General features: G+C 38.7%; 3 protein-coding genes across 3 annotated transcripts in view; 2 read left to right on the forward strand and 1 right to left on the reverse strand.

Moving 5' to 3' along the window:
• Positions 1-18,485: 18,485 nt before the first annotated feature.
• LOC114025943 (alpha-1,3/1,6-mannosyltransferase ALG2-like) lies at positions 18,486-22,818 on the reverse strand. Its single transcript, XM_027839479.1, has 2 exons — positions 22,458-22,818; positions 18,486-19,485 (listed from the first exon to the last, which is right to left on the reverse strand). Exons 1-2 carry the CDS (start codon positions 22,797-22,799, stop codon positions 18,583-18,585), a joined length of 1,245 nt encoding a protein of 414 aa, XP_027695280.1. The 5' UTR covers positions 22,800-22,818; the 3' UTR covers positions 18,486-18,582.
• Positions 22,819-23,278: 460 nt separating this feature from the next.
• LOC114025809 (protein transport protein Sec61 subunit beta) lies at positions 23,279-34,015 on the forward strand. The gene is made up of 4 exons (XM_027839339.1): positions 23,279-23,398; positions 23,574-23,671; positions 30,288-30,389; positions 33,653-34,015. The coding sequence occupies exons 1-4, from the start codon at positions 23,396-23,398 to the stop codon at positions 33,738-33,740; spliced, it is 291 nt and encodes a 96-aa protein (XP_027695140.1). The 5' UTR covers positions 23,279-23,395; the 3' UTR covers positions 33,741-34,015.
• A 17,356-nt stretch (positions 34,016-51,371) lies between these two features.
• The window catches only part of LOC114025889, an 89,118-nt gene continuing 68,400 nt past the window's right edge, over positions 51,372-72,089 (forward strand). The window contains exons 1-3 of the mRNA XM_027839399.1: positions 51,372-51,441; positions 51,649-51,930; positions 53,859-54,168. Coding sequence (XP_027695200.1) covers positions 51,421-51,441; positions 51,649-51,930; positions 53,859-54,168 — 613 coding nt within the window. The 5' untranslated portion in view covers positions 51,372-51,420. The remainder of the gene's footprint in view (positions 51,442-51,648; positions 51,931-53,858; positions 54,169-72,089) is intronic.

Raw genomic sequence — 72,089 nt, forward strand, 5'->3', positions numbered from 1 at the left:
TGGCTAACATTTATATAGCACCTACTATGTGCCATGCACTGTGATAAGTATTTCATAGATATCATTTTAATTTTATCCTTACAAGAACCCTGGAAGGTAGGTGCCATTATTATTTCCATTTTGCTGATAAGGAAATAGACAAATAGAGGTCAAGTGACTTGCCCAGTGTCATCTAGTTGAAAAGTTTCTGAGGCTGGATTTGAACTCAGGGGCCCATTATCATTATTATTATTATGGAGAAGTCTTGTCCCTCACAGCCTCACCCTGCAACAGGTAAGAATACCCAGCATTGCACAGAGGATTGCAGGCACTCAATGTTCCAGGTTCACAAAGATACTGTTTCTCTTAGTCTACCACAGAGGTGCCAAATACAGCAGGTAACCTTCCCAAGGGCTGCCCAAACCAGATGAAAATATTTAATATTCAATGTTTAACAAAATAATTTAATATTTAATAAGATAAATAAAATACAATAGAACATAGTAATGTTAACATGTGATTTTTTTAAGTCAAAATGTGCCCATGAGAAGCCATATGTACAGTTTAGTGGCCCTTGTTTCCAATTGAGTTTGGCACCACTGGTTTATCACACCTACAGAGCTTCACCAGGCAGACCCTGTCATCCCCACCTGTCCTCCATGAAAGCAAAATACAATGTCTAGTCTAGCATCTGCCAAGGTGCTCAGGTAGCATCACTATAAATAGCAGACAGGTAAATACTCTGATCTTTTGGAATACAATTCTTTAAGTCTCCAAGTACCATATTAACAGGTGCCAACTCCTACCACTCCACCTGTGAGTGTAAAACCCAGTCTTGCTCCCCGTCTAGGGAAGGGGGTTCTAGTTAGCTCACTGGAAGAATTCCCCGGGGAATTTCTCTCCTAAACCCAGGCTAATGTATAACTGAGTCTGAGAGACTTCTGTTGTTACCCTACCCAGGGAGGCGAAACAACTGATCCACAGGGTGGTGAGGAAGCAGTTGTTCTCAGTAGCCCTGGTGAGGGCTCCATTCTGAGAGTCTACAGTCAGTATGGAAAAGGAAGGAGAACTGAAACCTTTGGGGTGGTTGGTGTTAGACTCCTAGTTACAACCTAGTTAGACTCCTGTTACACGGAGCTGGCTGAGCTAGATCTTTTGAAAGGAGAAACCACTAAATGAGACTTCTCTGTAAGAAAGCAGTGCAGCTCGTATTGCCTGAGTGACTTCCCCTGTGTATTGGTGTTTTTGCTCCTCTGAGTTATTTGCCTATTAGAAAACATCTTGGATGTTGGTTGGGTTGTGCTTTGAGCTGCTTGAAGCTTTAGTCAAAGATTATACCAGAAGGTTTGGAGGGGAGTGTTGATTTTGAGTCACAATACCGACGATGGCTGTGATTTTTCAAACCCTTCTCAATTTCCATAGGTATGCCTAGGTCAGAAGGCAGAAGACCCTTTCAGTTAGTGGTCAGAGTGGATCTAAGCAACAGTGTCCTTCGTGTTCAGGCTGCTGAAGAGGCACGCTTGGCAATGGGTCATGTACTACTTGCTGACTGACCAGAGCTCCCTGTTAGTTCATAGAATGAGAGTTGGAAGAGAACCTCTAGGTCCTACCTGAGCAGGAATCCCCTCGATGTTATTGTCATTGTTCAGTCATTTCAGTCAGTTGTGACCTATTTGCGGTTTTTTTGACAAAGATTCTGGAGTGGTTTTCCATTTTCTTCTCCAGCTCATTTTACAGATAAGAAAACTGAAGCAAACAGGGTTAAGTGACTTGCCCAGGGTCACAGAGCCTCCATCTGAGGCTAAATTTTAACTCAAGTCAGCCAGAGTCCAGGCCCAGCACTCTATCCATGGCCCATAATCCCCTCTTTGGCATCTTTGATTAAAGGTGGCACCATCTACTTGATCATTTCCAGTAACAGGAAATATATTTCCTTCTTTGACAAACCTTTGAGCGAACCTTAAGAGAAAGAAGACACCAATGAAAACTTTACATTTGAGCCTTGAGCATGTTTCCTGTTTTATCTTAACCTGCCTCTGATGCCCCTGAGTCTTAGAAGCCTACACTTATCTCCTTTGAATCATTGAAACCCAGCCTAACCCTGTACCCAGAAATGCGAAAATTCACTTTTGTCCTTCCTGAGACCTTAACATCTTCTAATAGTCCTTAATCCCCGAGAGCTTCACTTTTTTTTTTTTTTTTTAGGCAGTTGGGGTTAATGACTGGCCCAGGGTCACACAGCTAGTAAGCGTCATGTGTTTGAGGCTGGATTTGAACTCAGGTCCTCCTGACTTCAGAGCCAGTGCTCTATCCATTGCGCCACCTAGCTGCCCCTGAGAACTTCACTTTTGATGATTTCTTTATGCTATAGCAACAAACTCCAATTAACCCAAACTCTAGAACCATTTAGCTGGGCCAAGACCTTTCTATCTGGAGTTATTTTAACACAGAGGGGCAGACTCATTTCATTTTATTTTAACCGATATCTTTTGTTTCACCTTTATTTCTAAATATACACTTCTCCCTTCTGCTACTCAGAGAGCTAACCCTTAAAACAAAGAATTAAAAAGAAAGGGGGAAAAAAAAACCTGGTTCAGTAAAACTGATCAATTAGATCTGACAATCACATGCAGCGTTCAATGAGCATAGCCTCCCAGCTCTGCAAAGAAGAAAGTAAGATGCATTTTCTCATCTCTTTTTTAGGGACAAGGTAATCATTAGGATAAGGGTTAGGTTACACAGTTTTTGTTGTTATTCTTTCCATTGACATTGTTGTGTACATAGTTCTTCCTATTTGTCATTTCTTTTAGTATATTCATTGCATTTAGGCACCACAATTTGTTTAGCCATTCACAAAGCTAGAGTTGTCTACTTTGCCCCCAGTTATTTTCTGCTGCAAAAAGTATAGGCATTCATTTATAGGTAAGCCCAGGCTCGAGGCCCATTGAAGTGGGGGAAAGGGGAAGAAAAGAGGCAAGAGATGTCTATTCTGCTTCCCTTTGGGTGACACAATGACATTCTACAGGTAGAGAGACAGCCCTTGTGACATGTGGAGTCTTGTTATATATAAAAAATTAGTTAGGATGAGAGTCATTGTGGCCTCAGAGTCAAAAAGACCTTGGTTCACACTTCCAACATTTACTGTCTTTATGACCCTAGGCAAGATATGTTGTTTTGTTTGTTTGTCTGTTTGTTTATTCTGAGTCTCCCTATCTCATCCAGGCTAGATGTTCAGTAGCCATTCGTGGCCCAGTCCCACTGATGATCTACATGAGACATAAATGATCTACATAAAGACATTAGTAAAATAGTCCCATTCCTCAAGGATCTTAACTTCCATGAATGGAAAGCATCTTCAATCCAACCCACACATTTAACAGATAGACAAACTGAGGCCCAGAGAGAATAATGAATTTCTTAAGATATGAACACATAACAAAACTGGGTTTTGAGGCTGTCTTCTGACTCCATAGCCACTGTTCTTTCCCCCTGCGCTAAAGGAGAATACTCTAAAAATGTATTATGGCATATATAAAAAATAGTTTGAGACTCAATTTCTTCACCATATAAAGTGAAGGCAGTTTGATACAAAAGAAAAAGCATTGGCTCTGGGGTCAAGGGACCTGGGTTCCTATTCCATTTTCAATATTTATTATCTGTTGGACATTGGGCAAGTCAATGTCCCTATACCTCAATTTCTCCATCTGTAAAATGAAGGGTAGTAGACAAAAAGCCTCTGAAAGCCCTTCCAGCTCTAGAATTCTGATGCTATAACTAGAAGACTTGTAAACTCTTTTCTAGTTCTAAATCTATGATCCTATGAAATGATCCAAGAATTATTATTTTAAAACAATCCTTTAGCTAGGCTGATTGAATTTGTTTGGCTTTGATTCACAGTTCCAACATAGCTTGAGTGTCATTCATTCTTGGTCTCAATTCTTGGTGCAGGACTAGTAAAAACCGATTGCAAAATTAGTTCAGTTTTAAATTATATCTTTTTTTTGATATAAAAGGGAAGTGCTTTTGACCGTTCTCTTACGCCTCAAAAAAGAAAAAACAAAAACAAAAACATGGTCTTTTCCATATTGGTAGAGTGGGACAAAAGTCCTGGTAAGATTTTCCTCTGCTTCTAAAAATAATGACATTATTAGAATTTTCCTCCTAGTTTTTTTTTTTTTAAATGCAGCAACTAATTAAACAGGGTAGCATACGACTTGATTATTTCACACCACCACCTCCTCCCAAGGGGGCTGTGAGTCCCTTGTATGTTTAGGTAGATTGTTGTGACTTTGGGGTGTGTGTTTTTGAGATTCTGATTGATGTACCACTTTAATGTATGTTTCTCATAATGTTGATTGACAGCTGATCAAAGATATTAATCTCTTCAAATTCAACAAATATTTATTAAGTACCTAATGGGCTCAGAGCCTTTGATAATCCTCTTTCTCATTTTAGTAACATCTTTCAACAAAGTAACTTTTTTCATAGACTTTCCCCTTGGTTTGAAAGGAAATTATTCAAACAGCTTTTAAACAATTCATCTTTCAGAGGATTTAATTGGAGAATGTAAACCTGTGGAGAATCTAACCGAACTAAGGATCTCAAGCATCCAAGATTATCTATGTGTCACCCTATGACCCATTTCCTTCACACCACCTTTTAATTTTTGTTGCAATTATGGTGTATATGGATAATACCGATTAGCATATTTATGGTCATTGCTTGATATTTATTGTCTGCACAACTCATTAATCTTCATCTAGTGTGTGTGGCTGACAGCTCAATCTATTTTGCAATCTCTGGGTAGCAGCCACATCCCAAAAAGCTTTTGTTTTCCTGTAAATAAACTGTGTTTAGGACCGGAGGACAATGGTACATCATACTGTGATTGACACAAGCCATGGCTACTAATCAAAAGCGGATTTTATTACCAGCTGAGTCAAGTGCATTATGGGGCCATTGTTCTAATGCTATCAGGGCAAGAGCATACATAGGCAGTCACCTTCTCAAGATGGGTTGATTGTTCTCCAAGATTAGACAGAGTTGCCTTATTATCCAACCCAGACAACAAGGCATCTCACCCAAACAGACGCTTTTGCAGGAGCTGCCTGTACACTGACTCTATTTGAATTGCTAATTTATAATCTGTCCGGCACAGATGTGCAATGAATATTTGGATGTTGTTTTGCATGTCAGTGGAAGAGGCTGAATGATGAGGTGATGATTATTCAGTGATGGCTATTGGACAATCGCCAATGATTGAGCTTGAACATTTTCCCTGACAGTAATCAGATCAGCTCCCAAGGCTGATTTTCTTTAATTCTGCGACAATTTATGTTAGAAGATAATGCATTCCCCTTCCTAGTTAACTAAACTGGCAGAAAGTTGCCTTTTATTTTATTGCAATTAGATTTAAAAAAAAAAAAACTTTCTCAGAGTTTAGACAGGTAGAAAAACTCCAACCAATTGAGATGACCTGGTTGCCTGCACCATTTAGGATAATGAAAAAAAAAATTATCAGAGGTACAAAGCACCATATTTTCATTCTCTTTCCAGAAAAGTTAGTGATGGTCATCTAAACAGCCTATGGATCTGGTTTCTGATACATGATACTGGCAAATAATGGCTATCAAAGCTCTGGCAGTGTCTTCCCTTAGGCGAGTCTTTTTAATCTTCCTTCCTCCCTTCCTTCCATCCTTCCTTTTTTTCTTCTTTCTTTCTTTCCTTCTTTTCTTTTTTCTTTCATTCTTTCCTCCCATCTTTCTTTTTTCTTTTCTTTTTTCTTTTCTCCTTCTCTTTCTTTCTTTCTTTCTTCCCTTACTTCCTTCCTTCCTTTCTTCTTTTCATTTTATGGTGATGACATGACACTTGGCTACAAATGGAACTTAGCAATCCACACTCTTTGAGCCAGAGACAGTTATTTTGCAAGAGTGTGAACTCAAATTTGTGCATTTCAAAATCTCCTATTTTGCTCTTGTAGGGGTAATGTAGATGAGGACACAATACTGGGAGCCAAAAGACCTAGTTTCAAGTCCTGTCTTTGCCACTTTTTAGTAATGTGATTTCAAGCAAATCACTTTGACTCTCTGGGACTCCTAGGACCAAAGGATCATAGACCTGGGGCTGGAAGCAATCTCAGGGTTCATGCAGGCCAACTCCACCCCCTGTCCCCATTTTACAGATAAGGAAACAGAAACCCAAAGAGGCTATGTGATTTGCCCAATGTTGGCACAGGTTGTAATCAGCAGAATGGGAATTTGAATCCAGGTCTTCTGACTGTAAAATCTAATATTCTTTCCACTGTACCATGCTGCCTTATAAAATGGTGATAATACTTTTGTTACCTATCTCAATGGAGAAAGTAATTTCTCTTCTCTGAGCCTCAGTTTTTGTTGCCTGTTTGTTTGTATGGACCAGAAATGGGATTTCATCAATACTAAGAACTTCCACTCCAGAAACTCCCTCTATCAGTGTAGATCAGTTCTATTATATGTAAAATGTGGATGATAGTGTAAGAGGAGGTAGGTGAGAAATTTGTCCCCCCAAGCTCCCTGCTAAGTTTATGTAGTCAATGAATATAATTACAGATGATGAGGTGTTATGGTATTGATATAAAAAGGGAAGAAGAAAATTTGGTTCCACTTGCCTTTCCCTATCTGCTCACTCCCTAACTTAGTTGATGTAGTCACAGGATGTAATTACAGATGAGAAGGTATTAATGTGTTAGCAAGATATTAACACCAGATGATCCCTTTATGAACTGTGAACACTTTTCTGTGATGAAATTAAAGGAAGTCTGAAGATTAAAAGAGTAAAAAAAAGTGGTTATCCTCTTCAAGTCATTTAAATAGTTTAGCCCAGAATCAGTCAATGAACTTGACAGTTCAGCAGTCCAGGCTTGGAACATCTGTACAGTGTTACCCCTTAAGGCAGGGAGTTGGGGGAAGGCATGAAAGGGAGGGGCAGTAGATACCCTCCTCTTCCCTATCATTGACTATGGCATCTAGAAGTTGAGCTACTCACTCAGAAGACACTCTATCTAGTAGTTAGCTCTGGAGAGTTCAAAGCATAGTTGGGGAAACAGGAGACACATTCTCCAGAAAGGTAGTCACTGGAGACCAGAAGCGACTTCAAAGATGATTACCCCTGGCAGCATAGAAGAGAGCTGACTATGAACTCAAGACAGAGATAGCTCCGACATTCAAGAGTTTAGCTGCACAGAGGTCTCCACAAAAGGAGAAAGGACATTAGGCTCTGTAATTCTGGAATTGTGAATCGATTCAGGCACATGTTCCTTATAGGCATAATCTCATTACTTTGGTATGCAAAAGTTGTATTCACTCTTCCTGAATATGCTGCGTGTGAGTAAGTGTGCTTGGCATGTTTTGTGGCCACTGTTCTTGCTATGTCTTTTTAACAAATACCTTTGCTAAGAGCCAGTCTTTGGGAGAGAGAGGCTTCTAAGCTAGTTTTAGGAGAGAATATCTGCAGGGTGTCTAAGAATCTGTGAGTATTACAGGCTTCCTAGGCCTTAATTCACAGGTGCAAGTGTAAATTGGAGAGTGACCTACTTTAAAAAGTAGGTTTAAAACTACTTAAAAAAGTAGTTTTACACAAAACTAAGTTTGTTGTATAGAAAGCAACTTTTTTGACCTTGACTCAAGTGACTCAGCGTTACCTTAGAGGGAGGTCTATTGGGGGTAGCTAGGTGGCACAGTGGATAGAGCCCTGGGCCTGGAATCAGGAAGACCTAAATTCAAATCTGGCCTCAGATATTTACTATGTGACCCTAAGTAAGTCACTTAATTTCTGTCTGCCTCAGTTTACTCAAATGTAAAATGGGACTAATAGCAGCTACCTCCCAGGGTTGCTGTAAGGATCAAATGAGATAGTATTTGTAAAGTCCCTGGTAAATAGTTTAATAAACACGTGTCCCTCTCCTATGTCCCCTTCTATTGTGAATCATCTCAGGGTTCTGTGTACGGCTCTGTGTTCTTCAATATTTTTATCAGTGACTTGGATCAAAGCTTAGATAGTATACATATCAAATCTGCAGATGACTCAAAGCCAGGTGGGATAAGTAATATACTATATGACAATATCTTAACCTGAGAAGACTTCAACATTCTAGAATGATGGATCAAATCAATTAAGAGGAGATTCAATAGAAACAAATGTAAAGTTCCAACATGAGTTAAAACATTAACTTTACAAGTAATAGATAGGAGAGAAGTGACTAGACAGTTGTTGCTGCAGAAACAATCTGGGCATGATAGAAGCTCAAAATGAGTCAACAGTGTTATGGGACATCCAAAAGAGCCATTGTGATCTTGGACTGTCTGTACTAAGAGAGGCATCTGTAAAATGAAGGAGTTGGGCTAGATGACTTTTAAGGTCTTTTAAATCCTATATCTATGATCTATGACCCTAGAGGTATGAATGTAGAAACCTCTGTCCAAGCAGCTCTTTGCATGACTTAAGTATAAGCTCTAACAAACCCAACCTGATCTCAGAATATTCCTTCTATATACCAGACTTTGTCCTGTTTATTGAGTGCAATCCCAGATCAGTATTTACATGTGTTCCTGCTAATTACTTGGACCTGTGACTTAATCTCTGCTTATCCACTTCTTTTTGGAAAATGACCTAGGACTTATCTGTGGACCTTGATAGTGGCTTCTCTGAATGGTCAGGGGTTGTAACGAGTAATTCCAGGACTGGTTTCTGGGAGTGTTTGACTCTGCCCTCCAACAGCTGGATGCAGCAGCAATAATGGCTGTTAGGGCTTCTATGTGGGGTTGCTATGCTGATCCTGGGCTCTGGTGGTATAGAGGCCATCAGGGCTTGTGTTATCACTATGGCACACTTCATCACATAATCTGAGTGTCTTCCTCAGGATCATGAAAGGGAAAGACCAGGCAAATGCCTGGAACTCATCCTCAGCACGATGAGGGGTTGCCTTGGTCAAAGGTTTTAATCCTTGCAAGAAAGAAGTCCAAACGACATTTAAAGGATGCCATAGATGGGAGCAGCCCTCATTGCTATTGGGTATTTTCAAGAGTTGTACCCACTCAATGATCATTGGATTGTCAAGAAACTTCTAATTAAGTAGAGAATTCCACTTTAGAAGATGGATGTTGCAGATACATAAGTGGATAGAAAACTACTGTAGGGGATCTGACTGACAGGAAGCCATGCTGCTTATATATCAAGCAGGGGGTACATAGGGAAATAGTACTAGGAGCAGTAGAAATGGGAGTAACAGAAGTGATGGCATGTGTTAGAAGGTCTGTGGTAAGAGAGATGAGGGCATTCAGCTGGGATTCATGCGAGCCAAATTCTCCCATGGCTCTTCCACTATCTTGCTATGTGACAGTAGGCAAGTCACTTAGCCTCTCTAGGCCTCACTTTCCTTATACATAAAATAAGGAGATTAAACTAGAATTGGATTTTTAACATAGGTTTCATGAAAAGATTTCAGTTGGTCTTTGAACTCGATGGGGAAAAGATTTCACTTTTATTTTCATAAGCCTCTAACTGAAATTTAGCATTTCCTTCAATTATGAATTAAAAAACAAAACATTACTTTAAGGAGGGGTCTGCGTACTTTACTGGACTGCTCAAAGGATTTATGACACAGCAAAAGGTTAAGAAACCTTGAACTAGATGATGTCAATGGTCTATAGAACTCTAGGTCTATACAACTCTAATAAGCTATTCTAGATTGAATAACTGGAACCTCAGTCTTCCCAGAAATAGTCCTGAAGGCTTAGCTCTGAACCCCAATTTAATGTGCCTTCAGAATATCTGGATCTATGGGACATCTTTTATAAAAGTCATTTAGTGACTTACTCTCCATCAGAACACCTCCGTATGTACCTCCAAAGAAAAAAAATGATAGTTGACATTTACAGGTAATACTTAAGGTTTTCAAAATGCTTAATGTGTCCTCTCTTGATAAAACCAGTTGCTATTGCAGGAATAGCTATAGGAAAATCTATACATAGTTTTCATCCCCCTCTCCAAATAATCCACTAGGGAGCCATTATTGTATGTGTGTGTACTGACTTTCTGGATTTCAAAACTAGCCCTCCACTGCAGTCTCACCCTAAAACCTCCCTCAGTGCCTGGAGCATTCTCAGCCTCTGTCCCTACCTTCTCACCTTGGAACATCCCTCCACCATGCTAGTCTTCCTCCATTTCGGAGTTCCTCCCAGGGCTTCCATTTTGGCGAGGGATCCAGGCTGTCTTTCATTCCCCTTCCTTCTTTCTTTTATTTTTAGGCAATTGGGGTTAAGTGACTTGCCCAGGGTCACACAGCTAGTAAGTGTCAAGTGTTTGGTCTGAGGCTGGATTTGAACTCAGGTCCTCCTGACTTCAGGGCCGGTGCTCTATCCACTGCACCACCTAGCTGCCCCATTTCATTCCCCTTCCAATAGTGGTTCTGACTTTCAATACCACTCCCCTGTTTTGGTACCTCTCCCTGCCCTGCCCTCCCCCTTTTTCAGATCTTTCCAGTGTGTCTTCCCCCACTAGAATGTAAACTTGTTGAGGGCAGGTACTGTCTTTCAATTTACTTGTATTTGTATCCCAAGGTGCCATCTCCAATCATCCGGATCTATATCTTGCCAGATGACTCCAGAGGACTCAGTGCAGATCCAGATGACTCCAGAGGAGACAGTGAGGCTGGTGACTACACAGCCCCCTCTCACTTAAATCCAATTCACTTGCAAGTCATGACATTGGCTTCCTGATGTCATGGTCCTCTTTGAGAACAAAGGACAAGCAACAATTTGTATCCCCAGCACTTACCACGGTACCTACCAGACGAATAATAAACACCTGGTTGAAGTGAATGGTTTTATGACTATATATTGGTTTGTATCTCTACATATCATCTCTTTTGAGTTGACTTGTGTAGAATTTTAGGCCTTGAGTTTCTACCCATTTGCTGCCTAAATCTGAAATTTATTTCCGCAAAGTTTTGGATAAAAGTTTAAGTATGTCCTTCTCTATCACAAATTCTTTTTTTTTAATCAGCTTTTTTTAAAAAATACATGAGTATTTATTAATTCACTACAAGACTGACTCATGGCTTGAATTTGTATAGCCTCTCTCCTTTTTTAAAAAAAAATTAATTTATTTTGATTTATCAACAATCACTTCCATATGCTTTTGAGTTTAAAGTTTTTCTCCCCCTCCCTCCCCACCATCCTCCCCAAGATGGCACACAATCTGATAAAGGCTATACATATACATTCCTATTAAACATATTTTCACGTTATCTATCACAAATTCTAAGAAAGCTTGGCCAATTCCACCCAATGTTCCTATCACTTCTATTATATCAAGCCCGTTCCTTATTTGTTAGAATCAGTTCCAGAACAGCAGATCCCTTGGTCAGTTTGTTCACCTTCTGAAGGATAAAATTATTGGAAATTTAATACTTTTTTAGGTGCTTTAGTTTAGGAGACATACAGTGGGTATAGATGGTTGAAATTTCCCATTCCTAACAAGTCTTACCTCTGTACCAGCTTTTTTATATGCTTTCAGAACTGATTATCCAATTCCTCCTCCTCACCAGTTGGTCTGTAATATATTGCCATGAAAATATTGCCTTTATTCAGCCTCACACAAAGGCCTTCACCATACCCTGTACCAGGCATTTTGCTAGGCATTGAGGATAAAAACAAAAAAATAAGAATGTCATAGACCTGCCCTCAAGTGAATCACTTTCTACTTGGAGAGGCTGGAATTGGGCAAGAAAACAACTGATAACAAAGTACAAAAAAAATGCCAAGTAAACTCAAAGACAGGGGTGAGAGTGGTGGTTGGGGTGCACTAAGAAGTGGGGAAATCAGGAAAGGCCTCTAGTGAGACATTGGAGATATAAGGTGCAGAGGTGAATGTTACAGGCATGGAGATAGCCTCTGCAAAGACACAAAAATGTGAGATGGATAGATGAGGGACAGCAAATAGGCCAGTCTGACTGAAACATAGAGTGTGTGAGTGGGACTAGTGTATAAAGAACCTAGAAAGATAGGCTGGAGTCTGAGTGTAAAAAGCTTTAAGTGCCAAGCAGAGGAGTTTTGAATTTTTATTAGGGGCAATAGGGAGCCACCAAAATTTATTAAGCAGGAGAGTAAAGGTGAGATCAGTGCTTTAGGAATACCAGTTTGGCAGCTGTGTGAAGGACTAATTGGAGAGGGAGAGGAGATTATTGAGGCTCTGCTCCAAGTCCTCTTCTCTTTCTCCCTCTCCTCAGAGACTCAGCATAATACAGTAGAAAGAGCACTGGTCTTCTGAGTCAGAAGAGAAGGGTTCAAATCCTGCCTAAGAAACTTACTAATTATGGGACCTTGGGCAAACCACTTTCTGTGCCTCGATTGCCTCATCTGTGAAATGAAGGAGGCTGAACCAGATGACTTCTAAGGGTCCTTCCAGTTCTGAATCTTTGATCTCAAAACCACTTGGTATCTGCCTTTCCAATCACACCCCCAGCCTGCACCCATTCTCTCTCATTTCCCCCGATCTCTGATAATGAGGTGGCCCTTCTCTTTGCCAAAGCCAACTCATCTACACATCCTTGATTCTACCCCCTCAGGTATTCTCCAACAGTTTGCCACTATAGTCCACCCTTCTCTCTTCCTCATCTTCAACCTCTCCATTTCTACTGGCTCTTTCCCTACTGCCTCCAAACATGCTCATCCTTGAAATGGGGGGAACCCCCCCAAACCCTTTACTAGACCCTACCATTTTTTCATGTTGATCTCCTCGAGAGCAGGGACTGTCTTTTGCTTTTCTTTGTATCCCCAGTGCTTAGCACAGACAGTGCAGGGAACTTGGTAGATGTTTGTTGACTGTCACTCTACCTTTTCAGAGCCAAACTCCTAGAAAAAAAAAAGCTATTGCCTCTCCTTCTCTTGTCACTCACTCCTCACTTTGCAATACAGCTCCTGACCTTGTCACTCAACTGAAACTGCTCTTTCAAAAGTTACCACTCATCTCTGAGTTGCCAGGTCTTTTGATCTTTCCTTATTCCTCATTCTTCTTGGCCTTTTGGCTGCATTTGACACTGCTGACCATCCCCTCCTTGACACTCTATTCCAGGGGTGGGGAACCTTCGGCTTTAAGGCCACACGTAGCCTTCTAGGTGTGGCCTGTTGACTGAGTCCAAGTTCTACAGAACAAATCCTTTTATTAAGGGGATTTTGTCGCGGCCGCTGCAGTGGAGAGCATGAGACCAGCTCAATGCTCAGTGACCCGGAGATGCATGGATGAGGCGGGAGACAGCAAGATGGCAGAAGCTCCTGTTTACTGTAAGCTGGGTGTGACCTTTATAGCCCTCAAGGCACCTTGGGATCGCGTGATCAGAGCCCTACAGCCAGTCCTAGCTATCCCACTACGCATGAAAGCCTCACGTCCGGGGTGTGTCCAGGGCATCCAGGGAGGCACTCAACCAGTCAGAGGAGAGCTGAGCCAGTCATGATTGCTGCATGTCCACAAAGGAGAGGTCAGTTAAGACTTCCTTGCTTTCACGCAACAGACTGTGACCCTCAACTCCCCACAGGGAGGAACCCTAAGGTGGCAGAGCACCATTCCCAAATGAATCCCATGACAGGATTTATTCTGTGAAGTTTAGATTTAAGTAGTATACAAATAGAATAGTATTTCTTGGGGTTTTCATACCACTCACTCCTATCTGACTCTTCATCATATATATCATGCCCCATAACTGTGGGTGTTCCCTAAGGCTCTGTCCAGGGTCCCTTTTGCCTCTCTCTCCTTTTTATCTTGTGACCTCACGAACTCTCATTGGTTTGATTATCATTTCTATAAAGATGACTCATTTATGTATCTACCTATCCCTGGTTTCCCTGTTGAGTTTGATGTATTTCTATACCAAAATATTTGTGTGTGCTTGTGTTCAACCCTCTTTTGTTCATTTCAAATAAGAGGTTCATTGGATGCCCACTCAGCCCTCCCCTTCGTCCAGTTTGTAATTTTCTCTCACACTCCAATTGTGAGAAACAGCAAATTCTACCTTTCTTCCTCCTTTCTACATTATTACATTCCTTTTATCCTCCCTTCCCCTCTTCAAACTGTCAGAAGAGAATAAGATCTCTTATTTTTTTTTTAACTCTTTCATTACCTTCTGAAGACAATAAAGGATTCTAAATCTTTTTTTTTTTGGTCAGGGACTCCTTTGCTTAGGAGTGCCTATGGTGAAGACTATGGACATGTTCTCCAAATAATATTTCAAATACATAAATAAAATATATAGTATTTCAATTATACTGAAATAGTTATCAAATTTTTTTTAAATAAGTTCATATGCCCAAAGAGCTATAAAAATGTGCATATCCTTTGACTCAACAATGCCACTTCTAGGGCTGTGTCCCAGAGATCATAAAAATGGGAAAAGGATCGACATGTACAAAAATGTTTATAGCAGCTCTTTCTATGGTGGCAAAGAATTGGAAATTGAGGAAATGCTCATCAATTGGGGAACAGCTAAACAAGTTGTGGTATATGAACATAATGGAATACTATGCTCTAAGAAATGATGAGCATGCAGACTTCAGAAAAACCTGGAAAGGCTTGTATGGACTGATGCTGAGTGAAGTGAGCAGAACCAGGAGAATGTTGTGCACAGTAACAGGCACCTTGTGCGATGACTAACTTTGATAGACTTAGCTCTTCTCAGCAATGCAACGATCTAAGACATCTCCAAAAGTTTCATGATGGAAAATGCTATCCACATCCAGAGAAAGAGCTATGGAGTTTGAACGAAGATCGAAGCATACTATTTGCTATTTTTTTTCTTCTGTTTTGTTTTGTTTCTTCTTTCTTGTGGTTCCTCCTATTGGTTCTAATTCTTCTTTACAACATGACTAATGTGAAAATACATTTAATAGGAATGTATATGTAGTGCCTATATCAGATTGCATGCCATCTTGGAGAGGGAGGGGGAGAAAATTTAAAACTCAAAAGCTTAAGGAAGTGATTGTTGAAAACTAAAAATAAACTAATTTTAAAAAAGAAATAAAAAGAAAAAATAAGTTCAGAGATGCCAGATCAAAACTCTCTGCTTTAAAAGGATACTTGTTTCTTCTCCCTTAGTAGATAGAATGTTAGTACTACATCATCATACAGCAACTTCAAATTGCCCAAATAAATTTACCTTTCTAGGTGTCTCTGGACTTGTGTTTATGTTTCAAATATCCTGTTCAGATCTTGTCTTTTTTTTTTTTTTTTAATCAGAAATTCTTGAAAGTTCTCTACTCCACTGAAGGTCAAGGTTTTATGTGATCCTCATATGTCCTTGATATTTCAACTGTTTCTTTCTGGATAATTGCAGTAGTTTCTCTTTGGTATGGGAGCTCTGGATTTTGGCTGACATTCCTTTAACTCCTTCCTTTTAGGAGGCAATCTGTGGATTTTTTCTATCTTATTCCTCTAGTTCTAATTGATCTGTTTAGTATTCAGTTGTTATTTCTTAGAATATTATGGCCAGGATTCTTTTTTTTTTTTGATGATTGTTTCCATAGTTCAGTGATTCTTAAATGATCTTTCCTTGACCCATTACCTAAGTCAGTTATTTTTTATGATAAATATTTTATATTTTCTATTTTTTCAATACTTTGATCTTGTTCTAATATTTCTTTTTGCCTCCTGGAGTCTATTCTATTTTTCTAGAGGTCCTTTCTTAGGTAAAATTTATAATTTTCTCTTCTAAGTTATTCTCCTTCCAATTATTTTGTCCAGAAATTTTTTTTAAAATTCTTGTTTCATTGATGCTAGGTATTCATGTCATCCATATGGAAAATCCAATTCTTCCTTTGAGTCCAGAGCTCAATATTTGCAATAATTGTTGATACTGGTCAGTGTTTTGATTTCATCTCTGTGCTAGAAATGGGCTCTGTCCAGGGTCCCTTTTGCCTCTCTCTCCTTTTTATCTTGTGATCTCATGAACTCTCATTGGTTTGATTATCATTTCTATAAAGATGACTCATTTATGTATCTACCTATCCCTGGCAGGAAGGTCAACCTTGCTTGGTCTCCTCTTGGGTCTTCTAGATTCTTACACTAGCCTCCACCTCCTCAGATTAAACCTTCTTGGATCTTTGAGGTCTAGAGCAATGGATCTTCAGGGCCCTCTTTGACATTTCAGATTATTAAAGACCTCAGATCCCCTGAACGTGGGTTATCCTAGTTTGAACACTTCCAGATGTTGGTCTGTCAGCTGTTTCTGATCATTCTTGGACCTTCTCAGAACCCTCTGTTCTTACTGTCTCCAGACATAGAGCCTACCTCTAACTCTGGTTGTACTAGCTTCCAATGCTGGCTGATTGTTAGAGGAACCCCCTTTTCCATTACCCATGGGCTTCTGTGCAGTCTTGAAGTTAAAGAAGTTACTGTATTTTCTCATTGGATTTATTGATCATTATTCCTGCTGTGAACTTCAGCGTTCTACTTGTGTAATTACATAGGAGTAGGGTTATCTGCCTCCCATTAAGGCAACCTTCTTGGCTGCAAGTCCTCCATCTTGGGAGAGCAAGACTCCAGTTTAACAGATTTCCTCAAATAAGGTGTTTATCATGTGTTAAGATCATATGCTATTCCATGGACATTCTAGGTAAAAGTCCATTCAAGGGAGATCACCCAGTCACTTCCACTGGGAAACCAAAGTGAATAAAGAATATTGCCTAGATTATAACATGAATATGAATGGACAACTTGGTGTCACAGATTTACAGGTAGAAAAGACCTCAAAGCTCAGAGTCCAATCCCCTCATTTTATAGATGAGAAAACTGAGGCCCAGAGATGTTAAGAGACTTATTGAGATGTTACTGAGATTTACTGAGGATCACAAAGCAGTGATTTGAACTCAGATTTTCTTGATTCGAAATCTAGTGAACTAACCACCATACCATACAGCCCCTTTGTATTAGTTTATCAGTATCTAGGAAAATAAACTGAACAGATTATCAGAACATATCTCATTTGGGAAAACGCAGAGCAGTTTTTCAGCACTGTTTTTCCTCTCAGTGAAATTACCTAGTTGTGAATCATGTGATACCTGTATCACAGAAGAGTAACAGGATAATCGATGGCAAGTGAAAACAGGTTACAATGAGTGAGAACACACATCTGATAAATGGCATAAAGGACATCACACGAAGGATGCGCAGGACTAGAAAAGGAGGTTAGAGGATCATGTCATAAGACTGAAAAAAAGATAGACAACCCAAGTGTTGCAGTGGTATTGAAAATGAACCAGATCCTCAATTTACAGAAAGACATAGATAAGAATCTCCCAGTATGAGTGGCTAGGGCTGGGTTGTAATCTAGAGACTAGAGGAAGTGCTCACCAAGGATGAGATCAGGGATCCACTTAAGTATTTCCTCCCACACCCACAAAATGCTTCACACATAGTAGGTACAAAATGTTTGCTGAACTTTTTTTTAACCAAAAACTAATTTTTCTTCTTAATTTTCCTTTTCTATCTCATTGTACTTGTAGAAAACATCATATACTTATTTTCATCTTTTAATATGTTTTGTTACAGTTATTAAAAAAATGTGAAACAGATTGCAGGCTATATACTGCAAGTACCTCCTTTATGATTTTTAAACTGTGTGATTTCAAGCTTTGGTACTAAGATGGGTCCCCTACTGGCAATACTGAAAAATACAGCCTCAAATTTAAAAAAATAAAAATGCTTCCAAAATACCATTTTATTTGTTTTTTCACACATATTGGCTTCCATCTTTTGGAAAGCAAAACAGGATACAAAAATATCATTGTTTATAATGTGATAATCTTTTCCAAAAAAACATACATTTTCCCACAAGTATGGCAGACCATGTAAAACTGACCAAGTATTTTTAGTGTAGAAATACTATTAGTGCCGATATTTTATGACTTAAAATTTAATCTTACGTACTGGTTTAATGACAGTTAAGGATAATTAAAACTACAAATTCTCTAGTCAAACCATAATACACATGTGACATGACTGTGTAGTTTAAATGCATACAAACTCTAATACTTGTCTAAATAGAATATAATTAAAATGTTATGGATTTTTTTCAGGTTTTATGTCTTAATATTTTAAAGACAATAATAATATGACAAGGTCTATGTTTTTTTTTCTTTCAAAAATGTTTATAGGATGAGGAGGATTAGACCTAAGTTTGTTATTTTCAATATATGATGAATCCACTCTGCACCAGATAAATTTTGGAGTGATTTTTCTTTTTGGAAGTACAACTGAGTCTAGAAACTGAGTCAATTAATTTAGTTAATCTAACAGTAATCTAATAATGACCATTTATATGATATTTTAAGGTTTGCAAAGTGTTTTACATGTGTTATTTCATTTGTTCCTTAAGAACCCTGTGAGGTAGATGCTATTATTATCCCTATTTTACAAATGAGGAAACTGAGGGTAAGAGGTTACATGAGTTGTTCAGGATCACACAACTAGTAATTGGATAAGGCAGGATTCAAACTCAGGTCTGGCTGACTTCAAATCCAGCCCTTAAAACCTCCGTACCACCTAGCTGCCTCTAGAAAAGGTTTTAAAACCATATAATTATTCTGTCAGTTTACTTATGTACTGGTATAACTGATCTGTGAAAGCTTCTAATGAAAATTTTTCCTTCACTCTGACTCTTCCTGCCGACCCCATTGTAGCTTTTAAGGAAGGATCTCTGATAAACTTTTCCATTGCTTTAGAAAACTGTGTCGGATCAGGTTCACATAAAAACCCTGTTACGTTATCTACAATAGATTCCAAAGGTCCACCTGAATTCACTGCAATGACAGGACACTGCATGTACATGGCTTCCACAGGAACTATGCCAAAATGCTCATTGCTCGGTGTATAAAGCACACAAGTACAATTATGGAGAAGAGAGATCTTTTGTGTATCTGAAAAAGACTTCAGGAATGTAACATGGTGGCTAAGGTCAAACTGGTTGACTGTATTCTTCAGTTCTTTATAATACTCTACATTTTCCAGAACTCGTTCATCATAACCGCCAGCCATTATTAGATGAATTTTTTCCCAATCTTGAAGATCTAATCTCCCTCGTAGCTCAAGTAATGCTTCTAAAGCTAGAGTTAGATTTTTCTTCCTTTCATATCTGTTGATTGAAAGAAAAACAAACTTCTTTCCTTTGGGAATTAAGTTATCGAGATCTGAAGGTACCACATTGTCAAAGCTGCTGACATTCAAAGAAGGGTAGAGGACATCTGGGTTTATGTGTGTTAGGGACTTGAAGGTGTTCTTAAAAACATTTGCCGTGAAGGAGCTATTGACCACAATGCAGTCTGCCATGCCAGTAGTATACTCTTCCACCCAATCAATGGGGGCTCGGTAGAGTCGTTTAAGAAAAGAATTTCTCTGAGTGAGAAGTAAATCAGGAAAATGACAGTAAAACAGTATCTTCTTCCGATGTCTGGCCAGTCTAAACACTGGGATACAAGCAGATACCTAATTAAAGCAGAAATGAAAACTGGTTAAGAAAATGACTTTTATTCATTATTTCAACAAAACTGCCTACTTTGTGTTGTGTATACTTAAAACCACAAATTCGATGGGGCTTCCTCTAGATTTTCCTTCCTACAGAAAAATTAAATATGCAGAATCATAAATTTGGAGGTAGCCTGGACCTTAAAAGTCATCTTGTCCAAGTTTCTCATTTTTATAGAGTAGGAAAGTAAAGCAAAGAGAGGATAAGTGAATTGTCCAGGGTCACTGGTAGTTAATAGCAGAGGCAAGAATGCAAGGTTGTAAAGAATGGCACCAAGATTTGGTCACCAATTTCTAAACTTACCGCAAAATTCACAAAAACAAACCTTAAGAATATCATAGTATTCCTTACTTAATTTCCGATAGCACCAGAAATGTACTGCAAACATCTAACTAATGTTGGGTTTAATTTTTCTACTAAAAATCCTTAAGCCTCTGCATAATCGAATTGATCCTACTCACCCTTAAACAATGCTGTTTCTTATGACTAGACAGAAGAAGGATGAGCTTATATCTGTGGTAAATACACTCAACTCCTCTGATACAGAAACTCTGGGAAAACCAAACAAAAATGTTTGAAAAGGAGGAAGAAAATGTGAGAATATAAGTTGACACTGCATAAAAATCACCTGATAAGTGCAATGTAATCCTTAGCACAGTGCTTGGCACATAGCAGATGCTTAACAAATGCTTATTGTCTGACTATTTTTGTCCTCTGGGCCTGCTGTACTGCTTTCATTTTATATTTTAAAAAACTTCACCTTTTACAGGAACCCTTTCTAGAAAAAAATCACAGTATTTTAAAGATAAAAAAATCATAGATATCACTTAGTTCAATCTCACTTATCATTTCAGAGATAAAAAACAAGCCTGGAGAGGTTAAAAACCCAGTTCCACAAAATGATCCATTGAAGGAACCCTCTATGTTCAGCTTAAAGGAAACAAGGGGACCAGATCTATCTTCAAATATTTGGATAGTACTGGGAAGGTATCATTTTAAACTGAGAGGAGGAGACCATCTAGTCCAATCTCACTTTTCAGATGAGGAAACTGAATATGACCAAGGTTATGACTTGTCTAACCTCATACAATACTTTGGAGATTCAAACTTGAATCTCTGAATGAAAATTTGGTATTCATTTGTAACATAGAGAAGATCTGCTTCGCCCCAGAGGGAAAAATCAGGCACACAACAGGTGCAAAACATTCAGCTCAATACAAAGGAAGGACATCTGAAACCATCAGAGCTGTCCAAGTACAGAATGAGCTGCCCCAGTGGACAATAAAGTAACTGACACTGGAAGTCTTTAAGCAAAACCTTACAGAAGGAATTCTTGTTCAGTTAAAAATCTTTGAGGAAGGCAGCATGCCATTATTACTTGCAATTCATTTATTTTCAGAAAATACTTTTATTTTACTATGAAAACTGTAGCAGGGAGTGGAGGAACACTTTTGATGTCTTGTAGCTGTTTCTACTTTGGGTAATTTAGCCTTACTTTTTAAAAAAAAAAGGCATACTGAAGTTCTCTTAGCAAGAGTATCATTAACCTCCTTTGGCTTCAATTTCCGCATGTGCAAATAGAAGGGGTTGAATTACATGATTCAGGTTGAATGCAAAAACATGGTAATAAAAGTATATGCAAGGCATACTTCAAAGGCAGAATGAGAGCCAATCGGCTTTAATTTTAATGAATAACATTTATCGTTCACTGTTTCCGACTTTATCAGTTACTTATTGCAGGGCAAATCATAGAATCATGTCAGAGCTAGGAGTCTTAGAAACCACCTAGCCCAGTTTCCTCTTTTTACAGTTGAGGAAACTGAATAGAAGGGAAATGACTTTTGCTCCAAGTCATCCATAATGATTAAATTAAATGGCAAAGTTGGGGCCTGGAATTCTGGTTTCATTTCTAGTCCAGGTATTCTTGAAAACATGTAGCCCACCCTGACCCACCTGACCTCACTGAGGCTCCTTCCTCATCCATAACATCTGTATAATACACTTGTATAGCAAAGGGAATAGGACTCTGGGTTCAAGTTCAGTCTCCAATACTCCCTATCAGCGTGGCCTAGCGCTTTGCAAAGCAGTCAGTCAATAAACATTAAGAGTCAACAATTTATTGGATGCTTATTTCACGTCGGGCACTGTCCTGTGCTAGAAAGAGTCCCTGCCCTCAAAGAGTTCACTCGAATTCCAATGCGAGAGGCAACATGCAAACAACTATGTACATATACGATATACACCGAGATGGAAAGTAATCTCAGAAAGAAGGCACTGGGGGGCATGATTTGGAGGTGGTGCCAGGCCCTGTGCTAATAGCTAGGAATATGGATTAGTCCCTGCTCTCAAGGAGCTCGTAGTCTAATGGGGAGACAACATGCAAACAACCACTTACAAAAGGGTCACACAAAGGATAAAGCAAAGATAATTAAAAGTGAGAGGGCACTCTAATTATGGAAGTAAATCAGCATTTATTAAGTTCCCTCTACGTCCAAGTCACCATGGTAATTGCTGTATAAATATTAACTTATTTGATCCCCAGTGCTTAGCGTAAATGTTTACTGAATGAATGAAACCCACTATAACTCTGGGAGGGAACTGTTATTAGCCTCATTTCACTGGGGGCGGACCGAAGCACAGAGAGCACAGAGGTCGCACAGCTGTTAAGTGTCTGGGGCGAATTAGAACTCAGGTCTTGCTGCCTTCAGGCTCAGCGTCTAGCCACTGCACCACCAAGGGGAACCAAGAAGGGTGGACTTTTGGGCGGGGCTTTAAAAAGTCAAGGCAAATGCTTAATAAATGATCTGACTTGATTTTGAATGACTCACTTCCTTTCTCTAGGCCTCAGTTTCTGCAAAATGAGCTGGGCTGGGCTGCACTGTCCCTGGGGTCCCTGCAGCCCTCGGGGGACGGGCGTCGACTGCCCCCTCACCTGGTCGCACACGATCACGTCCATCTCCTCGCCGCTCAGCAGCAGGATGTAGAGCGCCAGGTAGACCATGCGCACGTAGGAGCACAGCGCGGCGCCGCGCCCGCCCCAGCCCAGGCTGCGGGGCAGCCAGTCGCCGGCGCAGTGCACCTGCAGCTCGCGGCTCTCCGAGAAGCAGTGGCCCGGGTCATAATGAGCCGTCCACACCTGGACGCGGCAGCCGCGAGACTGCAGGGCCAACGCCGCGTCCAGCACCAGCCGCTCCGCGCCGCCCACGCCGAAGTCCGGGTGCACGAACAGCACTGACGGGCCGCGCGCGCGGCCCTCCAGACCCCGAGGCTGCATGGCCTCCTAGACCCTGGAATTGCCGTGGGCTCGCGCTTGCGCAGACCCCTCGGAGAAACCCAAGAGGCGTCGAGGTCCCAGTGGCCGCCGTGGCGCAGACTCGAGGACAAGCCCCGCCCTTTCTTCTCCCCCCCCCCCCCCCCCCCCCCCCGCCGCAGCCGAGCTGGTGCTGGCGTGGCATTGGACCGATTTCTCGGACCCAGCTTCTTCGTGCGAATGGCTCCGCCCCCTTAGGACTTGAGTGAATTTGGACACGTTAGCTAAAAGTTGAGGGTGTCTCTCATATTGCCGGAAATCCTCGTGCGTGTTTTTTTATGTGTCTGCTTTTTTCAGCTGGCAAAACCAATTTTCATATACTTTTTTATTGTTCATTGTGGAGCTGAGATACCAGAACGTCACGCTTTTTTGGCTTTCTGTTGAGATTCTCCTTATTTCCAATCAGGCATTTATGAAAGCACCACAGGAAGCGGTTATCTCTCCGCCTTCCCCCTTCCCCCGACTGAGGAGCCAAGCGGAGGCAGACTTTTCTGGTCACGGTAACTGGTACAGCTGCCGGAACATCTGCAACCGAGGCTGCTACCTCCTCAACTGCAGTGATGGTATAACTGGGTTCCTAGTCTAGTTGGCCTGGGTGTCGTCGTCGGCACCTGGGGGGGTCCAGGGGCCCGGCAGGCTTCTGGGGAGACTCCGGGCGGAATCGTCGGGGGCGGGCTGTGGGGCCGGGTGGGGGCTTCTGTAGGTGATGCAAGATGGTCTTTTTATTTCTGTCCACAGCCGGGCCCTACTCCCAGTGGTACAAACGTGGGCGCCTCGGGCCGGTCTCCCAGCAAAGCTGTGGCCGCCAGGGCCGCGGGATCCACAGTCAGGCAAAGGTAAGGAGCAAGGCCGGGAGACAGGCCTGGGCCTGTGGGTGTTGAAACAGACTTTCGCAGGGGTCAGTGCTTAATTGTTAGCTGAGTGAGGTCAAGGCTATGTCCTAAATTGATAGAGAAAACCTTTATTAAGCTCTGCTGTGTACCAGGCACTGTGCTACTACGCATGTTTTCTATAATTCAACTAGTCATTATTTATTAAGCATCTGCTATGTGCCAGCACTGTGTTAGGCGCTGGGAGTACATATTAAGCGATCACCACTTATTGTTGTACGTAATTGGTGAAGTACGGAATTTGGGTATATGAATGAAAGAAGAAGTGGCATGAGCTTGTCAGTCAATAAACATTTATTAAGCCTCTACTACATACCAGGTACCCTGTGTTTGCCAATCGAGGGAGACACAAAGAAAGGCAAAAGGCAATCCCTGCTCTCCAAGAGGTCATAGTCGAATGAGAAGACAGCAAGCAAACAACTATGTAGAGACAAGACGTAGGGTATATTGGAAATAATCAGTAGAGTGAAGGCACTGGAATTGTGCTTCCGTGGAGAAAGGAACCAGAGGAAACCTGATTTGGCCCTGTTCAGTTCATCAAATATTTAATAAGTGTACCTTATTTTCCAGGTACTGTATTAGACATGAGGGAAAACAGGTATAAAGGAAACCATTTCTACCCATAAGGAGCTTATGTTTTGCTTGGAGCTGGGAGGGAGTCAAAACAACATATACAAAGATTAATAAATACAAAGTAATTTGAAGAAGGAGAGAGCACTAATCAGGAATGAGGAATAGTAGGGAAGGCTTCACAGAGGAGAGTGGTTACCTGATGGAGAGACAGAAAGGAGGAGAGAGGACATTCCAAGTGTGTGGGGAGGGCTTTTACTAAGTAAGGCTTGTAGGTGGAAGATGGAATGTCAAGTTAGGGATACTAGACCTGTTCTGCTATAATGTAATAATTTGTATGAGGGGAAGTCATGAAATAAGACCGGAAAGGTAAGATGGAGCCAGTATCTAAAAGTTCTTAAATATCAGACTTAGGAATTTGTTGTTTATCATTCTAGTGTCAGTGGGAAGCTCATTAGCTGAGGAGTGACATGATCAAACTTAGGTTTTAGGAAGATTTTCTCTGGTAGTTGTGTGGTACCTGGATTGGGAAGGTGAGATTATCCAGGAGGAGAGTAGTTATAGTTGACTATCAAAAGCTGTAGAGAAGTCAAGAAGGATGAGTATTAAGAAAAGGTCTTTGGATTTAGAAGTTAAAAGATTGCTGGTAACCTTGGATTCAGCAGTTTTCCTTAGTGTGGTGAGGTCAGAAGCCACATTGTAAGAAGTTGAGAAGTAAATACATGGTAAGGAAATGGAAGTAGATAATGTAGAAAACTTTTCTAGGTGTTTGGCAGTGGAAAGGAAAAAAGATACAGAATATCAGTACCAAATAAAGGTTTGTTGTTTTTTGTTTTTGTTTATAAAGGTAGGGAGAACTGAGGGAGGAGGGAATGATTAAAAGTCATCACTCTAAGAAAGAGGGGATGTGATTGAGGGCACAAGTAGAATGGTAGGAGAAGACAAAAAGAATGGGTACCAAGGATAGGTGAAGGTTTTGAGGTAATGCTTACAATGGATGGTGTTGATTTTCTGAGTAAAGTAGGAAGTGAGGTCATCTCCTGAATAGAGTTGGGAGAGGGGAAGGTATTAAGACTTAATGAAAGAGGAGAGAGTTTGGAACAGCTGTTGCTGGGACAAGATGGTTAATCTGGGAAGAATAAAAGTTTGTTACATAGTATTGAGGGCCCAGTTTAAAATTAACATTAATGGATTCAGTCAATGTTATTTTGTGCCCTTCAACAGCTTTTCAGTTAGTGAAGAAGACAGGTTGTGGAGATGATTCTGGGTTGGGAATAGTCAGGGAAGGAACAATGGAAGAAGATGGGGGAGAAGAATTCAAGAGTGGAGGACAGTGAGTAATTGAACTGGTTAACTGAAGGGCCAAAATTGTGAAAGGAGGAAAATTAGGCTGATGGCCTGGGAGAAAAAGGAGGTGTGGGGGGAATGGAGGTTGCAGGGAAGATAAAATAGGATTGAAATGAGAGGGGTAAAGAGAGAGATGAAATGGCAGATCATCATCAGAGGGGAATTTCAGAATTTGAAGTTAGGGAAGGAGACAGTTTGGGCATGGTAGTCTTGGTAGTCTTAGGTATAATTTGTTCTGTTCGCTTGTCTCTTTCATTAGATTGTGGGCTCTTTCAAAGAAGGGACTTTTTTAGCCTTTCTTTGTATCCCCTGCACTTATCACAGTGCTTGGCACAGAAACTTGATTTGATAATATCTTATCTAGAGAAGTAATGGAGGGAAGAGTGAATAGGCAATCATGCCTCATTTTTGAAGATCACCATTGAGTTTTCAAAAGTATTGTCATTTAAGAACCTTAAATTCTAGTTGCCCTATTTTTTTTTTAAATCAAATACCTATTCTGGACTTATCACTGTTTTAGGTGTTGTGGAAGATACAGGGGTATGAATCCAAAGTAATGACTAGTGTTTTTTTGTGACTTTTTCATCCAGATTTCTTATTTATAGTTAGGTTTTGTGTAATATAGCCACTTTTCTCTAGAAGTTAGTCTTGCTGAATATATCTGCAAGGCCTACATATGTAAAAATAATTATAAGATTATTTGAATTTTGTGTTAGAAGCTGCAAGTAGTCATAGTAATCAACAGAAGGTAGAGAGAGGAATTCGAGTTCTAGTAATAGTTGAGGACTTGACCTCCACAGTATATCTCACTTTGTCCCCTTTCCCCTAACCACAGAGCCACCATTCTAGTTCAGGCCTTAATCACCTCTCACCTAAGACTATTGCATTCATTCTAATTGACTTCCCAAAACAAATTATTACATTGGCCATGTTCAAAAATGATAGCACATCATGAGACATTAATGCACTGTTAGTGGTGTTGTGAACTGATTCAACCATTCTGTAGAGCAATTTGCAACTATGCCCAAAGGGCTATAAAACCATGCATACCCTTTGACCTAGCAATACCACTACTAGGTCTATATCCATAAAGGGACAAAAAACGAAAAGGAAAAGGACCTATATTTACAAACGTTTTTTATAACAGCTCTTTTCTGGGGGCAAAGAATTGGAAATTGAGAGGATGCCCATCAATTGGGGAATGGCTGAACATACTGTGGTTTGTGACTGTGGTAGAATACTATTGTGATGTAAGAAATGATGAGCGGGATGCTCTCAGAAGAACCTGCAAAGACTTACATGAGCTGATACAAAGTGAAATGTACTGTATGCAAAGTAATATCAATGTTGTAAGATGATCAGCTGTGAATGACTTAGCTATTCTCAGCAGTACAATGATCCAAGACAACTCTTAAAGACTTATAATGAAAAATGTTATCCATCCCCAGAGAAAGAACTAATGGTGTCTGAATACAGATTGAACCATACTTTTTTTACTTTATTTATTTTTCTTGAGGATTTATTTTCTTTTGGTCTGTGTTTTCTTTCACATTACTAATATAGAAATATGTTTTGCAAGACTACACATGTTTAACCTGTATCGAATTGTTTGCTTATCAGTGACAGGGGTGGAGAGGAAGGGAGAGAATTTGAAACTCAAAATTTTAAAAATGAATGTTAAAAAACTTTTTACATGTAATCAGAGAAAAATAAAACACTAAATGAATAAAAGAATTATTTAAAAAAGAAAGAAATGACAGAAACACTGATGCACTATTGGTGGAGGTGTGAACTGGTCTAGCCATTCTGGAAAGCAATGTGGAACTTTGCCCTCTGGAATATCATATTCCAAGCCCTCCGAACCTTTAATGTAGAAGCTGCTAGATCTTGTGTTATCCTGAATGTGGCTGAATGATACTTGAATTGTTTCATTTTGGCTGCTTGCAATATTTTCTCCTTGACCTGGGAGCTCTGGAATTTGACTGTAATATTCCTGGGAGTTTTCATTTTGGGATCTCTTGCTGGAGGTGATTGGTGGATTCTTTCCATGTCTATTTTACCCTCTGGTTCTAGAATATCAGGGCAGTTTTCCTTGATAATTTCTTGAAGGATGATGTCTAGGCTGTTTTTTCAGTCATGACTTTTAGGTAGTCCAGTAATTTTTAAATTATCCCTCCTGGATCTTTTCCAGGTCAGTTTTTTCCAGTAAGATATTTTGCATTGTCTTCCCTTTTTTTCATTCTTTTGGTTTTGTTTTATTGGTTTTTGATTTCTCATGAAGTCATTAGCTTATATTTGCTCAATTCTAATTTTTAAGGAGTTATTTCCTTCAGTGAGCTTTTGTACCTCCTTTTCCATTTGGTTAATTCTACTTTTTAAGGAGTATCTTCAGTAAATTTTTGGGCCTCTTTTTCCGTTTGGCTTATTTTGTTTTTCAAGGTATTATTTTCTTCAATATTTTTTGAAGCTATTGACTTGTTTTTCATGATTTTCTAGCATCACTCTCATTTCTCTTTCTGAATTTTCTTCTACCTCTCTCATTTGATCGTCAGAATCCTTTTTGAGCTCTTCCATGAGACCAATTCATGTTTTTCTTAGAGGCTTTGTATGTAGGAGCTTTGACTTTGTTATCTTCTTGTGAGTGTATATTTTGATCTTCCTTGTCAACATAGTCACTTTCTATGGTCAGAATGTTTTTTCTGTTGTTGGCTTATTTTCCCAGTCTGTTTCTTGACTTTTAACTGTTTGTTAAACACGGGCTCTGCTTCCAGATTGCAGGCGCACTGGTCCCAAGCTTCAGGGGCTTTGTGCAGCTGTTTTCAGGGACACTTCTAGGGACCTGTAAGTTTTCAGTTCTTCCAAGGTGGTATGATCTAAGGAGAGGTGCGTTTACTACTCTCCTGGCCTGTGCTCTAGTCTGTGAGTGACCACAAGCTCTCTTTTTTGCCCTTAAACTGTGAGCCAGGTCACTGCTTCACTGTGGCTGCAAGCTCTGGTGTGCTAGTCCTCCTCCTCGCCCTGGGACTGCCACCCAGGACTGCAGCTCAAATCTGAGTATGAGCAAAGCAACAGAGTCCTGCCCCCAGTAACAGCGAAGAGACCCCTGTCATCTCCTGATGAGTTGTTCGACCCACCTTACCATCTGTGGGCTGAGAACTCCAGATGCCCCTGCTGCCACTGCTGATTTAGTGGCTCCCAAGGCCTGATCCTGGTTTGCTTGGGCCTGGTCTGTGCTAGCATGGCCTGCGCTGGACTGTGCTCCACTCTCATCCACCCCTCACTCAGACCTTTCTTGCCAACCTTGTAAGTTTTCTTTGGCTGGGAAATTGTTTCACATCTTTTTGTGGGTTCTGACGCTCCAGAAATTGTTTTATGGCATTACTTAAAGATGTCCAGAGGAGTTTTGGGGAGAGCTTGGGTGAGTTGCTGCCTTTTTTCTGCCATTTTGGCTCCACCTTCCTGTTCTTGTTTTTTCTTTACCCCTCCAACATTGGTCATTTACCATGTTTTTGCATTTTTGCCAATCTGTTAAATTTGAAGCAAAGTGATTTTCCTAAAATGCAGTTTGACCACATCTTTTCTCTTCTCTGCCTCCACTGGGGGGCAGCTAGGTGGTGCAGTGCATAGAGCTCTGGTCTTGGAGTCAGGAGGACCAGAATTCAAATCCAGCCTCAAATACTTGATTCTTACTAGCTGTATGACCCTGGGCAAGTCACTCAATCCCCAATTACCTCATCAAAAAAAGCAAAAATGTATATATATATAGGGGCAGCTAGGTGGCGCAGTGGATAGAGCACCGGCCCTGAAGTCAGGAGGACCTGAGTTCAAATCTGGCCTCAGACCAGACACTTGACACTGACTAGCTGTGTGACCCTGGGCAAGTCACTTAACCCCAATTGCCTAGAAAAGAAAAAAAAATGTAAAAAAAAAAGTGAACTCCACTGACTCACTATTACCTCTAGGATCAAATATAAATTCTTTTTGACATTTAAAGCCCTTTACAACCTTGTCTCAAACTGCTTTTTCAGCCCTATTACATATTACTCTCCTCCACATACTTTATAGTTCAGTCTTCTTACTGTTCCTCATACATGGTATCATTCTTGCTCTTTTGCACTGACATACAGCTGGAAGGCATTCCCTATTTACTTTAAGTTCCTAGGATCTCTGTTTTCCTTCAAGACTACTTTGGGCCCTTCTGTGAATGAATGAATGAATGAATGGATCAATGGACTTGGGGAAGGAAGAGGAGAAAGGAAGAAAGAAAATCAGAGGAAGGGCAGAAAGAAGGAACAAAGGATGAATGAATGAACTTGGCCTAGCCTACTCCCAACATATGCATAAGGAGTTCAGTGAGAATTAGACATCAAGAATAAATTCTTTTCTTCCTTGTTCAGCTTTAGAATTAAATTTGATTAGCTTTAAGGATTGCAGCTTAGGCTTTCCTTCTTTAGAATTGGGGTTACTTTAATTGGTAATATGCAAATTTATTTGATAGAAATGTTTTCATTTTGTGATGTAATTGCCCTAATACATTATTGTTTGAATTGATTCTTTAAAAATAAAATGGAACCTATATTACTAAAGTGTTGTAAGTTTCTTGGGGATTAAATATAACTAAATCTTAATTTTTTTTTTTTTGTAGGAAAAATGCTAGCTGTGGGACAAGGAGTGCAGGCCGTACTACTTCAGCAGGTACAGGGGGGATGTGGAGGTTCTATACTGAAGATTCCCCTGGGCTCAAAGTGTAAGTCAAAGAAACATAACAATAGTAAATATAAACTAAATTCCATTATGTTTACTGCTTAGTGCTTTTGATAGCTTTCCGCTTGATAGTGTGGCAAATACATAAGATGTAGTTTGTGTGAAGTGGACCAGTTTTACTTTGATCATATAAGGTAATGAAACAGACCCTAGAATGACTAGGGATCAATTCTTGAACTCAGTGGCATTGCTCACAGTTTCCTGTGCCTACTTTAGTTGAATTTTCCTGTGTATTCTTTTTTTTTTTTTTTTTTTTGAGGCAATTGGGGTTAAGTGACTTGCCCAGGATCACACAGCTAGTAAGTATCAAGTGTCTGAGGCTGGATTTGAACTCAGGTCCTCCTCACTCCAAGGCTGGAGCTCTATCCACTGCGCCACCTAGCTGCCCCAATCTGTGTATTCTTTAAAGCCAAACTCAAATGTCATTTCGTCTAGGAAGCATTCTCTGATTAGTGACAACTTTCTTTCACATAGCATTTTGTTTTATAATTTCCTAATGGCCTTACTTGTCCTGATGTTCATTATGGTCATGTAATATTATTGTATGGTAGCCATCTATGCTGCTTTCTAATTCCTCTAGTAGATTCTAAAGCTCTTTGAGGACAGGAACTGTCTTATTTAAATTTTTTATCTCCTCCTTTGCCTAGCACAGTGCTTTCCATACAGGAGGCACTTAATAAAGGTTTATTGAATTTGTGTATTGAATATAACTATGTCTAACTATTTTGAGGTAATTTATGGGATAGAAGAAAATTGGAGGAATACTTTTTTTTAATTTTCAGTTTCTTTTCACTTGTTCTAGTGCCAAAAACTGCCTTTAATTGAGAAATGGAAGTAGTAAGTCATTAATTAGGTAATTGGCAGAGGTTTATAACAATTATAGGTAGATGTGAGCATGTTTCAACTTTAAAGTACAATATTGAATGTCAGAGTTTGAAATTTCTCCAGTAATCTTGATGCTAAAATTCCACTGCTTATGCTTTTCTTCCATGTATAGGAAATAAATTTAGGTAAAAAAGTAGATTTCACTGAGAATAAGAAAATGAGGAAGTTTAGTTGCACATTAGAAACTTTACTACCTAGTAAATTAGACCTTTTGCTGACATTCATGCTGTATCTGTAGAATGAAGCTGGTAAGTTCTGTTCTCATTCCCAGTGTGAAACCAAAATGTCTTTGTATCAGGGAGTCCTGATCAGGTATTACAAGAGATGACAGGTTAGGAATTAGTGATCTCTGGCTTACCCTCCAAGATGGTTGATAGTTAGCGGTTGAGACATAGCAGTCAGTTACTGCTTTTGTTCAGTGTTTTTATTAGTAATTTGGAAGAACACATAGATGGCTAACTTAGCAGATATACAGGTGACACAATGCAGGACAATGAGGGGAAGTCAATATGCCGGTTGATAGAAAAGAACTTGATGGGCCAGATGTAATAAGATGAAACTTAGCAAAAAATACATAGTCTTGTACTTTGGTTCAGAACATCAACTACATAAAAATGGGAGATGCTAGAACAGAAGTTCTGTGAAAAAACATGTGATCTGAGGCTCAGTTTGAGGCAATCCAGTTGGAGCAGCCATAAAAATCTAATATTATCTTTAAGCTTCATTAACAGGAGCATAGTGTCAGAAGAAGGGAAGTAATTGTCCAACTGCATTCTGTTCTAGGCAGATCATGTCTAGAATCTTAGGTCCAGTTGAAGTGCCATATTTTAGGGAAAATGCTGACAAGTTAATGCATGGGTTTACAGAGCAGGGTGACCAAGATAGTTAAGGGATTGGAGTTCATGCCGTAGTTTGAATGGTTGAGGGAACTGGAAATATTTAGGCAAGGGAAGAGGCAACTTGGGGATGATGAGTAAAACATTACTGTCTTCAAATATTGGCAGCCATTTTGGTTTGTTTGGTCTCCAGTTCTAGGGACTAATGGGTAAAAACTTCAGGAAACCAGATTTTGGCTCAGTATAAAGAAAAACAACATAGTAGTCGGAGCTATCCAAAAGTGCAGTGGGCTGCTTTGAAAGGAAATGAGTCCGGGTCATTAAAGGTCTTCAAGCAGAGTCTGAATTTCTGTCTGTTAGTGTTGTACAGAAGATTGATGCTTTTAGGGAGCACAGGGACTAGACAATTTCTAAAGGCCTATCCAGCCTAGATCTTCAGTGTTGTGCATGAAACAGTGAAAAGAATGCTGGATTTGTAATCAGAGAACCTAAGTTTGAATAACATTCCTCTACCATTTGGTACCTGTGTGGCCTTATACAAGTCACTTCAGTTTTCTGGGCCTTAAGTTTCCTCATCTAAAAATGAGAGAACTGAAATAGATGACCCCAGTTGTCACTTGTAGCTCTTTAATCTAACATCCTTGGTAAACAGCCTTGGTAAATGGCAAAGATTTGAAAAACAAATTTAGAATTGAACTGATTCAGATGAAAGAATTCATACATAGTCTCTTGAGTTTGAATTGTGAGATGTTCTGAATAATCCAGTTTTGGCTTCTAAGATTTTATTTTTTGAGGTCTGATTATACCTGTATGAAAAGGTAATAATTTGTGTCTATGAGGGTGGGGTTAGGGTTAAATAATTTAACACTTTAACAAACATGGTGATAGAACTGTAACCATGTTTGTATGTATAATAAAATGTACCTCATTAGGCAGTGTGTCATGTGAATCCTCCAACCTGCCATCTCCTTAGATCATATTTCACCTCTTCCTAATCTGTTGGTTGTAATGTATTTGAACCTCACATCCCATGTTGTAAATTTCGTTTTAGTTCATTGTTATCCTGTGTACTTTGCCTCTGTTAATTATTCTGCCTTGATAATACATATTCTTTATTTTTATATTAAAAATTCTCTGTGTATCTGTGTTTGGTGAAATAAAAAAAATTGTGCATCTAAAATATGATTTTTTTAGCATTTTATTAGCTATATGCATCAGTCATATTTTATACTAACAGTTGCCTTTAAAGAAAATGCAATGGTGATACTATTTTTGAATCTAAAATATGATTTGGGTATGAAATATTTATTGAATGATTTTATAAATTAGATATTGATGCTGTCACCTCAAAAATAGCATTTTAGTTTGGCAATTTTTAAAAATTGCATTTACTTAGAGTTTTGGTTGTTGTTTTCCTCCAAGATGTACATAATATTCTTAGTTTTTAAATGTTTTTTTGTGGGTGACTGATAATTTTTTTTATACTACTAAAGGTAATGATTACTTTTTTCTTTTTTATTTTCAGTGGTCCTGTTCCAGTATTGGTAATGAGTCTTCTGTTCATTGCTTCAGTATTTATGTTGCATATTTGGGGCAAGTACACACGTTCATAGACTTAGCTGCATCCATCTTTCTGTCAGCAATTGTATTCTGGACCAAAAGCATGGTGGACTTTATGTTCATGGAGAGAGTGTTTTTTGAAAGCTTACTGTTTTATAAGAAACTTAGAAAAGACAGGTTGATTTTCGAGACCTTTTTTTAATTCCTCTGTAATGAACTTTAAAAATTCCTTTGTATCAAGTCTGTTTTCTGAAGCCGATCTGTCACAAGTTTCATCTGCCTAAAGATTTGCAGGTTAGGCATAATAAAATGGCAAGTACAAATGGAAGTGTTATGCTGTCTCATGATTTCTCTCCCCCAGTAGAGCACTGATTCATTTATTGGACATCACTTCACATGTTGTAAATTATTTAAAAATACATACATTTGTGTATCTCAGCCACAGCAGTGTCTTTATTAGAGAGTTGTATCAGGAAAAATTTTATAGATTGAACTGAGACTTTCTGTGGTACATTGAAAATTTCCTATTTGTCTCATAAATTCACTTGAATATACTTGACCTAGTTGATTGTGCTAACCTTTTCATATGCTTTTTCAAAGCAGAGATAATATAGTTCAGAGATCGTTAATCTCATATCAATATGTTTTTACTTGGTTATTGTTGCTAAGAAGACTAGTACTGTGTTGAAGTCTGTTCCATAGCCTGGGCTTCTAACTTTTCTCCTCCATATTTCTGCTTGGATAATGGGGACATTTTGGGGTATTCATTAAATAGCGAGAAGATGTAGGATCTGCTCTGAAACCAGTGTGGTTTTTTTCCCATGTTTTTCTCTGCTTTGTCACAGGCTTAATGATATTAAAATGTTGTTGGTGTCTGACTTAATTTGTGTTTACATAATGCAAATCATTGTTAAAAAATTAAGTGCATACTAGTCTCTTAAAAAAATTTATTCTGCCCCTAAAACTGTAGGAAATACTTGAATTACTATTCATGCTTAAGCAAATCACTGAAAATTTAATGTTGTTTATCATGTATACTGTAACCTTTTTAAGAGTATCAGACTCCAACACAATCTTTTATTGATAAAGGTATAGTGTTCTGGGCTAGTCTCACTAAGTCCAGTCCAGTGGTTAAAGTTTGGGATTGAAATGAGATGAGATGCTTGTAGACAGACCATCTAATACTTACCAATAGCATGAAAAGGATGTTCTGAAATGATATAGCAATGATGTAGTTGATATGCATTTGTGGAGGTAGCAGAGAAGCAGGTATTGACCCTGAGGAACCCCTGATTCTTTTGGTGCTGGATATTAGTACTTATACAACCAGGAAGACACATTAGTGCTTCAAGCTTTAGTTCCCTGGACCAGTTAAGTCTGGAATGTAATTTTGTTGACTATTGCCAATAGAATCATAAACTCTTTTGGCATTTAAATCCTTTCAGAACCTTGTCCCTTCCTACCTTTCCAGCCTTTACACATCATTCTTCTCTCCACACTTGGCCATTCAGGTGTCAAGGCCTTCTTACTCACTATTCCCGAGCACATGACACTTCATCTCCTTTATCCGTGTCTTACCATTGGCAGTCCCTCATGCTTGGAATCTACGTTTTCCTCACCTTTCCTCTTGGAATCCCCATTTTTCTTTCAAAACCCAGCTGAAGTGCTGCTTTATACATGAAGCCCTTCCTGATCATCTCGCTGCTAGTCTTGTCTTCATTTTGTATGTGTTTTTAGATAGCATGTCTCTGCTGTTAGAGTGTAAGCCTCTGTGGGGCAGGGTTGTTTCACTTTTGTCTTTGTATTCCCAGCATTTAGCATAGTGCTTTCCAGATAGTAAGTGCTTTATAAATACTTGTTGAATGACAGATTTTTTTTTTTAAGAGAAAAACTATCCTAGCCTATATGTGGCAAGTACCTGAGTAGGTGTCACTCCTACAGTTACTATCTTTATGATATTTTTCAGAACATCCTTTTTCCCAGCTAATTTGAGTTATTTATTCGATTAAGTTGTCTTTCAAAACTCCTCACATTACCCAACTTCAGAAATAATGCCTTTAGAAAAGTGTAAAAGGTACAAAACTTAAGAGGTTTAAAGTTAGTTTTTAAAATCCAAGTGCATTACTCTTGAATTCCTCTGTATTGGAGAGAAAAAAAGTACATTTAGGTTTAGATTTTGTTGCAAAAAGCTGTTGAAGAAAGTTATTCAAAAGCTGTGTTAGAAAGTCTTCAGTGCACCTTGAATGTACTTCCTCATTACTCCCAAATCAGCAGTCCCAAACCTGACCTCCTAAGTCACTATTATGTATCTAACTGACTACTGGAGTTGTAGTACAAGTACTTTTTAATGTTTTTATGTTAACTCAAAGGCTATCTTCTTTACCACTTGGTTCCTGGCTGTAATCTGGATTTTTAAAACAAGCAAGCTATGCATAGATTATGCTATTGCAAAGATATCAGCAAGCCTTGGTGAGATGGGATTTATAATGGCAATAGGAAAATATGCTTTGAATGAATGAAACATCTGAAAAGAGGATCATGTGTCAGTAATGCATTTTCTGCATCAGGAAAGCATGTACCTTACAGTGCAAACACAGAAAGTGTCTGGGTAAAAGAAAAGAGAGCCCAAAGTAATAATTGTTTTGAGATTTCCCACCCAGATGGAAGATAGGAATAACATTTGCCTAATGTAGATTGTGAAACAGACCATTTAGGTACTTCCAACAGGATAAAAATTCTGGAGTACTACTATATTAACATCTGTAGGCCAGTTCTGTTCACTTAATCTGGTAACGCTTCACCCTCAGAAGGCAGAGGAAGCAGTGAAGAAAACGTTTGTTTTGTCAAGGAAGAAAGAAATAGCAATTGATAATGGAAGTGGTAGGAACCTTAAAGTGATGAGATTACATTGGACTTCATAGTAGGGATGCTGGATACACTAGCTTTTGGGAAGTTTTGTAAAGTTTAGAAAAAATAGACAATATGACTCATGAGGAATTAGAGGGCCCATGAATTCTGAATTTGTGACAAATTTTGTGAATGATCTTAGTAAAAGAATATGGGTAAACAACTAAAAATCAGATGAGTTCAAATTTTTAGAAGAGATATACAAAAGATGGAAGGAAGGGCCAGTTACGTAAACAAAAGCTAACATAAGTTTGTAACTACGGGCTAAGGCACAGCGTGAGCTTTGTCTTGGGGGAAAATGCTTCATTACTACTAGGAATCCGGGTATTCCATTGATATGTATTGAAGTCTATGTATATCTTTTCATTCTCTAATAATAATTCTAGTCCATATCCTTCCATAAGATGTTCACATATATAGTACTTAATCGTACTTTTTATCCAACCCATGTTTCTCCATCTTTTAAAGGATATTGATAGAAATTTTGTCATTATGCACATAATGTATTTCCCTGTTGCTGGCTGTAGATGACCTGAGACTATGGGGTAGTCTGAAGTCAACTTTTATTAATGGCCTCATCCCTTGCTAGCTCCAGATCCATTTGCAAATTACTTCATGCTACATACACACAAGGGAATTCTGTTCTCTCAGTGACTGGTGCTGACTCAGAAGGTACTTCGGATTTTCGTAGTACAGGTGAAAGAAAGCATGGCCACCAGTCCCTATGGAGGTAGAATTCTTCAAGAGTTCTCAAGTACTAAATGATGCAAGAAACTCCCAGTCACCTCTTGGGATCCCAGGATGCCTACCTATCCACTCTTTTCTTGTACTGTCTCACTTGTCTTGTATGAATTGGCCAGCATGTGAAGAATCAGAAATTTTCAGGTAAGCACCATAGAAATTTATACCTGTAAGGAATCTAGTCAACCTTATCTTTTCATAGCTAAAGTTACTGAGGCCTAGAGAACCATTTACAAAGATATGACTAGAACACAGGTTGCCTAACTCAGTCCAGTGAACTGTCTATTACACTATACTGTTTTAACAAGTTCCCTTAACATCACACTGGACACGCAGACCCTTAGCCAGGCAATTAGCAGACACAGAGAAGTACTCTTCAATACTTCAAGAGATCTGCAATTCCACCAGTGCTGATGGCAGTCTTTCCCCACCTAACTAGATTGTCTTAAATTTCTGGGCCACTAAAAATGTATCACCTGGTGACATTCTGTTGCCTCTTACATACTGAAAGCTTGTGCAACTTGGTAGGATCTCCCGGAGAGTGTGGTTGACTGTTAACTGTTGAGGCTGGGGGTCACCTCCACCTCATAATGGGACAAGGGTGGAAGACTATTTATTGACTGGGATAGGTTAAAGTCATTCGGCATGTCCCAACTTCTCTTATCTGTCCTGTCTGCTGCACCCACGCTCTGGAACTTCTAGGCGTGGAGCCATCAGAACTGATGTATCTGTTCTTTTAAGAAAATGGCTTCCATATACTTGTGTCTCCCACCCCCACCTTGCATTCTTCTATTCTTTTCATTCTTAATCGCCTCTCTGAATTTTCCAGCAGGGCTTTATTTCCTTTTATTTCTCCTTCAAAGTTCATTCTACTCCTACCTATTTTTCAGTATTACTGGTTTTAATTTCACTTAACATTGCTTTTTCTAAAACTTCTTCTTTCCAGATTTAATTACTATTTTTCTTAATTCAATTTACTCTTCTTGGATGTAGTTAAATTCCTAAGGTGTCTCTTTTAGAATGGAACAACTTTTTGCTGTGTTTAAAGATTAATTATACTTATTTTTGCTTCAAACACTTGCTCTTTCCTTTCTTCAGTTAACTTTGTGACACTGAAACTCATTGGACTTTGCCCAGGGGCTGTCTGAAGACAAACACTTTTTAGATCTTTCTCTCTTGTAGTAAAGAAAATAAATCTTATTTAATCTCTTTTACTTACACTCTTCAATAATCTGCCTCAGTTTCTCCAGAAGACAATGATGCTTATTACCCCAGTACTTACAGATTGTTTAAAGAATATTAAATGTGTAATGGAGGTGAACAGGGGATCTCCCTCTCCATCTGTTGGAACAGGGTACTTTTCATGGACTGGGCATGCATGTTTTTGCTCTGTGTGGAGAGATGTGTTTAGCACTGAAGGACTGGTGCTTTGTGCTGACACCACACTTTCTTATTAGCCCCAATCAATGGTCCCAATCACTGGTGACTTCTAGGATGATTAGTGACTGGGCAGTAAGAGCCACCTAGTGAGGAAGCTCAAAAAGGAAAAAGAACTTCCGTTCTTGACCTCCTCTTTTTCAAGCATGTCAAGACTCTGAATGCTTCCTTAGACTTCTGATAAGAGGGTAGGAGGATTTTCCTCCCTCTTCCCCTTCTCAGCCATAGCTAAGGAAGTTGTGTGCTCATGACAACAAGTACATGTATCTTCCTGAGACTATGTCAAGTCCTTAGCTGCCTCTTCTACTTCGTGTTTCTTTCCTGAACACAAGTGGCTGGACTCCTGAGATAAATATTTCCAGCCTTAACAGCCATCTCATGAGCTCAAGAGACCCAGAGCATTGAGAGGTCCAGGTGTTTTCAGCAGGAAGTGATTCCTATAACTGTGCCCTTCCCAGAGATAGCATTTTGTTTCCATATCTGTTTATGGGCTCCTGTGAGTTCTTTGTTATAGGTTATTGTTTTAGGTTTTAAATATTTATCAATTTAAATATTTATCAATAAATGCATTTCTTTTGCTATGGATGAAATAAATAGCTGTCCTGTAGCTAGATTATTAATCCATTGTTGGGGAGTTCTTAGACTTCTAGTTCTACTTTGAACCCAGTGCCCTTATTCCGCAATAACTAGGTCCCTGCTTTGTTCACGTAAGACCAAGTACACCCCTCTTCCATAGAACAACACCACCTAGACAGCCACAGATAACTCGTTGCTTAGTCCTTCAACAATCACCTGTGTAACCCCAGCCTAATTGGAGAGCCTGAATCTTGAACCAGCTATTTGGGCCTTTTTGCTTTTGGAACTCATATCCGTTTGCACCTTCCCCTACTAATTAATCTCTTGTTTGGGATCTGCATTTAAACTAACGTCCCTATGTAGTTGCCCCCTGAACAAGCTACTCCTTTCTTTACTTTTGTATTCAGATGCTTTGAGTACATCAAACCCTGAAGATCTGCCTGACCCTGACCTTTTTCAATTTGGCCTGCCTAGTTGCTATCTGAGTCTCAGTTCTGACATACAGGTGGATTCCAGGTTCATTATGGCTCGCTCTGGGGCCCAGACAGTTCTAATGTTCTTGCTTCAGACTTTAGAGGTACAGTATCCTTGTAAATGGGGTTTAAAATAGAACTATGACTACAACCTTGAGATTATTTAAGTCTCTAGGACTCTAAAAACATGTCCTGATGTTCCTTCCTGTAAGTTCAAAGATAAAACTTTCACTTCCCACTGTTATTTGAAATAGTGCTAGATATGTTAGCTATAACAATAAGACAAGAGAAAGAAATTAAGTGGAATATACAATGGCAAAGATAAAGGAAAATTATTCATTTGTAAATAATGATGATTTACCTAGAAAACCCCAGAGAATTAAGTGAATAAAGTAATTGGGCCAACTAATAGCTTTGGTATATTAGCAAAATATAAAATAAACACATAGATATTATAAGCTTTTCTGTCCATTACTGACAAAAATTTTTAAAAAAATGACAGAAAAAGAAATTCCATTAAAAATAACTACTAAATGCATAAAATATTTGGGAGTTAACCCACCAAGACATATAAACATAACCATAAAACACTTTATGGAAATAAAAGAGAAAAACAACTGGAGTCACGGTCATTGCTTGTGGCTGGACTGGGCCAATGTAATAAAAATGACAAGATATCCTAAATTAATCTATAGATTTATTGCTATACTAATCAAACTACCAAGGGATGACTTTATAGATCCAGACAAAATAATAATATATCATTTGTAGGAACAAAAAGTTCAGAATTATAAGAGAAATTATGAAAAAAAGCAGAAGGAAGAGGACATAGAATTGCCATGTCTCAAATTGTAAAGAAGTAATTCTCTAAGCAATTTGATATTTTTTAAAAAATAGAAAAGTTAGTGGAATAGACTAAAAAAGCAAGATATAGAAACAAGTCAATGTCATCGCCCAGTACATCTTGAACTATATACCACAATAGACTCCAAATGGATAATCAATCTAAACATAAAAGGTCATGTCACAAAAGATTTAGAGGAGGATGCAAGGTCATTTCTTTAACAATTATAGTTACAGAAACAATTCATAGCAAGATAAGGATTTGAAGAGATTCCAAAAGGCAGAATAGACAATTTTGATTACATAGGTAATCTTTATATACGTAATCTGGCTTCCTTTAAGTCCCAACATTTTAAAATCCTATCTTTTACAGGAAACCTTTCCTAACCCCTCTTAATTCTAGTGCCTTCCCTCTCTTAATTATTTCCTAATTATCAGATAGATAGATAGATAGAGTTTTGTATATATTTGTTTGCATGTTGTTTCTTCCATTAGATTGTAAGCTCCTTGAAAACAGGGGTTGTCTTTTGCATCTTTTTGTATCTCCAGCTTTTAGCACAGTACCTGGCAGAGAGTAGGAGCTTAATAAATGTTTATTGTTTGATTGGTTCACCTTTTTAAACCCTGGACATCTTTATCTCAACTTCCACTCCCACTGACAAGTCAAGTCCCCAGAGTATGAAGCTGATTATATCTCCTCCTCAGGGGTTGGGGTATCTTTTTTTAATGCTATAGGCTTATGCCCCCATTCTGCTGTTACTTGTCTCTTCCTCGCATAAACATAGCCAGACAACAAAGAGACCAAGGTTAAGCTGTGGGGCCTTTTTAAAAAAATATTTTATTTTTTCCCCAATTATATGTAAAAACAATTTTTTACATTTTTTTAAGTTTTGAATTCCAAATTCCATCCCTCCCTCCCTTTCCTCTCCTGAGATGGTAAGCAATCTGATATAGGTTATACATGTGTAATCATGTAAAACCTTTCCATATTAGTCATTTTGTGCAAGAAAACTCAAGAAGAAAGAAAGAATGCTTCAGTCTGTATTCAGACAACATCAATTCTTTCTCTGGAGGCAGATAGCATTTTTCATCATGAATCCTTTTGGATTGTCTTGGAGCTTGTATTGCTGAGAATAGCTAAGTCATTCACATTTCTTCCTTGTACAATATTGCTGTTACTATGCATGACATTCTCCTGGTTCTGCTCACTTCACTTTTTATCAGTTCATGTAAATCTTTCCAGTTTTTTCGGAAGTCGGCCTGCTTGTCATTTTTCAGAGCCCGATGATATTCCATTACAATCATATACTACAACTTGTTCAGCTATTGTGTAGCCTTTTGTATGCGTGCTCAATTCTGCCTCAGAAACAAATAAAAAAATCCTTTCTCACCATGTGCTAAGTAGACTGGAAATAGTCACTGAATGCTCTGCTCATGCTCTGAAGTAGAAAGCCAAGCTTCTATCATTCCATTTCATCAGACACCTCCAAAAGTATCTCCCCAAACACTCATGTCCCTAGCACTGAACCCTTATTGGCCAGTGCACAGGTACATATAAAATAAAAAGTCTTTGCGTGAACTTATAAAATATTTTTTTTTGGTGCTCCAAACTTTGTGAACTCATGTACTTGTAAGGGAGTTAGTGGCTACCTTTTGGAGGTTAAGGGCATGAACTAAGTTTGTGGTTTCATTGTTACAGGAAATTCCCTTGTGAAGAAGGTCCCTCTCTCTGCTAATGCTGGATGGTACTTTTTCTACAACTTGTATCTGAGAGTCTGAGAGTTGCCTAGACACTAAGAGGGTAAGGGACTTGCCTGGGGTCTCGCAGCCAGTATGGACCAGAGGTTGGACTTTAATAGAGGACTTCCTGACTTTGACTCTGGCGCTCTATCCATTTTGCCATACTTCCTCTCACTTTTTGAGGCAAGGTGTCAAATGCTGACATTTCCAGATCATCCAGATGAAGACAATGAGCCACAGGGGTGAGAAGTCCTCAAAATGTGTGTAGCTGGCCTTTCGTGTGCCACGTGAGCCTGACACAAATGTTACACACATATTCTGTCTCCAGTTTACCTACTGGGTTCTGATCTATCGCCTTGTTCTGACTTTCTCTATCAGGATTAGTTCCCACTGGGGACTTGTTCATCGGTGCTGCGATTCCAAGTTCCACCCTGACCATGAGCCTTTCAACTCTGCCTTGCTCCCATAAGTCTTGTCTCAGCACTCCTACTCTTGGTTCCTTACGTTGAAATCTATAATAAGAACTCCTAACATTTATATGGAGTTGTACAATTTTTAAAGTACTTTATATACATGATACTATTATACCTAATGAATTATTGTTAATTAATTAACTATTATACTTAATGTTGATTCTCACAGTAACCCTATGAGGTAAATGTTACAGATATTATTATCCCCAATTTTACTAATGAGCAAATGAGGCTAGGAGTTGTTCAATGAACTGCCCAGTTAGTATATGTCAGAGACAGTGCTTGATCCCACATCTTCTTGATGACAAGTCCAGACCTCTGTTAAATCATACTGCCTCATATAGTTAGCCACTGCCTGTGTTCCCAATGCTGATTGTATTTACAAGGCATTTTAATATTTGCAAGGTACTTTACCTCTATCATTTCATTTTATTTTCACAATAACCCTCTGATGTAGGTGCTATTATTATCCTATTATTATTGCATAGATAAGCAAGTAGAGACTAAAGGAAGTTAAATGACTTAGCCAGGGTGAAACAGTTAGTGTCTGAGGTAGGATTTGAATTCAGGATGGTTTGGCACTATGGCTGTTATGTCCCCTAGCTGCCTGATAAACTCACTTCGGAGTCTCCTAGCTTTCTTTCTTTTCCCACCTTTATGTCATTCTATTTTTTTCTTTCCTTCTCATTTTTTCTTTCATTCCTATCCCTTTGTCTCTTTTTCTCCCTTTACTTAATATGGAAATGAAGTATAACTATTTGGTTATGTTTTATATTTTTGAATACTTTTTTTAATGCCTTTGGTCTTGGCAGAAATTTTTTTGTCTTAAAGAAAAATAGTTATTTTTTATGGCCTCATTTTTATGGGCCTCAACTATTCTTTTGAGGATTGCTGAAGTGGTTCATATAGGATTTATTACTTTTCTTACTGGGAAAATATTTTTAGGTCACAGATTGGCCAATGGACAACAACTCATGGACAGTTTGACGATGCCAGATTTTTAGTGTGATTTTTCTACTATAGACATGCCAGACTTAAATGATTTACCTTTAGAAAAGCAGAAACCTCTCTGGGATTACACTCATACTGTCAAAGATTTACAAGTAAAAAAGAAAAATTCTGAAACATCCTGGTTATTTGGCCTGATTTCTGTTTTTCAGTGAAAATGAATATCATGCCAAACTGAATTCTGAGTTTTCTCACTTCAGCTGCATGACTGAGTTATCTGAATCTCTCTCTCTACTCCTCCCCACCATTGGAGGTACATGTTTTTTTCTTAAGTGTGGGAAAAATGTGTAATTGTTCTCACGTTTGCATAACTCCTGACTGCCCTAAATTCCAACTAGCTGGACTTATCATTGAATGGGCTGATTCTGCATCCTTCAGCATGAGAGATCACCCAGAAGGATTCCAAGAATCATTTATGGTTATAGTATATTTTAATACCTAATACACAGATAGAATGATAAATAGCAGAGGGAGGAGGGACCTAATTCTTTTTCTTACAAGGGATGATATATAGTTCATTTTCACATTATACATTTCATTAAGAGTGACTGCCAAGCTATGTGATAAGCCAACAACAAGACCAAGGCTTAGGACCATTCACTGGATAGCTCAAATGTACAATCTAATTTTTTAAAAAATTTTGGCTGCTGCAGCTGGCTGTCTCTACCAGAATCACAAAATGTTAGGAGCTAAAAGTCAGTTAACATTGTTATTCAGTCAATCTGCAGTCACGTCCAACCCTTCATGACATTTGGGGTTTTCTCGGCAAAGATCCTAGAGTGGTTTGCCATTTCCTTCTCCAGCTTATTTTACAGATGAGGAAACTGAGACAAACAGACTTGCCCAGGGTCACACAGCTAGTAGGTGTCTGAGGTCATATTTAAACTCGTGGGGTTTTCCTGATTCCAAGCCCAGTGCTCTATCTACTGCACTAACTAGCTGCCCCAGTCAGTCAACTAGTATTTATTAAATACCTACTATGTGCCTGGTACTGTGCTAAGCACATACAAAGAAAGGCAAAATACAGTCCCTGCCTTAAAGGAGCTTACAGTCTAATGAACCCTAAATGTCATTTAGTCCAACCCCACCATTTTGCAGATGAAGAAAGCAAGATCTAGGAATGGGAAATGATTTTCCTAAGGTCACAGAGCCAGGATTTCAACCCAGCCAGGGGGTTCTAATTCCAAGGCTCTTTCTACTGGTCTCCTTTGACTTTATAACTTGCCATTCATTCATGTATGTATCTATCACTCTTAAGATCAGGTAAATGGAATACTCTATATTCCCATCTAGTAAACTGAGCATTCACTGAGCTGCTGTGTATGTGCCCATACCAGAAGATTTGGAAGATACAAAAGAAATTTAAGATATGTTCTCTGTCCTTAAAAAACTTAACATCTTGTTGGAAGGACAGGAATTATATGTGTTAAGTAGTCAGAAAATATAAGATGGGATGTTAGTATTGTATAGAAATAGGCAGTGCTGGAAGGATGCTCAGGGAGAGAAGGCTCATGGTAGGCTAGATTTATCTAGGGACAACTTCTTGGAGGAGGTGGTGGGACCTGAGCTGCACCTGACCTTGAGGGCTGTATTGGAGAAACAGTAGAGAGAGAACAGTACAACTAGAGAAATAGCCCCAACAAAGGCACATAGGTGGGAACAAGGAGATAGTCAGAAGACTGCTCCGCCGTGAGTGAAGAAAAGATGGTCTAAGGTTGAATGTTAGGCTCAGGAATCTGGATTTGAATTCACAGAAAGGAAGAAGTCATTTCAAGTTGGGGAAGCCAATATAACCTTTTCTTTCTTTCTTTTTTTTGGAAGCAATTGGGGTTAAGTGACTTGCCCAGGGTCACACAGCTGCTAAGTGTCTGAGGCCGGATTTGAACTCAGGTCCTCCTGACTCCAAGCCTGGCACTCTATCTACTGTGCCACCTAGCTGCCCCCAAATATGACCATTTTTTAACATTTTCTCCCTTGCCATGAGTTTGGTCACGTAAACACCATCTCCTCAAAGAAGCATAAACAACACCAATTATAGCTTTGGAAGTGACCCTATGGAGCTGCCCTTGGGGCAGGCAAGACTTGTCTTATGCTGTAATCATTTTCAGGCTGGAAAGCTTAACAGAAAAGTTTTGAGCTAGGCCCTCAAAGTCCAAAGTGACTGATTTAGGGATAGAAGCACGTCCTACTGGAAGGTGAGCAAAGATTAGAGAGGACTTTGACTAGGCTTTTCCTAAAATCCTCCAAAATAGCTTGTTTCAATCAAAATATGGAGAGAACTGAGCTGGGTATAGTTGTCTTTTTAACATAGGAAAAAGTATCAGATCCATATGGAAGATTTAATTAGCAGGAGGCTGTTAAAATGTACGCACTGCCCCATCTTGTGGGGAAACCAATAACAACTGTTAGTCTTGGCAAAGGTGAACATTTCTTAATTATATGGGATCTCCTCGAATATCCTTTTCCCCCCCTTTTTTCTTTTCTTTTTTTTTTCATCCCATGGAAAGGCTTCTTTTTGTATAATATATACAAGGGAGAAAATGAAACTACCATTTGGATGTGAAGTTTATACACCAGTATGTTGCCCCAGTGATTAAGGATAATTCATCATTCTTAACATTCCAAACTTGTAGGTTTGACTGAATTTGTAGATAACATAGTGTTATTGCAGAACACATGTCTGTTTCTGACCTAGTGAGTTAAAGTGGCCGGATTTTTGGTTTTATTGGCCCAATCTCAGGATTTGCCTTTGGGATCCCTCCTTCTGAATATCCATACAAACATACCCATTTGAGTTTCAGCTCCTCCTGGAAGTGGAAGCATCCCAATTGTAGTAGAAATCTAGATCCTTCCTAAAAAACTGACAGGGATGCTAGAAAAAGAAAACATAAAGGGTTATAAAAATGAGTCATTCAGCAAGCAGGTCTGAATTAACTGTATGTCCCAGTCTGTCTGTCTGTCTATCTATCTATCTATCTGTCTATCTACCTAGTTATTTTAATGTTAAAAAACTTTTTTCTTCCAGTCTTTCCAAAGTTAATTTGCTTGGGCCACACCTAAGAATCCTCCTTTGCCCTAGCCTTTTTCTTTCTACTCTGGCTATACAAAGGGGTATTCACATTCTTCTTTCTAGAAGAGACAACCTAAACTGCATTCTGTTTGTATAATTGTGTGTGTATATGTGACCAGAGGCAGGTGGGGGGTAGGGGGAAAGTGAGGATGAATAGTGGCAACATTTAAGTTTGGAATTTCAAGGCGCAGTTCTTAGAAGCTAATTAATTTAGAAGCTAATTAATTAACTAATGTCTGCAATTGAACCGGCTACCTCAAGGTAGTGCTAGAGATGGAAAATGAACACACTCCAAACGAGCTTATACTTACCAAAGACATAGACTCGGAAAATATTTGTGCTGGGAGAAACCTTAGGGAGCATAGATTTAGGGCTGGATGGGGCTACATATGTCATCACGTCTACCTCTCCTCCTTTTGCAAATGAGGGAGCTGAGGCCCAGAATGATTTAGTGATTTGGCAAGGATTACATAGCTAAGTTCGTTGAGAGGTAAAGCTAGAACCCAAGTCTCTAGAGTAACAGGCCAGTGTGTCATGTTGACATACACCAAAGAAATCTCACAGGATTGTTGAGAGGATTAAATGCAATAATATTTGTAAAGTGCTTAACACAGTGTCTGGCTTGTAGTAGGCGCTATATAAATGCTTATTCCTTTTCTCTTCCAATCCCTATGGAACAAAGAGCAAAGGCAAGTGCAAATGAATGGTGTAGACCTATAAGACAGTATCTGAAAGGGGAAAAATAGACAAAATGAGTTGAGACTTTCACAAAATGCTAAGAATAACAGAAAGAATCCAGGTGGGAGTGGGGGCAGATGAGAAACTTGGTATGGCAGATGGACTTGTCTTTGTATACTTTTGGAGCTGTGTTGTATTATATTTTTGAAGTGATACGAATTCTGTTTGTATTTCTTTGACTTTCCCTTTGTCAGGGAATGGGCTGGGCAGTAGGAAAATTAGAGTGATAATGTACAGCATAGGAATGTATACTGAAGACTCAGAAACCCATGAAAGTATTAAGACTCTTCCTTCATATTTTTCTGGGAGACTAAAAATTCTTACGTTGTCTTGCTGAGCTCTGTCCTCCAGTTCTGTTACTCTCGTTTGCAAAATTTTCAAACATTTTTCTAATTATACTGTTTTTAAAACTTTGTTTAATTATTTGTTCTATTCCCTATGCAATTTTGTCTTCCATCTGGATCATTTTATTCCTTGGAGAACTCACTGTTTTATTAAGATTTTTCACTGGACGTTCCAAATTGTTAAGTCCTGTCTCCATTTATTTCTTCTTATTAATGGCTTTCTTGGGGTGTAAGCCCAGTAATGGAGTCTCTGGTTCAAATGGTTTGAAAATTTCAGTCATTTTATTTACATAATTCCAAATTTTTGCTCAAAATGGTTGTACTATTTCATAGCTCCACCAACAATGTATTGGTATACCTATCACTCCATAACCCCTCCAACAAAGGGCATGGAAATTTTTTGTTATTTTGGTCAATTTGCAGGTTGTGAGAGAAAACCTCGGTTTTTTTTTTTTTAAATTTGCATTTCTCTTATTTTTAATGATTTTGAGCATTCTTTCATGTGGTTGTGAATACTTTATAATTCTTCTCGTAAGAACTGTTTGTTTATATGCGTTGACCATTTATCTATTGGGGAATGGTTATTAGTCATATGTATTTATTAATTGTTTATATATCTTAGATACCAAAAACTTATCAGAGAAATTTTATACTGATATTTTTTTCCTCATTCAACCAGATTCCTTCTTATCCTAGGTGACTTAATTTCATCTCTGCAGAAACTTTTCAGTATCAAGTAATCAAAGACATCCATTTCAACTTTTGTAATTACCTCTATCTTTTGTTTGGTTGAGTATACATCTTCTACCATACCTGTGAGAGGTATATGATTTGCTTCTCTTCTAATTTTTTAATAGTGTGATCTGTAATTTTAAGGTTGCATATTCATTTAGAATGTATTGTAAAAAATGGCATAGGGTGTTGGTCTAAATCTAATTTCTGACAGACTGATTTCAAGTTTTCCTAGCAGCTCTGATCAAATAAGGAGTTTTTTCCCTAAGTAATTTTTGTTTTGCATTTGATCAAACACCAGGTTATTGACTTCGATTGCTCCTGATTCTGTCTTGTCTACTCTGTTCCATTGATCTATCTCTGTTTTCTAACCAATGTCAGATGGTTTTTATGACTGCCACTTTTTAATATATAACTTGAGGTCTGGAAATGCTTTTTCCCTCTTTGTCCTTACTTATTTTCATCATTTCCTTTGATACTGTAGATCTTTTGTTTTTCCAGATGAATTTTATTATTTTGTCAAGTTCTATAAAGAATGTCCGTGGTAATTGGATTGATATGGCATTAAAAGCATAATTAATTTTGTTAGTATTGTCATTTTTATTATATTGGCACAGACTAGTCATGAGCACTGAATATTCCTCCAGTCATTTAAGCTGTTCTTTATTTCTTTAAGGATCATTTTGTAATAGAATCTAAATAAGACTTTTGTGTACTTTGGTAGGTCAAGCCCCAGCTATTTTATACATTTTTAGTTGTTTGGAATTGGATTTCCCTTTCTATTATTACTTCTTATATTTTGTTATTGTCATATAGAAATGCTATTGATTTTTTTCAGGGTTTTTTTTATAGCATGAAACTTTGCTGAAGTTCTTGATTGTCTCAATTAATGTTTTTGCTGATTCCCTACCTTTAATTTCTTTCTCTTGTCTTATTGCTGTTGCTAGCATTTCCAGAACTACATCAAATCATAGTGGGAAGAGTAGACATCCTTGCTTCACACCAGTATTTCCTGGGAAAGGTTCTAGTGCATCCCCATTGCATACGATGCTTGCTTTTAGTCTTGGATAGATTCTTTTTTTAAAATATATACTTTAAAAAGATCCCTCTATGCCCATAATTTGTAAGGTTTTTAGCACTAAAAAAATTCTTGTACTTTTCAAAGGCTTTTTCTGTATCTATTGAGATAATAATGTGGTTTTACATGTTTTATTTTTTAATATGATTAATTATGTTGATCATTTTTCTAATGTTGAACTCTCCTGGTATAAATCCTACTTGGTCATAATGAATGATTTCTCAGATAAATTGCTGTAGTCTGTTTGACAAACAGTCTGTTTGATTACAGACAAAATTTTAAAATTTTGTTTAAAGTTTTTGAGTCAATATTCATTAAAGATATTGGTCTATAGTTTTCCTTCTATATTTGATCTTTCCTTGTTTTAGGTATTAGGACTATATTTGTCTCATAAAAAGATTCTGAGAGGATACTTTCTCAATTTTTGAGAATAATTTGTGAAGTATGAGTATAATTGGTCTTTAAAAGTTTGATAGAATTCTCCTATGAATCCATCAGGAGCAAGGTTTTCCCCCACTTTACTAGTTTCTCTACAGCTATTTCCTTTTCTCAGATTAGGTTATTTAAAATCTCTATCTAGTCTTCTGATACTGTGAACATTTTATATTTTTGAGGATATTTCTCTAATTCTTTTGTGTACTCAGTTTTGTTAGCATATAACTATATATAATGTTTTGATTCCTTTTTTATTTCATCTGGTTCTGTTGCAATTTTACCTTGTTTATTTGCTATTATATTAATTTGATTTTCTACTCTCCTATTTTTAATTTGATTAGTTAAAGGTTTATTGATTTTAGTAGTTTTTTCCAAGAACCAGATTTTACTTTTACTTACTATTTCTAAGGGGTTTTTCCTTCCAATTTATCTATTTCCCCTCTAATTTTTATTAATTCCTCTTTTGTGTTAATTTTAGGTTTGTTTATTTGTTGGTTTTCTAATTTGAAAAAAATCTACATTTAGTTCATCAATCCTCTTTTTTTCTATTTTGTTAATATATGTTTGTAAGGATATGGCCTTTCCCTTGAGGATTTCTTTAGTTGCAGCCCAGAAATCGCTGTATGTTGTTTCATTATTATCATTATTTATACATAGGTATTGTTTCTGTGATTTATTCTTTCACCCACATGTAGGAAAAATTCAATAAATGTATGTTAAATTTGTTAAAGAGGGATGAAAATTCTAAAAAAAAACCCAGCAAGATAATTACAATGTTCTGAACAAAGAGGAAAAGGAGGAGGCTTCTAAAGAAACATTTGTGACTGCACAGGGGCTGGTCTCTATGACTGACAGTACTGTAGCTCCTCAAATCTGTTAAGAAGGGCCTTCCTTTAAAGTTCTGACAACAGGATGATTGCTTGATGCTGGGCCATCTCCAGTCATCCTGATCGATATCTGGACACTGGACCCAGATGGCTCTGGAGGAGAAAGTGAGGCTGGTGACTTTACACAGCCCTCCCTCGCTTAAATCCAATTCATTTGCAAGTCATGGCATCATCTTCCTGATGTCATGGTCCTCTTCTAGAAGGAAGGACAAACCACACAAGGATGCTTGATTGACTGAATTTCACTTCGTATGATTAAGATTGAAGGGCAGGTAAGTCAGAGGGAGGGCAGTATCAAATGGGACTAATGAACACAGCATTTGTTGAGTCTTTTTTTTTTTAACTCTGTAAAAATATACCAACCTATTAAAATTACTTACTTAAGGTTATAATAAAACATTTAATTATAGCTCTAAAAAAACATAAGCATCTCTTAAAACAGTATAGATAACTATTACCAATATCTGTCTGGCCCAAAGGGACTTCCCATGCAGTTACCAGAGAAGGGGGAAGGAGCCAAGGGGAGCACAAGTCCTCTGCCCAGAAGGAGAGAGGGGAATTACAAAGTTTTCCGCTCATCTGCCTACCAGGAAGATAGAAAGAAGAAGAGGAATGGTGCTTTACTCCCAAGGAAGAGAAAGAAGAGCCTTCTCTTTCTCTGTCTAAGAGAAAGGAGAGTAAAGAGAGAAAGAGAAAGGGTGTTTAGAAAATCTGGATCATTTATGCCCTTCCCACTACTTCTAGTATGGTTAGATCATATGGTATGATCATGATTCTTATTCCTAGGATATAACCCTGTCAATTTCTGTTCTCTTGGGAATTTAAAGCAACATTGTACTTTCTGAATTCTAAGCTCTTCCAGATCTAAAAGTTGGCTGGATATGACTATTTTCTGAGGGACAAGCCTGTTTTAAATCAAGGTGGTGCTACCCTATTAAGCAACAGACAATTATCTGCTCTATCCATTCAAGAAGACTCTTTGGGGCTCACCTATTTTGACTGGAGCTAAGGGGGGTTAGCTGTAAGTATGGTTGTCACATCATTCCTATTCTAAATGGCTAGAAGGTAACTTGCTGCCATTTGATAACTGTGATGTTGTCAAGGGTGTCTAAACAGTAAAATGATGAGCTCAGATTTTAGAAGGGTATGTACAAAATATGGACAAGAGAAATACATAGATCAGGATAAATACAAAAGAGTGACATGATCTTGTAAACGTAACCCAGGGTGGCTAAAGCCTTGATAAGTTGAAGCTTCCTCCAAAAGCTCCAAATTCCCAAGACTAAAATGGACTTTTTGCCTTTGTTTGGAGCAATAAGAATAAGGAAGGGAAAGGCCTACCACTTGGGGCATATGGCATAATGTTTGTTTGCCTTTTAAAATAGCTTAGCATAATGGCTGGCACACAGTATGGTCTTAATAAATGTTAGAAAGATAATAAATGTTAGATTGATTGATTAATATAGTTTTACTTTAAAATTTACATTTCTAAATGTATCCTTTCCCTCCTAAGGAACCATTACTTAAAATGAAGACTGAAAGAAAAATCATTTACTAAACATATATTTGTGAGGAATAAAAAAAGGAGAGGGGAGTAGAAGTTCAGCAAAACTAATCAGATGAAGCAATATTAATACATGATAGAATGAAAGTGAAAATACTCAATGCCTACATGTTCTCATTTCCTTGGTCAAGAAGAATGACCTTCAATCGGGAAATCATACCAAAGACCACTATAGATCAGGAGATAGTAAGATGTCAGACAGCAACTTTAAATCAGTTCAGGTACCCAGGCCCAGATAAGTTACACATTAGAGTGCTGAAAGAACTTGCAAATGGGAATATTAGACTATTATTTGTGTCTGTTAAGGAATTATGGAGAACAAGAGAAGTACCAGAAGACAGGTAAGAGTTGAACCAGTTTTTAAAAGTTATAAAACTGGTAGATTCTAGCCACTACAGAGCAAATTACCGCAAGATTGAAATCATTTCTTGAGAAAAGCTTATTAAGGATATGATTTGTAAGCACTTAGAAAAGTAAGGAATAGATTCAATAGGATCATGGAATCTCAGAGTTAGAAAGGGCTCGAAGGTCTTCTAGTCTGTTCCAAACCTGAAGCAGTCATTAGTTTTTCAACATTCCTGATAAGTGATCATTTCACTTCTACCTGAGGACCTGCAGAGATGGGGAACTTATTGATATGACTTTCTATGGCAGCCCATTTCTTTTATAGATACATATATACATGTGTATATATGTATCCATATATTAATATATACACATATGTGTGTACACACATAGCTATTTTATATATCTACAGTATCTTTGTATCTATTTTTGTGTGTACACACATGTTTATATTTATATACACACATATATATATTTACAAATATACATATATACATACACAATATATATTTAAAATGATATTGACAATGATAAATGAAATAGTAAAATATGACTAAATATAAGATATTGTACTAGGTGCTCGGGCTATGAAGACAGCATGATGTATTGATCTTCATATGGCATGGTTTCTAGTTCTCTCATCACCCTGGCTGTCCTCTATTTGCATCTAATTTGTCAATATATATACCCTAAAATAAGCCACCAAATATTGAAACAAATTTTCCAGACATAGTTCAACCAGGGCACAGTATAACAAAGCCAAAATACTATTTGTTTTAGGTGCTAGAGGCAGTACGTATGAATTATCATCACCACCACCATGACCTCTATGGATATGATCTAGGACGAAGATCTTTGAGAGAAGCAGGAACCCTTTGGGCCGCTGACCCTGCTCCCAGCCTGACCTCTGCCTACATTGTCCCGCAGAGGATATCTATGGATATCTGTCAGGTAACTGTCTCTGCTGGTGCTTCATCCCCTGCCACTTCAGCTGCTGAAGACCTGGAAAAGAAAGTTCTCACCACCAAAGAACAAGGAGGTTCAATATCAGAAATAGATATGATCTTATCAATCAAAGAAACAGTAAAGAGTATATATTTGTACATCAGCCTTCTCTTCCTTGCATCTGGAACACTAGAACATTGCTATTTGCCTTGCCAATGAACCCCAAGAACATTTCCATTTGCTCTGCTGCTGAATCTTCCTATATGTGTTGTCTCCACCTCTTAGAATCTAAATTTCTTGGGAGTAGGGACTGTCACACTTTTCTGTTGTGTCCTGAGTGCTTAACCCAACCCAGTGCTTTGCACATGGTAAGTGCCTAATAAGTATTCATTTATTCACTCACATAGCATAAGATCATCATGGATTTTTTTTGGGGGGGGGGTGTCATGTCACAATATTGACTCATATTGACCTTTCAGTCTATTAATAACCCAGGTCTTTTTTTTTTTACCTGAATTGTTATCTAGCCACACCTCCCCCACTATGTACTACTGAAAATGATTTTTTGATCCCAATTATAGGACTGTACATTTGTCTTTAACGCATTTAATCTTTTAGATCTGGTCCATTGTTCTACTCAATTGAGATATTTTTGGATATCACTTCTTTTGACCAATGTGTTATCTATCCCATCCCAATTTATGTCATCCACAGCTTTGATATGTATGCTATTTATGTTTTTATCCACTTCTTTAATGATAAAAATATTAAATACCAGGGGGCAAAAACAGAGCCCTGTAATATTTCATAGAGACTGCTTGAATTTGAGATCCATCCATGCCTCACCATTCTTTATTCTAGTTATTCAACCAATATTGAAGTCACCTAACTATAATATCATCTAGCCAATATCTTACCATCTTGTCAATAAGGATATCATGAGAACTTCGTCAAATACCTTTCTAGAATCCAGAGATACTGAGCTAATGGCATTTCCCAGCTGTTTCACTCTAGAAACCTGTAAAAAAAAAAAAAGGAAATGAGATTTTTTTTTGCATAACTTATCTTAATCATTTCTTGCAGTGATTGCTACTTCCCTTTTCTAACTTCTCATAGACCTTTTTTTTAAAAACACATTCTTGAATTTTGTCAGGAATCAAAGTCAAGTTCATTAGCTTACAGTGTTACCACAATTTAAGAAGGCAGAACAATTGATTTGTGAGGCAGGAGGGTAGCAGCTATTGCTAGTAACCCTGATGAGGACACCAGCATTTCTCCCCATTAGATCATCTATAACATGATGTACTGGCTCTCTGAAAGAAAAAAAAAATGTATACATGACACACTATTTTTTTATTATATTAATTCAGCTCATCCATGTACAACTGGTATTTTCCAGTTGTTTAGATCTGATTTTGTATGAAAAGTGTTTTATGATTGTGTTTATTTGGTTTCTGGTTTGGTTTTGGCAGGTAGACTCCCAAGTATTTTATATTGTCTACAATTATTTTAAATGGAATTTCTCTTTGTATCTCTTGCTGCTCGGTTTTGTTGGTAAGATATAGAAATGTTGATTATTTATGTGGTTTTATTTTATTTTATTTATTTATTTTGGTGAGGCAGTCGGGGTTAAGTGACTGGCCCAGGGTCACACAGTAAGGTCAAATGTCTGAGGACGGATTTGAACTCAGGTCCTCCTGACTCCAATTCCAGAGCTCTATCCACTGTGCCACCTAGCTGCCCCCATGACACTTTTAAGTTGAACCTTCATTGTTAACATTTTCTCCATCACTTTCTTGAGCCTAGACAATCAATAAAACAATAAATTGAGTCATGATTTATAGCATTTATTGATTTTCAAGGTATAAATACTCAACGTGAAAATTTAACAGTTGGTTCTCCCAAGCCAGGCTGAGCTAGTTCTAGGATACTGCTGATAGAGTCAGTCCGTGAAAACAAAACTAAGTCAGAGTTCTTGATCAATGTTTCCTCAGTTGACTCTTACGCCATAGAACTGACGGTTCACAGCAGGGTGAATGAGAGAACCAGATGAGATCTTTTCATGGCAAAGCAGTGAAGGTTAGTGGAGTCGGGTTACCTGGGTGACTTTCCACGTATTTGTGTTTTTCTCTTCTGTTTGTGCCTGACCCTGAGAAAAATCACAGGTGGTGGGATGTACGGCAATTGGTTGAAGATTACATCATATACATATATACCAAAGTACTTCACAGCGATGATGCTGAGTTACAAGGTCATTCATAGCTATGTTCTTGGCAACAACCACCCAGTCCTGGGCTGAAAATAATTTTGCTTGGTGTAGGAGAAGAAGCAAAAACAGAACTGCTCCCCCCCTTCTATTCTAATTATCCCATCCGTCCCAACAAATGGTCTTATTCTTTCTTTAATCTTTTTTTTACCCTAAATACCTTAAAAATATCTTTTTTAAAAAGTTATCCTTAGCATTCATTGCAAACCTTAGATTTTGTTCTACATTTTAGCTTTCCATGCAGAATGGTACCAGTTACTTGTCCTTGTACTTAAATCAATTACTTGTACTTGCTTCTATATATTCTATATTTTGTACTATGTATCATATATATATGTAAACATACACACATATTTATATATGCATACATATATCTACATATACACATATATACAATTGTATACACGCATATACACAAACATATATATGTTTTGGACTAGTGGATATATTTTGAAGTACTGGATGAATGATATATATTATATATATATCATTCATCCACTACTCCAAAATCTGAGTGGATGTACCTTGTACAGCCACATTTTCCTCTTGAAACAGTTCTTTTCTTCCTCACTGGAATAATTTATGTTGGTAAAAAAACTTATTCCAAACTAACTTTATTTTCTGTCTCAGTAGGCTTACCAAGCTGTAAGATTGGGGGAATCCTATAGGTGTAGTGTTTCATTTTAACCAGTCTTTCATGATATACTGAAAAATATCTATTTAGGGCTTTAAGGTTGGCAAATGTGTACATGTATGTGAGTGTGTGCATATATGTATGTATATACACACATGTATACCCACACGTGTATATGCATACACATACAACTCATACTATACAAATATATACATTCATGAATATAACATCAATTGTGTTATCATTTTTATTTCACAGAGGAGGAAATAGGCTCAGAGAAGGAAAGCAATTTATACATGGTCACCTAACTATTAAGTGTCAGAGTTGAAATTCAAACTTGGGTTTCTTGATTTCAGGTCCAGTGCTTTTTCTGCTATACCTTGTTGCTCCACTATATTTTTAGGCAAGACAGAGAATGCTACACTAGATGATAGTGGAATAAATTGCATTTATAGATAATGGAGCAACCATATTGATAGGATATTGATGTCAACAGGAATGGAAGTCTCTAATGGTATGCCACAGGCCTTTGTTCTTGGTGCTATCCAATATTCTTATTAATGTCTTGGATGAAGATAAAAGTACATATAATAACTTGCCTCGTCTTTGCTCCCATATTCCTACAGTGAGAGAATTAACAAAGGGACCCTAGGACATATTTACTCCAACCCCTGCTGCAACACGATATCCTAATAATCAACCATCCAACCTCTTCTTAAAGACCTCCAGCAATGGGGAACTCACTACCCCACAAGGGAGCCCATTCCACTAAAAGTTTGTCATTACATTGATCTGAAATCTACCTCCCTGTAGTTTTCACACTCTGGTCCAAATTCTCTCCTTAGGGACCAATCCTAAGAGATTCACAGAATGTTAGAGCTAGGAGGACCCTTAGGAATGATTTAGTCCAACCTTATCATTTTGTAGATGAGAAAGCTGAGGCCTAGAAAGTGGAAGTGATTTGTTCAAGGTCACACAGTCAGTAAATGCCAAAGCTAGAATTTGAATGATGTTGGGACCCCAAATCCAGGATCTTTTTACTATACTATGAAGAAGTCTAACCAAATATTTGAAGACAATTAATTGTGCTTCTGTTTTATGTGCAAAGGACTATGCCTCTGAGCATAATTCTCCAAACGTATGCCTCTCTTTAGCCTGGACTGCTAATCTTTGTTTTCTGATAATGCAGCTCCACAACTCTGGATTATTTTTGTTGCTTTTTGAAACTGCTACAGTTCTCTAGATTTCTTTCTTTAGGTACAGTCCAAAACTGAGTTTAGGATTCCAAAGGTATAAAGACAATAATTTTTTCTAATGAAGATAGTATGATTTTAAAAAAATATTCAGCATCCTTGAAAATGACCCATTTTAAAGCTGGCCATTTGGTCACAAGAAGTATCCTATGATGACTCCCAGGTCCTTTTTCTGGGTGGTAACTGAGAGCTCAAATTCCATCACCTTGTAAACACAGTTTGGATTATATTTCCACAAGTGTATTACTTTGCACTTACCCACAGTGAAACTCATCTGTCACATTGCTGCTCACACACAACCTTGCAAGCTCTTCTTGTAATTTATCTCTATTAGCTTGTCATAGAATGTTCATTTTGGAAGCCAAAGCCCAGAGGCGAATGACTTGTCTAGGTTACATAGCTAGTTAGAACCAAAACTAGTGCCCAAGTCTCCTGGTCCCCAATTCAGTATTTTCTGCTGCCTTCCTGGAAATATCTAAGCATTAAACTTGGAGATTATATTATGCATTTCCTCTTATAAACATGTGACATGAGATTGGTCCCCAACCCTGGTACGTCTAGAAAAATAGGTACGCTTTGCCATAAATCACTCTCTAATCCCATGGAGACAATTTGTTTCAATAACCTTTGCTTTCATGATAAATATAATTTAACTTACTGTTTTATTTTTATTAAAAGAAGAAAGTCAGAGACATCATTATAGTTGCTTAGAACTTTATTTCTAGCTGAATATTTGGACCAGAAAAACAACAGCTTTACTTTTGGCTGTGAACATTTAATGCTTCCACGTTGGCAGCCAAGAAGTAAGCTGTTAGCCCTCCTCCTCTCTTGCACAGCTTTTCCTCCTCAAGCTGAGCTAAATCTGTCCTTCACAAGGAGGAAGAGCAGTCAGAATCTTAGAGATCTGTGTTTTTCTTCATAGGAAAGTTTCCAAGAATTACCTCTATGTTTTACGATGAACCTTTGTGTGATGTCATTAGAACTGAAGCCCTCCTCTCCCCTGCTGAAAGCTTCAGAGATGCAGGTTTTTCTTTTTACTTCTAAAACGATTTCTATGGTGCTCATTTATTCTAGTTTTTGATCCATTTTTGTTCATTGGGAGGTTGTTGTTTTTTTTGTTTTGTTTTTTTTTTGCTAGTAGAAAGATCAGAATGTATATGACTTGTGTGAAACATAGAGTAAAATCATCAAATCATTCCATCCACGAGGGCACCAAGGCCTATCCATCATGGGAAACTTACCATCTGCCCTACTGTGTTTATATACCTCAGCTACCTGTATTTCCCACATTTTCTACCTCTTATTCTTGCTAAGGGAACAGTGATCAATCAGTTCATTGTTCTTGGAAAGGATGTGACATTCATCTGTCTTGTGACCCCCACTTACAATCCCAGTGATTCTCTTAGACCATAGCTCCTTTCCCTGGTCCCCATTCCCCTATATATGTTGTATCCCCCATTAGAGTGTAAGTTCCTTGAAGGCAGGGACTATTTCACTTTTGTTTTCGTAAACCTAGTGCCCACCACAGTACCTAGAACATAGTAGGCACTTAATAATTTCTATTCTTTCATTCAGGCTGTTTGCAAGTTCAACACAAGGAAAATACTTCCTAGCAGCTATCTAAAAATACAATGGATTACTTTGGTGGTAGTGAGTTCCCCATCACTGGAGGTACTTAAGTAGAGTCTGAATAACTATATGTCAGGGGTCTAGTATTTGATAGAATCATGAATCCAGAGCTGGGAGAGACCTTTGGAGGTTACATCATCCAATTCCTTAATTTTATGGATGAAGAAACTGAGGCTAAGACAAGTTAAATGACTTGGCCAAGGTCACATACATAGTACGTAGCAGATCTGGTATTTAACTTAGGTTCTATGTTATTTCCACTGCACCATACTCTGGATTGGGAATTGGAGGAGATGACCTCTGAGGTCTGTATGATTCTTTGATCACTTCATGCCAAAATAATTGTGGACATTTTCATGGAAGATGTGATATTTTTAGACTTTGAATGATGTGAACATCTCAACATGTGGAGATGGGAGAAAGGATTTCTCACCTGGAAGGAACAGTGTGAAAAAAGGCATGAAAGTGGAACAGTTCAAATTGCTTATAGAGTTTAGAAAATATGATCATTTGCCTGGACCATAGGGCATATGTAATGGAGTAATGGAAAAATAAAGTGAGGAAGGTACATAAAGCAGCTGTGCGGGGGAGAGGCCTGAATGACCAGATAATGAATTTGGACTTAATTCAATAGGCAATGAAATCACCATTGAAAGTTTTTGACTAGGGGAGTAACATGGTAAGAACTGTATATTAAGCAAATTAATCAGCAAAGTGCTTGACCTGTAAAAGGTACTTAACAAATGTTTATTGATTGATCTGGTAGCTTTGTAAAGAATGGCCTGAAAGGTAGAGATACTGAAGCTAGGGGAGGTCAGGTAAGATTTTTTTTTAATAGTCCAAGGGAAAAGTGGTCATGAAAAAGAGGAATAGATGCAATGCTATTCTATATTATTAGCTCTTTGTCCCTCCTCCCCCTCCCCCTCTCTCTCCCCCTTCACCACCAACTTCACTTATCTCACATTTATAACCAATCTCTTCCCTATTCAGGGTGCTGAATGTTGGTACCTGGTGGATTACCCGTATTATACAACCCACTCTCTTTGGTTCACATTGATTCTAACTTGGCATGATTTCATTTATAGAATTTTGGGTATGACTTTTTGAGGTTGTCTATATTTCTCACTTAAATTGAATTGTTGGTCACAGAGAATTTGTTGGTTTTTTTTTTTTTCCTCCTTTCTACTTTTCTAAGACTGGCACACGTACAGAATGCATTAGTGTGCTTGGCTGATAGAGACTCCCCCTGTGGAAGAGTCTGGGGAACATGCTTATGGGAGAGTTGTGATGAAATATAATGGAACTGCATAGGACAGATGGTGGAGCATGTGTAGACATTCTGTAACATGGTTAGGAGAAGACTTTTCAGTTGGCTGTGTAGTCAGAACTCAGGGTGCCTTTAAAAGGCACTAGAAAGCAGAGCCTCGACCATCTTGTTGGCTATTCTTTCCTGGTGGAGCTCTGCTCTTGGCTTGACCTCTTTACTGATGGTATCCAAGGAGAGACAATACTGCAAGTGTAAAGGCCTTGGACCTTCTCCCCTTTGAGGACAATATGTGGCCTCATGAAAACAGGCCTCTGTCTTTTGCCTTGACATTTGCTTTTTCATGAAGGAAATTGATCTGACTGCTCCAACCTTATGAGTTTTGACAGGTCAGGAGAGCAAACCTCCAGGAATCATCTATGCTCTAGGATGCTGAGAGTCTGAATCCATGCTGGGTTTTGTAGCTAGCCTAGCACTGATTGCTCCAAAGAGCAAGGAGTGACTTTTGGGAAATAACCTAGTGCTAACTAAGATGAGGATTTATCTAGTAGTGGTGCTACTGGATGCTGGTGTCACCAATACTATGTAGAAACTGTGCTACATTTTAGCCCACTTTTTGCAGAGACCAAGGTAACAGTGTGCCCCTTCAGGTGTTGGGGAGAAATATCTGTATTTTTGTTACTGCTGTATGTTCAAAGTAAATACCCCTTTGTAAAAACTCATTGATATTAAGAGGTTAAATAGAACTGTGGTGCTATAATTCACTGACAATAACAGGGGCAATGACTTCAGCCAGTAGAATTAGAGAATCCCCAATTCTTCAGGATATCCCAGGGAAGATGTAGCAGACCTAGCTCTTGAACAGTGAACCCACATAATATTTGATATATTAATCAAAAGAGAAAAACACAGCTAAAATAAATTATATAAATACAGAGCTCGACTTGTATTTTATTCTTCACCTATATGAATATCTATCTGTATGAATATTCTATTTGTATAGAAACTAAATGAATAAATTATTTCTAAGGAGCTACTAACAGGAAGGACGTAATAAATGTTGACCCAATTTAATATCCCCAAAGGAGATAATAAAAAATAAACAACCCTAGATTTTTCTAGTTTAACTATTTTTTTAAAAAAAGGACTTTCTTATGAAGTTCACATAAATACTTAGAAAATATATCTTTTTTTTTCCACCTTACTTTAGCATTTTGCATTTGTATAATATCATTCATCATTAGGAAATGTATAGAGGCACATTTCGATTTGACATAAGGAAGAACTTACTAAGTATCAGAATTACCTCAAAGTGAAATGTGTGATCGAGAAGTGGTGGGTTCTCTATCACTGGTGGTCCTCACATGGTAGCTGGATGGGTGGTAGATGATGTATAGGAGGTATTTGTTCTGGCATCCCTGTTCTCCAAGTTGTTAATGTTCTCTCTTTTCTCAAATTACCTTGCATTTGCTTATTTGTACACATTATATTCCCTAAGGAGAATGTAAGCTCTTTGACAGCACAGCCTTCCATAAAAAAAAAAAATCTTGGTATCTTTAGAACTCAGTCCAAAGCTTTATGTATTATTATTTTTTTCTCAGTCCAAGCATGTGTTTTCATCAGCATAGGCAAATCCCAGTATGGAAACCGCCTCCATTGACACAGGTCAACAAATCTGTAATGTATAGTTTTAGATAGTTACTTTGGAGTACCGGGAGGTTAAAAGGCTGGCTCATGATCATACGGCTAATATATGTCAGAGGCAGGATTTGAACAGACGTCCTCCTGACTCCAAGGCTAGCTTTTTACCCATTATATTGCCTCTCACTTTACATATCATAGGCACTTACTATATGTTTTTTGGATTGAAATATAGCCAGGGCTCCCGAAAGTGTGGATTACCCCAAAAAGCTATTCTAGATTCAAAACATACTAAGGGTCAGTGTCACATGAGAACTCACCAATATTTGACTAGACTAATCAGTGGACATTGTTCCAAAGCATATGACATTTAATTAAGTAGCATAGCAAAATACTGTGGTCTCACCTCTAGCAAGTATTGGTGTGAAGCTGTAAACCCAGGTATTCTAAGCTTCAAGTTATGGATCACTATTAATTTAGGTTCTGTTCTGTGGCATAAAATTTCCCCATTCACACAGGGGTACAGTGTCCCCCAGGTTATCACGCCACCAGTAGATTAGGGAACACATGGAGAATATACATCAGGGGGCCCATAAAGGGAATACACATGACCAGCACAACTCCTACTCCTGGGTCATTGATCTGAATAGGACACCTCTCTGCTTATAGCTATGCTGTTTTCTTTTCTGCAGAGCTGCCAATGTCTTTGGGTGATGTCATCAGGCTGTGATCTGTTTTCTTCACTGAGGAAGGGGGGTGTCTCTGCTAAGCTCTACTTTTCTGGCATCTCCACTGAGTTGCTTTTTGCTAATGCCTCAACCAACATCTGTTGCCATATGCTGATCTTCAGCTGCTGTATAACCTCTTTAGATTATAATCACAAGTGCTATTTCAGTTCTTTGTGATTCAGATCCAGGGCACAGCCAGCCAGAGAAGTTTTCAGTCATTAAATTTGTCTTTTGACAAATTTTGTCATTTTTTTGAAGCTTCTCAGATATTGTCAGCTTAAGCTTTTATTTGAGTTATGGTCAGAAAATCTCATTTCACACCCACCATATCTCTTTATGTCCAGCCAGGATCCCTTGGAATCATCCTGGGAGCAAGACTGAAAGGATCTGGGATGACCTGTGACAAGGAGCTTCCTTTCCTATCCTACTCATGCTCTATAGCAAATCACCTTGTAAAAAAGGTTTAAAGGGGTCTGAGGAAGCTGGTGAATTTAATGACCTTTATCCTACTTTTCTCCAGCAACCAAATCACACTAGGCCCCGCAGACGTGTAAAATCAAGACTCAATGGTTCCCTATAAGACTCAGTTTCTGTTACTCTGTGGAAGGTCTAAAGGGCTGAGTCTAAAGTTTGATGTAATCTATCTATGGAAAGGGATTGCTTCATTTTATTATGAAATGCAGCCACAGCTAATGTAGCAGGTGTTCAGCCGAGGACTGTGATACTTCTCCACTAATCTGGTGCCAAGAGAAAATACCTCAGGTTGAAAGGATGAGGGGGAACTGAGGTCGCAGAATGACTCCTTCCAGTTGGAGTGTGGCTCACATGACAGAAAGGGCTCTGGGTTACTTAAATTACCACAAGTCACGAGGTGCCAAGATCTCTCTTTGACATGTCATGTGAAAGAGGCCTGCCCTGGCAATATAGATCTTCTACCTGACACATCCCCCAGAGGAAGTAAGGGCATAGCATGCCTGCCATTGTATCTCATCTCTCTTACCCTGAATCACCCAGGATTTTCCTCTGAGGTTTCCCATCTGGATGGCCTCCGGGTGCTGAAAGGCATTTGGATACTGGCCACAGGCCACAGAACCCAGGGAGATGTGTGGAAATAACTTGTAACCTAGATAAGGATTCTACCTTTAGGAGAAAAGTAGTCTGGCTCTCCTTCTTCTCCTCAGGGTTATCTAAGTCCTGGGACTTTTGGTTGTTCAGTTGTGACCCCATTTGGGGTTTTCTTGGCAAAGATACAGGAGTGGTTTAGCCATTTCCTCGTCTAGCTCGTTCTACAGATGAGGAAACTGAGGCAAATGAGATTAAGGAACTTAGGGTCACACAGTTACTAAGTGTCTGAGGTCAGATTTGAACTCAGGTCTTCCTGACATGAGGCCTAGCACTCTATCCGCTGTGCCACTTAGCTGCCCTGATACTTAGGTAAAGGTTAAAAAAATGACCAAATGTTGGGAATAACTCTCCATAAATGCTTCCTCTGGGGTTTGCTATTGAGGCCAAGGCCATGAGTTCACTTGTTCTGTTTGGCCCTTTAGGGATTACAAAGGACTTTACACATGTTATCTCCTTTGAGACTCATGATAAACCCATGTCGTAGGTAACACAGATATTATTATCCCCCTTTTACAGAGAAGGAAATAGGGCTCAGGGACAGGAAGTGACTTAGCCATGGTTTCACCTCTAGAAAGTATTAGAGTGAGGCTTTAAACCCAAGTATTCCAGGCTCCAAGTCATGGATTCACTCTTAATTTAAGTTCTGTTCTGTGGCAGAACCATAGCCTACGTATACCTCAAACCTGTCTATAGCCAAGGGAAAGTGGATAAAGAGAGTAAACAATCTTGTCAATGTAAATCTATTAGAAAAACAATTTGTTTGCCCTACTCAGTGTGGATAATAGCAGTTACGATACCTCACAGTCGTATTCTTATCCAATATGCTTGTAAGTGTAAGTATCAATATTCCTATTTTAGAGATAGCCAACTGATGCTCAGAAAATTTAAGTAATTTGAACAAGGTTACTGGCTAGTAATTGGCCAGAGTCAGGACTTGAACCCAAGTCCAATGATCTTTCCCTCATACCCATATTGGAGTTGAATGATAATCCCACTAAAGCTGAAAAGGGCCTTTGGGGCTATCTAATCCAATCCCCTCATTTTACAGATGAGGAAAGAAATGGAGCCAGGAATTCAAGAGCCAGGATTGAAAGCCAGGTTGTCTCACACCAAATCCAGTATTCTTTTTGTTTTGTTTTGGCTAGGCAATGAGGTTACGTGACTTGGCCAGGGTCACACAGCTAGTAAGTGTTATGTGTCCGAGGTCAGATTTGAACTCAGGTCCTCCTGACTCCAGTGTTGGTGCTCTATCCACTGCGCCATCTAGCTGCCCCTCCAGTATTCTTTTTAGTGAACCTTGTTTCATCCTGGCTAGCACATGGCTGTTATTTGTATAACTCTGCAAAGCTTGCAAAACACTTTTCTCACAACAACCTTGTGGTATATGCATTGCAAACATTATTATTACTGTTTTACAGGTAAGGATACTGAGGCTCAGTGAATTTAGAGTACTTTCCCAAGGTCATACCACTAATGAATATCAGAACTGGGATGAAAAATTTAGGTTTTTCCCTGAGTCTCAGCTCAGTGCCCTTTTTATTGTACCGCACCGTCTTTTATATGTGATAATTATCTATAACCCTGCTTCATTCTCATAGCATTTTGTTTCTTGTGACCTAAATTATCAAGCTATTTACCTCAATTCTTCACTTAGTTTTGACTGGAAGGAGAGTACCTGAAATGAAACTACATCCTAAAAAGAGTGCTTAGCAACTGGAATCTGATACTTATTCTTTTGTTTCATCCCTCTAGTTTAAGATCTAAACACAACTGGTCAGTTTCTCCTCTTTCCTTCATAAAGTTTTCAAGCACTATGCATGCTGAACTATTAGGTGCCCAGAAAAAGACAAAGATTAATATGACATTATCCTTTACCTCAAGGGCCTTAAATCTAGTAGGGAAAAGTAAAATCTATACACAAATAAATATACAAAAGATACTGTGGCTTGGCTCCCCCAACTCATGGGTGCACATGAACTGGGTTTGATCCTGGGGTAGGGGAGGAAGGTAGATCACTCTGTTCCAATATTCCTTAAGCCAGAGTTTACTCTAGGAAAATTACCAAAGATAGCTCATATCTAGGTCTTCACAAATGTAGCTAACAGGTTCCTACATCCTATACAAGAACTCAAGATAACAATGTTATCAGAAACATGACACCTTTTCTTTTGCCCCATAGAAGCTGTGTAAGATGCAAAGAACTCACAGAATCCTGTGAGCAAACACAGGTCTCCTTTAGAGGGTTCCATTTTTTATATTCCACAGAGGTTCTTTGAGGACATCAACTCCCTCAGAAAGAAAATATATTTTGGGACCGTTGGGACAGGCGCTGTTCTCATTAGACTAGTGTTGTCCAATAACTCACATATTATTTGACAGTAAGGTCAAGGTCTTTTGCCCTACATGTTATGAAATTAGTAGCTTAGCCACTACAATTGCAAGGTTCGCACGGGTGATCCTTTCCTCTCTTCAGGAAGTATATTTGTTAGAAAATTCTTTTTATGGAAAGATCAGAACTTTGGATCTTCAAACTTGGGGCTGTTCATAAGCCAAAACCAAAGGCTGGCAGCTATCTCAGAAATCTCCTTTCTCTGGCATTTTAATGCTAGATTCCAGGATTATGCTGAATAGGAAATCTCTTCCCTTCTGCCCTCTCCAACCAGGAAGCTGGAGCTCAGGAGTACTGTTATTCCCTCTACTCCGAGGCTCAATGACTGGTAAGTCTGGAATTACCATGTGATGAGAAGCCCCAGACATGCTAGTCCTTTCACTTATAGCTCACTTGCCACTCTGCTCTACCTCCACACCTACATCAAGCTGAAATCAGCCTTCTACCTATTAGCACTAGTCCCCATCTGTAGCCAAGGAGAACATAACTAAACCTTCTTCCGTATGACAGCGCTCTGAATACTTGAATTCAGCTGTTGTGTCCTTTAATCTTTTCCTTTCTAGGCTAAAGATGCCCATCCTTCAACCAATTCTCATTTGACATAGTCAAGAGTATTTTATTTTTCCTCCTCTTTTATCATTTTGGTTTTCCTCTTGTGGTCACCCTCTAGCTTGCCAAGGTCCTCCTGAAAACGTGCCTTGCAGAACTGAACACACCATGTCAGATGTGATCTGATTAGACCAGAGTATGGCAAAACCATCATCTTCCAGGTAAGGGACACTTTGCTTCTCTTAACTCAGCCTAAACTTTTAAAAAATTATCATATCTAATGTATGTAGGGCTTTAATTCTGTTAAAACACTCAAATCTTTTTTTCAGACAAACTACCTTCTAGCCAAGCCTCCCCTATTTCATACTTCAAGTGTAAGACCTTAGAGGGAGAAGGGAAGAGAATAAGCATTTATGTAGCACTTACTAGGTATCAAGCATTGTGTTAAGTGCTTTATAAGTTATCCCCATTTTATAGCAGAGGAAATAGAGACAAACAAGGTTAAGTGACTTGCCAAGATAACACAGCTAATTAAATGTCTGAGGTCAGATTTGAATTCTGGTTTTCCTGACTCCAGACCCAGTGCTCTACCACTAGCTGCTTCTACCTTACATTTATCCCTATTAAATTTTCTAATTCAGTTCAGCTCAGTTGGTTTTCAGTCATGTCTGATTCTCTGTGACCCCATTTGGGGTTATCTTGGCAAAGATATTGCAGTGGTTTGCCATTTCCTTCTCCAGTTCATTTTGCAGATAAGAAAACTGAGGCAAACAGGGTTAAATGACTTGCTCAGGGTCACACAATATCTGAGGCCAGATTTGAATCAGGCCTTCCTGACTCCAGGCCCAGCACTCTGTTCATTGAACCACCTAGCTACCCCCTAATTTTTTAAAATTAGATTTGACCAAATGTTCTAGCCAGTCAAGATCTTTGTGCATCCTGATTCTGTTATTTGGTACATTAGCTACTTCTCATAGTTTTGTACTATGTGCCATAAATAAGCACGCTATCTTTGCCTTTTTTCCAGGTCATTAAGAAGTAGGCATTTGTATTTGATCTCACAGGCAATAGGAATTCCCTGAAAGTATTTGAGGAGGAAATCCACATGGTCAGATTTTTTTTTATTAGAAAAAATCAATCTGTCAGTTGTGTGAAGGATGGACTGGAGAGGGGAGCCAGGGAGACCAGACTTTCAGAGCTAATCTGATTCCGGGCATCAAAATGGGAGAAGGACATTCCAATACGAAGGGGAATGCTTTCAAACTTCTATTATTCCCATCCACAATCCCAAAAAGCCATTAAAGGGTTCGGTGAATGGAGCGTTAGACCTGGAATCAGGAGGACCAGAGGTCAAATCCAGCCTCAGACACATACTAGCTGTGTGACCCTTGGCAAATCACTCATTCTCAGTTTCCTGAGGTCTGCCTCAGTTGCCTTATCTCTAAAATAGAGATAATAATAACATCTACCTCCCAGGTTTGTTGTGATGGTAAAATGAGGTATTTGTAAAGTGGTTTGCAAACCTTAACACACATATAAATGCTAACTATTATTATTGTTCCTATTATCGTTGTTAATGTCTGTCTACTCATTCCTTCTTAATGAAGAATGAACATTTTAATGTATATCTGGAACTTGGGGTACAAGAATAGCTGATATTTTGCAATGTTCCAGTTGATCCAATACTTCCCCATACTCCCCAGCAATAAAGGCTGTATAGATAATAATTTAGCATGAATCAGGAAAATGCAAGTCTGCTGGATGTAGTCAAACCTCTTGTCACCCAGCATCCAGAGCACCTGGAGCCACAAAGGGGTAAGACTAGAACGTGATGGGACTGACCTTTGGTTGGGTGTTAATGATTCAGTCTGGTTGCTTTGTAGCCATAGCTTGTATTTTCCAAAAGGGACATTTTTAGTCAACTTTCTCCTAGATTCACGATGAATAATAAACTATGTCATCCATCTTTGCATTATGCACGCACATCAAATTTAGGTATAAAATGAGTCTGCACCAGAGATGGGGCTGTATTCCCATCCTGTCATGCTGCCCCTGGACACATTTACGATAAGAGTGCTCCAGGGTGGTTAATAAACAATCAGATTCCACTAATAAAGACCTTACAATGTCCTCCTGAAGCCGTTTGGTGTTACAGCCTCCATGTCCTCTTTTCTGAAAGTCCGCTTAAATATGTTTCAGAAGAGACTTGAAGAAAATTAGAGTCAGAACAGACTGAAAACAAGTCAAATCCAGTGTGTCCTGATTTTACAGATAAAGAAACTGGAGCTTAAAAGATTAGGGAAATGACCTGCCCAAGATTGCAACACCTTCATTTATTATGGAATTGGTTCCTCTAGTATAGGGTCATAGATTTAGAGTTGGAGGGGACCTTATAAGTCCAATCCCCTCATTTTACTGATGAGGAAACTGAGGCCTGCAAAGGCAAATTAAATGACCTGCCTAAGATTATGCAATGCCTTCATACATTACAGAATTGGTTCCTCTGGTCATAGCTTTAGAGTTGGAGGAAACCTTTTAAGTTGTCTAGTCCAATCCCCTCATTTTACTGATGAGGAATCTGAGGCCCAGGCAGGTTGTGATTTGCTCAAGGTTACATAGGTAAGAAACAGGCAGTACTGTTACTCATACCATGTTGTTACTTGTTTCTATACCATACTGCCTCCCAATATGTCTATATAGGATGTACCTCCTGACCCCCTCCAAGTCTGGCTTGGATAAAATTTGAGGAAGGCATTGAATTTCTTAGTCCCTTAGTCCCACAGATGCCATTTAAACATTCCTAACAGCTACAAAATCAGTAATAACTTCTTTCCTCAAAGCCCCTGTACCCATCTGCAAGGGAAAAGTGGGGTAGATTGCCCTACTCCAACTTATACACTCTGATATCTTAGATATGGTGATCTCACTGGAGATGTCCTTCAGGAATTGGGGTAGGGGAGCAACACAGTCTATTAAGTGGATAGAGCACCAAGACTTAGAGTCAGGAAGACATGGGTTTGAATCCCATTTACGAGACTTCCTGGCTGTGGCACTCTGGTCAAGTCGCTTAACATCTTTGGGCTTCAATTTCCTCATCCATAAAATGAAAGGTTTGGATTTAACCTTTGACCTACTCCCTAAATCTGTGATCTAGGAATCCTTTTTCTCAAAGTAAATTTACTTCTTCATCCTAGGGCTGGGGCTATTTTTCTCACTTGGAGATGGATAACCCCAGGGCTTCAGAGGCTAGTGTTAAAGTGGGAAAGTAAGCAGGAGTCATTTCCAGTGTCATTTCCAGAGTTTGCAAGAGAGCAAGGATGGGTCCTAGGATGGCACGATAGAAGTGGTACAAAAGGGCAAGGGAAAATGATTTCGTTTTCTTCGCCACCTCCTCAGCCTTTCTGTTCTAGGGTCCTGATGTGCTCTTCTTCCAAAAAACCAAGGGCTGGTAGTGAGCTTTTAATTAGTCTGGGTGTGGGAGAAAGTTGGCACCCCCAGCTTAGAGTCCCTAGTGAGCCCGGATTCCGGTCCAAGCTTGTGTTAGGTGAGGGCAGTGATCTGGAGGTGGCACTGGGAAAACTTAGAGCTTGTTCCCAGGACTGAGTGCCTGCCAAGTCCAGTAAAGATTGTGGGGTGAAAGTGGTGGAGCAGGGTAGGAGGATGCTATGGGACTCTGGGAGGGATGAGAAGCAGGGGGATAGTGGGAAAATTACCATCTGTTTCACCACTTATGTGTAAGGGCCATCAGAGGGAGGAGAAACTTGGCAAGATTTTTCTTTCTCAAAGTAAATCTCTCTAGCATCCTTTAGATCTTGAGGCAACACATTTTTTTTTTAAACTCATATTCTTATGGATTGTTCTTTGGGTAGAAGGGAATGATGACTTAATAATTAATGGTCCTCACCTCAGATCACAGAATATCAGAACTGAAAGATCGATTCTGGCTGCTGTAGACACCAACTAGTCCAAGCTTTCCTATTACATGTAGCATCTGTCATGCCCCCTCTCTTATACCAGGCTTCACAGAATAGTTATCCTTGTACCAGGTACTCTGTGGGTCCACACTCCCCCAAAAAACACAATTCACAGCATTTCAACAATGTGTTTACATTCTTCTCAGTCAGCCAGAAGACAATTAGTTCAAGGCAGAGGTACTGAATAAAATAGCACGGTAAGAAAAGTTTCAATAGGATATTCTTTCTCCCTCAGTCCCCATCCCACTAAAACTAGAGCACATTGCTTCTCTGTTCTTGAGGTGGCTGTTAGCCACTAGGGTACAGCTGCTAGAACCTCTCTGTGATAAGGGCAGGCTGACATAGCTTTATTGTGACCCCAGGTAAGATTAGATTTTTTTTTTTATTACGTTAATATATGAACAGAGATAGACTTCAGTAAAAATTCAATCAATCAATAAACATTTATTAAACTTCTACTATGTGCCAGGCACTGTGCTAAGGGGTACAAAAGGGGGCAAAAGACAGTCCCTGCCCTCAAGGAGCTTACAGTCTAAGGGGGAGATAATGTGCAAACATATATACAAAGCAAGCAACATACAGGATAAATAGGAAATAATTAACAAAGGAAGGCA

Source organism: Vombatus ursinus, unplaced genomic scaffold, assembly GCF_900497805.2.
Source record: "Vombatus ursinus unplaced genomic scaffold, bare-nosed wombat genome assembly UNPS02014832.1, whole genome shotgun sequence".
In the NCBI taxonomy this organism is placed as follows: domain Eukaryota; kingdom Metazoa; phylum Chordata; class Mammalia; order Diprotodontia; family Vombatidae; genus Vombatus; species Vombatus ursinus.

Coding starts and splice junctions, on each gene's coding strand:
- LOC114025943 (XM_027839479.1), bottom strand. CDS start 22,799: ATGCAGCCTCGGGGTCTGGAGGGCCGCGCGCGCGGCCCGTCAGTGCTG. Junction 19,486..22,457: donor ACGTGATCGTGTGCGACCAG/GTGAGGGGGCAG, acceptor TGCTTTAATTAG/GTATCTGCTTGTATCCCAGT.
- LOC114025809 (XM_027839339.1), top strand. Junction 23,672..30,287: donor GGATCCACAGTCAGGCAAAG/GTAAGGAGCAAG, acceptor TTTTTTTTGTAG/GAAAAATGCTAGCTGTGGGA. Junction 30,390..33,652: donor GATTCCCCTGGGCTCAAAGT/GTAAGTCAAAGA, acceptor TTTTATTTTCAG/TGGTCCTGTTCCAGTATTGG.